Source organism: Xenopus tropicalis, chromosome 8, assembly GCF_000004195.4.
Source record: "Xenopus tropicalis strain Nigerian chromosome 8, UCB_Xtro_10.0, whole genome shotgun sequence".
Taxonomy (NCBI): Eukaryota; Metazoa; Chordata; class Amphibia; order Anura; family Pipidae; genus Xenopus; species Xenopus tropicalis.
In genome coordinates this window covers 47,229,108-47,301,196 of record NC_030684.2, presented here as the reverse complement: position 1 = coordinate 47,301,196, position 72,089 = coordinate 47,229,108, and the positions used below count along the sequence as shown (strand labels likewise).

General features: G+C 40.7%; 2 protein-coding genes and 2 long non-coding RNA genes across 4 annotated transcripts in view; 3 read left to right on the top strand and 1 right to left on the bottom strand.

The window, feature by feature from the left end:
* LOC100125044 (uncharacterized) overlaps positions 1-12,391 on the top strand; it is a 25,833-nt gene extending 13,442 nt beyond the window's left edge. Inside the window, 2 exon segments of the mRNA NM_001102964.1 lie at positions 6,815-6,988; positions 9,942-12,391. Coding sequence (NP_001096434.1) covers positions 6,856-6,988; positions 9,942-10,213 — 405 coding nt within the window. The 5' untranslated portion in view covers positions 6,815-6,855 and the 3' untranslated portion in view covers positions 10,214-12,391.
* A 28,215-nt stretch (positions 12,392-40,606) lies between these two features.
* LOC105948269 lies at positions 40,607-46,913 on the top strand. Its single transcript, XR_001171702.2, has 3 exons — positions 40,607-40,743; positions 44,216-44,370; positions 45,532-46,913. It is a non-coding gene; the product is annotated as an uncharacterized LOC105948269 (long non-coding RNA).
* A 2,832-nt stretch (positions 46,914-49,745) lies between these two features.
* Positions 49,746-53,288, bottom strand: LOC100488444 (G-protein coupled receptor 12). The gene is made up of 2 exons (XM_002931792.4): positions 53,065-53,288; positions 49,746-51,205 (listed from the first exon to the last, which is right to left on the bottom strand). The coding sequence occupies exon 2, from the start codon at positions 51,201-51,203 to the stop codon at positions 50,181-50,183; it is 1,023 nt and encodes a 340-aa protein (XP_002931838.2). The 5' UTR covers positions 51,204-51,205; positions 53,065-53,288; the 3' UTR covers positions 49,746-50,180.
* Positions 51,442-65,023, top strand: LOC116406779. Its single transcript, XR_004219813.1, has 2 exons — positions 51,442-52,051; positions 64,705-65,023. It is a non-coding gene; the product is annotated as an uncharacterized LOC116406779 (long non-coding RNA).
* The last annotated feature ends 7,066 nt before the right edge of the window (positions 65,024-72,089 follow it).

Genomic DNA, 72,089 nt, shown 5'->3' with positions numbered 1-72,089 from the left:
TTTCAGACTTCTTACCAGCCAGGGGCGGAGCAATTACATCAATAGGGGCGGGGCATGAGGTTTGAGTTTGGGGTCGAGTTAAAAAGGAAGCTGAGAGAGGGAATAGGAGGTAGGCTGCAGGCGGATTGGAGGCCGGTAAATTTGTAAAAACATCCCCAGCCATGGCTGGTATTTTACTGCCTAGGCAAGTGAAATACTGGCCAGGTGGCAACCCTACTCAGTAGCCATAAACAGTTGTGGACTAGGATTCAAAATTGGCTCTGGCATTACAAGAACACAGAACCCCAAATAGACCCAAGCAGCCCAATAGATAGTGACTGTCTATGGCATCTAACAGCAGCCCCCCTGGCATTTGCCAATATACAGAGGTTGCCAGTCCGGGCTTGGCCATGAACAGAATGTCAGGGATCTCTGCAAGTCTCTTATGATTGGCTTTAATGTGTGGCACTACAAGGAGCCCACAGCTGGAACTTGTTGGTGCAGAAGGTGCAATATTATGGTATTACAGACATAGGCATGCGGAATTGGAAATGATGGCATCCTAGAGTCCTAATGCCTGCTTTTGTCAGCTGGTAAGTACAGGGGTGCCCTGTGCCCTTGTGAGATGCATTCTGCACTTTGCAATGAATTTAATAGTACAATAGTACAGACACAAGTGAGCTCTGTATAAGCCAGGGGGTTGCAATTTTGCACTCACATACCTCTCCAGTACTTGTGCAGTAACATTGCAAATGAACCCTACTGTCATCAGCTACAGTAATCCCAGTAATAGCATCAGGCTTATAGGAAAAGAGTCATGCATAGTCCCGCCATCACCAGTCCTGGGAACAAGCAGTCAAATCTCCTATACGGTTTGGTTTCTAAAAGACATTTTTGTACTTTCTCTCCCTTTGGCATCTCAGGCCTGTTCTCTCATGAATTATTTACTTTGCACTAATTACCTCCCTTCATTGTGCTTATGGTTTATACAAGGTTTCTATGGTTACACATGCCTGGGAGCAGGCATTATTGAAGCCGACATTTATGTCCCAGCCTGGAGTGACAGTTGTACATGTGGGCAGTTTTGGAAGAAAGTTTACTGTGGTGCCTAAAGGGCCAGCTGGGCATATATTGGGGCCTATTTATTATGCCATGCATGGCCAGGCTTAAACGTGTAAAAAATGGAATCTTTTTTTTTTACATGTTTTTTCTTCCGCTGGAATTTACGTAAAATAATAGCATAAAATCTGGCATTTGGAGAGCGAAATTTGACATTTATTTTACACAGCTTTTTACACCATTTGTTCTGCAAATTTTGTTTTACACGGCATAATGAAGTGTCCTTAGTGTCCATTGTTTGATATTTTTCAATCCTTTTTGTTACATAGAGAGGTCCTGACAATTATAATACATAAATATTTGGTTTTTAACATGTTCCACAAGCATTTTCTGCAAGCATGTACCCATTAGTTGCCATAAATTAGAATTCTAGTGACTGTGTAAGTGGTGGACATAAGACCAATGTCCCACTTGAAATGATGTTTGCACTAGCAGGTATGGGCCACAATTGTTACACAGTTCACATTACCACTTCTCTCTGCCTCACCCAGCCGACCTGCACTGCACTAATGCTGCCTCACAGCAGAGTAGTCTGAAAGCACAAAGTGGCACCCCCTGCCAGCTAGGAGCCCACTTGCCCTCTGTCATGTGCAATGTGTGGCTTGTCAGCAGCTCCTCAAAATTCCAGACCCTAGCCTAAACCTTCACAGTGAGCGGCAGGGGCATGGTGGCCACTGACTAGGTTTGCTAGGGCACAGATTGGCTTGGCCCACCCCTGTCCCTAACTGGTGATCTATTAGCCAGGATCACCAAGCCTCTACACTCCACATTGGGTGCCCCTTCTAGTTAACCTAACTGCCTTACAATTCTAAGGAGAGCGCTAACAGGAGTAACCTGCCAGATATAGGGCCACCTGTACCTACTCGTCTGTATCTTGTCTCCTGGTCCATCAATGAACATCTAAGAGATGCTATATAGATAGAACCAGCTTTGGGGGTTACTGCCACCTACTAACCTAAATGAAAATGATATTTGACCATAACTACATACAGGTATGGGACCTGTTATTCAGAATGCTTGGGACCTGAGGTATTCCAGATAAGGTATCTTTCTGTAATTTGGATCTCCATACTTTAAGTCTATTAAATCCAGTAAGGATTCATTATATGTTGGGATCAAGTACAAGGTGCTGTTTTATTATCACATAGAAATAGGAAATCCTTTTTTAAAATTTGAATTATTTGATAAAAATTGACTCTTTGAGAGATGGCCTTCCTGTAATTTGGAACTTTGGATACAAGAGTTTCCGGATAACAGATCCCATACCTGTGCAAGTTCCAAAACATATCCTCCTTAGAAATGTATATGAGAGCCATTTGGCGCATTTGGTATAAAATCACTAACTTTTTGCCCAAGAGAGGCTTGAAGATTAAAGTCACAACCCAAAATTGGGGGAGGGGGGGGCTTCATTTTTATTTATTTATATTTGATATAAAGGGGTGCAGTAATATAAACACCCACCTTTTAGCTAAGTAATTTAGTGTTGTATGACTTCTTTCTGAGACTCGTGACATGCTGGGTTTGTTGGTCATTGCTAGTTCTTACGTAGATCAAAAGGCCCGTGATTCACTTCCCATTAATGGTAGCGTTGCCCTTTTGTGCCGTTATTGACTAAACCATGCATCAATACAGTGAGTCGGCAGCTGGAGCTCCTTGCAGAACCTCCCCGTACTGTTTATGGCAAGTGGCCTGGGTAAATCACATCCATGGTTGGAACCATATGAGCTTCTATCTTGTGGCATTAATTGTAAGGTAGCTGAGAATCTAGTTGCACGTCTCCCTGTAGGGACTGCCTACACGCAGTGTTTCCATAGAGATACTTGCTGATCACAGGGCCAGATGCTGAGTTCTGTATGTGCATTGCCCACTGCCACTGGTGCTGTATATGCTGTCACATGAAAACTGTTACCGCTATTAAACTTTCTAATGAAGCGGAATTACAACACAAATACAGCTGGGCCAAAGCCTTTTAGTTGCTGTTACTGAAAACATTTAAGGAAAATTATACCCCCAAACAATGTAGGTCTCCATAAAAATATATTGCATAAAACAGCTCAGATGTAAAACCCTGCTTCATCTGAATCAGTGCTGTCCAACTGGCAGCCCGTGGGCCGCTCTGTTTGTCCCCCACCTGTCTGGCAGCTTGGATGGCTTACCGTTGAGTAAGATTTAAATGGTATCATTATTGAGATTAACTGGCCCCCTGCATGGTTCTCACCTCAGATTCAGACTGTAAACCCCTGTATTGATTAAACATATAATCCCCTGTACTGTTCACACCTTTTAATCTCTGCATTGTTCACCCCCTGCATTGTTCACACCTCAGGCTCAGACTGTAAGACCCCACATTGTTCACCTCTTCACACCTCAGACTGTAGGACTGTAGGAACAGTGCCAGCATTGTGTCACTGCATGTACTGCCTGCCCTATACTGCCTGTGTATATGGCTCACACAGGCAGCATAGGGCTGACAGAGCATGGCACACACAGATAGCTAAGGGCAGGCAGAGTATGGCACACACAGGCAGCTAAGGGCAGGCAGAGTATGGCACACACAGGCAGCTAAGGGCAGGCAGAGTATGGCACACACAGGCAGCTAAGGGCAGGCAGAGTATGGCACACACAGGCAGCTGAGACCTGTTTAGCTTATTAGTTACAATTGTATGGTGCAGGTGGGGCTTTTTACCTTTCTAGGTTCTGCCAAAAGCTACTTTTTAATTAAATGTGAGAAACAATGTTTCTAAGTGCAGGTGAAGCTTGTTTAACTTTTCTGGCTCTCTGACAAAAGCTACTTTTTGATTAAATTTGTATCTTTTTTATCATTCAGTACAAGAGATCAGGGGGGAAATGATGGACTTTTCAGTAAGAATCTGGGACTGGGGGTTGAGCGTACTGCATTGCTAAGGCTGATGCCACACGTGGCGTTTTTACGCTGCGTATTTTCTAATTCTCTCAGCGGTTGAAAAACGCACAATATCATCATCCATAGAAATAATTTGAAAAGACTCAAAGCAAACTACACAAAGCGTAAATACGCTAGAAAACGCCTTAGCACGGATTTTTCAAGCGTTTGCCGAAATACGCCAGTATTTGCACAGCAAGCTATTCCTATGTATACCCAAAGGCAGCTGCCAGACCTAGCTGAAATACGCAGCGTTTTTTTACTATTTCGCACTATTAGCACCATGGAAACGGGATTTGTCAGGGGCTGTGTGGCTTGTGCTGCGTTTTTAGGCTGAGAAAATACGCAGCGTAAAAACGCCACATGTGGCATCAGCCTTAGGGGCACAAAATTGTATCCCTTAGGTCCAGTGTCGGACTGGCCCACCGGGATACCAGGAAAACTCCCTGTGGACCCAGGGGTCAGTGGGCCCTCCTGCTCCTGATCATTTGGCCTGCTTCATGGTCATTCCCTATTTCCGAATAGGAACAAAGAGGAGAAATAAATGTAAGAATAGGTGCTAGCATAAAAATAAAAGATACTAGGAGAATAAAGAGGTTGGGTGGGGAAAGGAGGAAAATAGTTTGGAGAGTTGGTCTATGGTCCAAGGTTTTCTGGTGGGCCCCTGGGGTCCCAGTCCAACACTGCTTAGGTCCTATGCACAGAGCACTTGTACCTGAACCATTATAAAGTGCAAGCCAGAATCGGACTGGCCCACCAGGATACCAGGAAAACTCATGGGGGGCCCAGGGGTCAGTGGGCCCTTATGCTCACCCAGCCATTTGCTTTGTATGCCTATACCATGGTCATTTCTCATTTCTATATGAGAACTAAGAAAAAAAATGAAAGCAACAATAGGTAATATGTACAGAGAAGTGAAAAAAGAAGGCGAGTTAAGAGTAAAGGACACTGGTGCAAGCTCTACCCTCTTCACCTTGTATAAGAGAGAAAAGGAATTACATTTTTTCTTCCTCTGGAACTGCCACTGCCTAGTTAGTTCATTCTGAATGGCATGCAGGCTATAATCATTCACAGCGATTCCCATATGAACAAAGGCACTGCATGCAAATAGTTCTGCCTTACACTTTATTGATTATTCTCTTAGGGCAAAGATTGTTGGAATATCAGCCCTTAACGAAGACATATTGTGTAAAAAAACAAGATTGTGCAACAAAACAATATACATCGCGAAATATAGAAAGAATGTGCTTTAAAAAGCTGTATATTGGGCTGATTTATTAAACAGTTTCTCAAATAAAAACCCCTCTAGTCCCGCCCATCTGTTTCACTTGAGTAAATACAACATGCCCACCTCTGGTTTAAAACACAAACCATAGCAGATCTATAGGGAGCACCAATAAAGGGGCCATTTTTAAAGATAATGATCAATTTTTGTGAAACCAGCATTATATATTATTCATTATTGCAGGATTTTACTTATGCTTTGTCTCCGTTAAGTACCCTACTAAGAAATTCTCAGCACTAGAAAATCAGTAGAAACTGGAATATTTCTCTGATTTATAAGCAGACCATTCCTAATGTGCTTATATTAAGGGCCCTGATTACAGGAAGGATATTCTCATACAACAGTATCCCATTTATTCCCATGTTTTTTGCCAAAGTCATAAAAATTGTAATGATCAAAACTTTTCCCCACTTCCCTGTTAGACCACTAAGACAGAAGGATTTCATCTTCATCATTGTTTGTTTATATTGTTTATATAGCCTCAACAAGTTGAACATCCCTTTACAATATGATTCTAACATAGTAGCAAATGATACTGGAGGAGGTCACTATAATCTCAGGCTTAAACCATGGCAGAACTGATGAATAGGGCTTGCCTATTCAAGAACAAAAATGATTTTAACTTTTTAAAATTCCATTTAATAACTTTTAATAACAGTTCTGTACAGCAAGATTGACTAATCCATTGAGTAAGGAAATTATAAAGATTAATGGTTTGCAATTTGCATGTTAATTAATACATCATTTTCCAAATAAAAGATTTAGACTTTAATGTAGAAGTAACACATTGGATATTGCAAGGACAGATCAATAGAGAGGTGGGAGAGAACAAAAGTGCTCATTGTGCAGACAAAAATATTGAATGTGAAAGGGCAGACAATAGAAGAAAACGTGCCAATATTGGACAAAGGGGGCGTCAGGAGGAAAGCTGTTCCTATAGGGCAGATTTGTTAAAGACCAATGGGGGATTCCAGAAGGAGAATGTTAATGATTTGTCACATATATCAGAGCAGTTAGGTCTTGCAAATTGTCCAAATGTGCTTGACTCATTTGAGCTGTCAAACACATTCATTTTCAGTGGGTTATATTGCTTGGCAGTGCTTGTTATATTTTTAATAAGTTGTATGCATCGGACTGCTCATTAAAATGCTGATTAATAAATTGTCCCATACATTTTACAGGGGAAATGTGAAATTGTACAAAGAACTGACTGTGCATGTGGGGAAGCCAGTGGAAAAAACAATGGAGGAGTGGGATAAAAGAGCTGGCTCTTCAAATATGTACAGCATCTCATTCCCCAACCAAGGCGATATATATATATATGAAACAGGACTGTGTTGTAACAGGAAAGAGACATCCTATCAAGAATGTAATTGTCCACTGAAGCCTTAAAGTTTGTTTCAATGGAACCAGGGGCCCTGGCCCAAACCTTCCAACTCATACATGTGATTTTTGAGGTAGAAAATACTGGCTTCTCTGCTTTCAACCCTGGCTGTATATTAATACTTACTGTTTTCTTTCATTTTCAGGCTTGTTTTGATGTCCATTCCAGCCCAACCGATCCAAGAGAATGCCATTGGTTAAGAGAAATATAGAGCCACGGCATTTATGCCGAGGAACTGTGCCAGATGGAGTCACCAGTGAGTTGGAGTGTGTCACCAACAGCACCCTGGCTGCCATCATCAAACAGCTCGGCAGCCTTAGTAAGTAACCGCTAAGGCCTTGGAGCCTTTGATTATATGATAAGAATAAAAGGAACCTATTTTTTCATCAGAATATAACTTATCCTTCAGCTGAATTGCAGTGTCCTTTGTAACTGCTGAATTTATATTCTTATATATATATATGCAATATATATATATTAGCAAATTTATATATATACAGGTATCCCATTATCCAGGAAGCTCCGAATTACAGATAGCCCATCTCCCATAGACTCCATTTTAATCAAATAATTCAGAATTTTAAAACTGATTTTCTTTTTCTATGTAGAAATAAGACAGGCAGGCATCAGTTCCCTATCAGCTCACCTGCACATCCAGAGAATTCAGCCAGCAGGAAGTGGAACAGATGGGCGGGACTAGTGGGGTTTTTGGTGGAATTTCTCAATAAATAAGTCTGAAACAAAACTTTTTTGAGCACATTCCTTCTATTTTTAGAGGAGTATACAGTAATTCACTGGTACATTTCCCAGAGGAAAGGCAATAGCTTTATATAAGTTAATATGTACAACCTGAGAATTGGAAAAATATATGAAATGCATACACAATACATGTCTAAATACAATAAGATGTCATTTGCAAATAAATTCATTTCTCCGGACCACAATAAGCCACTTAGACGCATTACCTTTCAGGGTTGAGTGAGGGCCAAGGATGGAGCTGAAGTGGGAAACAGGCAGCACAGGTGCTTAGCAAACACTTTATTGATGCCAGGTTAACAAGGCAAGGTAGAAGGGGGGATTAAAGGATATGTAAAGCTCATTTCATGTATGGCCAAAATGTTAGGCACCTACAAGTTTTTTTTTCCTGGGCTTCTGTTCAGAGAAAACTGCACTGGTGCATGGAAAAAACTTTGCACATTAGTGGCATTTAACTTACCTTACCTCCTACTTACCTTTCTCCCAGGCTTTACATGTCCTATAACAGGCAGGCATGAAGGGTGGCTCTGACACAGCAAGGCAAGTAAGGCACACAGGCTGGTAAGGCAGATGGGCAAAAGTCCAAGGAAAGGAACAGGAAGAATTGACCAAGTCTAAGCCCAAACAATGGACAAAGCAGGCAGCGACCACACTGGTATTAGCAGGTACAGGGCAGGTACAGGACATAGTCTGCATAAACTGGTTCCCCAGGTGCAGCAGGTAAGTGCATAAACCCCAAGGTGTGCAGGTTTGTGCTCCTTAGTGCATTTACACTTATGCCTAGGGCTATGGTAAATGTGCCCTGTTATACTGTAAAGAGATAATGAACTACTGCTGTTAAATATAAAGATATTACAAATCACATTAGAGTTACAATATCCTTATTAATAGTTTAATGTATTTCAGTTAAAGGGGTTGTTTGCCCTTGAGTTACCTTTCAGTATGATCTAGAGAGTATTTCCTGAGACAATTTGCACTTGGTCTTCATTTTTTTATTATTTGTGTTTTTTTTTAAAATTATTTCCCTCTTTGTTTAGCATCTCTCTAGTTTTGGGATTTCAGCAATTAGCTGGTTGCTAGGGTTTCAGTTAACTTAGCAACGAGGGAGTGGTTTGAGAAGCTGATATATTTATAGGAGAGGGCCTAAACAGAAAAATATGTAATACAAAGTAATAATAACAATAAAATAGTAGTTATTTTGCTGTTGGGAGAAGAATAAGGCACATCATTCAAAAACTATACAAAATAAATAATGATGACCAGTTAAAAAGTTGCTGAGAACTGGCCATTTTATAACATACTAAAAGTTAACTTAAAGGTGAACCAACCCTTTAAGATCCTCTACAACATGTATATAATAATACCTGAGATTGTCGGATTACATTAGTAGTTTTTTCTCCAGCTTCCAGCATGTCTCTGCCAGCTTAAATGCTGAAGAATACTGGAAATGGCAGGTTTTTATTCCCTCTAACTAAATAGCTGTAGATGTATTAGGCCACAATGAATATAGCATTAAGATAAGTATTGAAAAATACTCACTTATAAACTTTTATGGGCTAAAATGTAACAAGACAACAGATGAAAGTTCTGTGATCTAGAAGTACTTAAGGATATTAAGAAATTGTCACTAGGTGTCACTAGAGAGCCAGAATGAAAAACATCATTCTGATTCACAGAATTAGTCACAGCTCTAGCAAAATAACCGCTATGCTAAATTTATACAGCTGTGAGATATTTCTAGTGCTGCGCAGTTAGAGAAAGGCAACCATAACTAAAGGTGAGGGGGACCCTGACTTTTTATTATTCCGATACAACTTTTTGAGCAGAATGGAGGAAATAGCTGGGCAACAGTATAGCTCCTCGGCCTGCTAATAAACTATGTATAATCAGAGACTTGATGTTACAGGTAAATCATGTCTAAATGATGTATCTGGCACACACTGCTGCACCTCTTTCCGAACTAAAGTAAAGTGCTATTTGTATTTTGTGCGCCAGATGAATCAGTAAGGTCAGCTCCATCTATACGTTTATGCTTGGAAATTTTCCACTGTTCCTTTATAAACACCCCTGATTCACTGAGGCGTTATTACGCTATAGCTGCTATGTATGAATGTAGAGTGTAGGTGAGCAGATTATGTTTCATCAGTGGCCATGCTAATAGCGCAGTGAGTAAGCTATGCGGGCTGTAACCACAGCAACCAAAGAATTGGTCCAACCCATCCCCTTGTAAATGTAGCAGGCACTTCCCCAGTGTTCCCCCGGCATTCACATACCATCAAATATAATTAACCCTCAAACACGTTGGATAAATTAATTGCATTTTACATCCTGACACTTGACTATAGAACAATGTACCAACATTGCTTGTAAATAGGGAATCTATCACCTTTAAAAATGTCAGTGTTTCCAGTTAACTTAGAATCAGTGTTGGCCTAATGCATGGTGACCCGAATTGTCTTGACAATATATTCAAAAGATTTTATATTTTCTCTCATAATGTTTCCCTAATGAAACAGGCCGCCATGCAGAAGACATCTTTGGTGAGCTCTTTAATGAAGCCAATAGCTTCTACATGCGCATGAACTCCCTGCAAGAACGAGTAGACTTGCTGGTTATAAAAGTGACTCAGCTGGACTCCACCGTAGAAGAAGGTAACTTTTTGAGTCTAATAAATTCATTGAAATGGCTCCAGATGCTGAGAACTACAACTTCCAAATTCCCCACCTCAGGTTGTAATGCTGAAGGAATTCTGGGAGTTAGAGTTACGCAGTATATCCAGAGCCCCTGACGCTTCCTGTACTTGTATCAGATGGACATATGTTTATGCCCATATATAACCTGCCTAATTGCTAGTTGCTCCAAAGAAAGGCAAAAAACCCTTCTGAAGCCTCTTTAATTTGCTGCAGAGGTGGAAAAAATTCCTTCTTGACTCCAAAATGGCAATCGAACCAGTCCCTGGATCAACTAGTACTAAAAGCTATCTTCCATAACGCTGTTTTTCTTTACTTGCAAAAAAGCCTTCCAACCAGTTATCTGCCACTACAACTGATTCAGGGAGAGAATTCCACAACTTCACAGATTGAACCCCCTTTCTTCTAATTGCAATGGGTGCCCTCCTGTGTGCTGGAAGGATCTTCTGGTAAATAAAGCATTAGGGAGATTATTATATGACCTCTGTACCCGATCCTGTAGCCAGTTTCCTATCCATGTGCAAACAACTTCACTAAGACCAACAGACCTTAGATTAGAAAGCAGTCGTTTGTGGGGCACTGTATCTTTTCATGTCTGCATAGGTTCCCTCTCATGCTACAGAACCTACAGGCAAGTTGGCTACTTATGGAAATACTGTTGTGTGTAGGTGATAAGACCATAGATTGTAAGCTCTCTTGCTGCAGGGATTGATATGAATGGTTCTGGGGTTTGGCAGCCAGTTGCAAGCAGCTTATTAGCAATAAATAAATTATATATTTATTCATTTAAATTATTTTGGCTGTCCAAAAATGATATTTAAGCCTTTTTAATATAGCTATGATTCTGTAGTTTTGCTCGTGCCTGAAAAACGGCTTTTTTTCTACTATAACTGGGCAGCTCCCTGTTCATTGTACATTTCCGTGAGTGAAGTGTTCCTCTGGGATCGGTGTTGACCTCATAAAGAGCTGTCATATAACCTTCCAACTGCCTAATCTTGTGAGAATAGATGCATTCATTTAATCTCCCCTCCTCGTAACTTTAATAATGTTTATTTAATTCAGTACATGCATCACCAGATACAAAGGGTACTAACTACTGAGACTGCACGTATGGCTGGCTTTTATGGTGTAGGCGAGGAAGGGTGAGAATAGCATGGGAAGCCCTAGCCATCTCAGCTTTTATACAACCAGTAATTCTACTGTACAATATAAGGATATTAGAAGTCAGTGAGGAGTTCCATGACCATGCAACATCTGTCTTTATAATATTGTTCCTTCTAGTGTATACAGTATATAGGGGCTAATATTTACATTTACTATAATTAGTGTATTATAATAGTTTTTATGGGAGCAAAATAATATAGTGACTGGAGCTCAGAATTTGTGTGCTTAATTCCCCTTACTCCCCCTGTATGTGGCTACCACTCTTTCATGGACATTGAAACTGGAGGCCCTCTTTTTTATTATTGCTTAAATTGACTTTTTGATCTACTAACCCTGCACTTTCCTTAAATCTACTGACTGACTGACCACCCTGATTATAGATTTGAATTCATATTGGGGTTTATATTATGAAATATGTGATTATTTTAAAAATGAAATGAATGTTCTGTAAATATTTATATTCTCCTTTTCTATGAATTTATAGTTCAGAGCCAGAGCTAGGTTTGCAGGCAAGTCACATGCCTTGGGCACAGTTGGTGGGGGGTACAAATAGATAGGGAGCTAGCAAGCAGGGAGCTGCAGGGGTCTGAACAGACTGAGCACAACAACAGCGACCCTGCAGACTATGAGAGCGGTAGGGGTTCGGTGTGCAGAGTGGTCAGTGGGGTGGGGGGGTTAGATATTGAATATTATGATTCATTTAAGGAACTGGAAGATTTAATGAAGAACTAAAATATGATAGAATAAAACTATATTAATGAACTATTAGGAAAATAAATACATTCCTTGAGGGCTCAGAATCCATATGGTTGAAATTATAGATACTGATTTTTAAAGATGCGTGGAACAGAGCACTGGATGAATGCAGTTTTAATTTAGTGACAATATTTATTGATTGACATACTGATAAATTAGCAATAGAAAAAGCGAAGCCAGGAATAAAAAGATGGAACAGTTTAATGATTTAAAGAAACATAATGAACTGGAACAACAGATGCTAGGAAGAATTACAAAAGTGGAATATGAGATTATAGAGACTAAAAGGAAGAAATACATAGTATAACATAAACACAGGAGTACAAGTAGGAAAGTGAGGGGGGGGAGTGAGGAAAGCAAAAGAGAATATAGTGCAGTTATTATAGCAGGAAAGAAGAGAGATAGACAAAGAAAGGAGATATAAGTGAAGAGAAAGAGAAACAGCCTTTTGTATAAGGAAGGAATGTAATTTTTAAGGAAGGGATTACGAGGGAAAGGGAGCACTGCACAGTGGGTACATCAAAGGGAGGTGAGACAGAAAGAACATCCCAGTTTTTTAAGGGAAGTCTTAAACAAAATAAGTAAAAAAAAGGCCTAAGGCTGTGATGGAATCAAAGATTGACATAAATCCTGAAAAGACCAATAAGCTGGGTATCATTAATCTAAGGGATATTTCATTAAGTTTAGGGATGCACCGAATCCACTATTTTAGGATCCAGCTGAACCCCAAATACTTTGCAAAAGATTCAGCCAATACCAAACCGAATCCTGGATTTGGTGCATCCCTAGTTAATTTAAGAACAGTTTTGGTCTAAGGTCTCTCAGGAATTCCAGGGAAAAAGCAGTCACCAACACGGAAAAACAGGCCTCTGGGAACGGTGACTAGACATCTGTTGACTGTTCTATAAGCACTCTTTATGAGTATGTGAGTATATTAAGCATTGATTTTAGAAAAAGCTTGTTGGTTTTACAGACGGGAATATAATATAAGTCAGCAGTGGTGGGAGGAGTGCTGTCAAGATCAGGGCAAAGATGTGCAGTTCAACCTAAGCTGTATTTCTACATTACAAATCTATCCTGTAAGTAGAAAGCATATCTGATTAGCTATTTGAATATGATCATAAAGGGCTGTGTGCTTTAAAGATGTTTTGTTGTTTTAAAGATGTTTTTCTTTCAGCAGCCCCTCCACAATTCACAGATTGCCAGTCCTGGGCCTGGGGTTATATAATAATTGGCACTAAGTTTGCCCAGGAGCAGTAACCCATAGCAACCAATCAAAACATCTTAATGGTTGCTATGGGTTACTCTGGGCAAACTTATTGTCTTTTATTACATATGGGGCAATGTAAATAAAGGGTTTGCATCTTGGATTGCACTTTGTCATCATTTGTTTTAAGTGAAATTACTAAACTAAAAAAAAATTCTCCCCTCTCTCTCTCCTTTTCTAATCTCTGTTTTTTTTCTTAATTACTATTTTGTTACTTATCTTTTCTTAATTTCATTTTTTCACTTCCTTTTTTCTTAAAAAAAAAATCCTGAGCATTCTGTATAACAGGTCCCATACCTGTATAATGAATCGAATGTGCTTTATAGTGGAGGTTGCTTTTTAAAGATATATGTATCTTATGCAGGATTATATCAGTTATTAGTATCCCCTAGGGATATATCTGCCACTTTGTGCTCTGTACACTAGGTATATATAATATTTATTGTAAGGACAAGCCAGGGGCACGTACACCTACCTGTTCATTAAAGGAAAGCAGATAGTGCCCTAACTGCATTAATCAGCAGAGATCATAGGATGGGAAAAGGGACAATGTTCCCTGTTAAAGGGCTCAGATAATTATTATTTTTTGCAGCTAGCTTTTAAATGTTAAACTTAAATGTTCCATTCAATGTATTTATATTTTGACTTTTTCCAGCTCTGTAACCTTCTTTTTAGAGAATGCAGAACTGTTTTGTGCAATTGGTACTAAGTCTGTAACCAAAAATACACTGTACTGAACTATTAAGTAATTCACTTTCTTTAGAACATTAGCCATTTGCACTATGTAACATGTAATGTATATTGAACAATTCTAATGTTTTAGGGAGGGTAGTGATTGTATACATAATAAGTACCCTCAGACATGTATACACTCTGTAGTTGATTTACTAGTGCCAAACGAGCCCCAAGAGGGATATATCACATGGCTGCCTAATATACTGTGCCCTGCATCTCCTAGGTGCTTGCTGTAATTGGTACAGTTGCAATTTCAATTAACTGAGCCACTTCTGGGCTCTTCCAACTATATATGATGAGCCACCTGACCTACTTGGAGAGAGCAGTTTGTTTTCTAAGTACTCAACCTTTCCGTAATGAGTATCCTATTAATCAGGCCATGTGCTCATTAGGAAATAATTAAGCTGGCAATTAATAGAATAATAAACAGGGCATATGGCTGAGATAAAATGACATAATGACGCTTTTGGTCCTGGCACAGTAAGCAGCGTCTAACTATAAATGAGTCGTTAGCATTCTATGACATAATTAGGTTTATTGTTAAAGGAATATTATCACACACAAATAGCATGTCTCCATTTTAGCTACATTCTGTATTGATGCATTTGGGGTTCCAGGTTGGTAGGGGTACAGGTGTTTTATTCATTTCCTCATATAAAAGCCAAGACTCGGAGAGACACAGGGAAAGACAAGTGTACCTTGACATTGACCACAGACATGGTGAAGCTTTGGTAACTTTAATACTAGCGCAGAGCTGGATACCCTGCCCCAGAAAGCCCTTTACCTTAAATGTGCAATACAGTTTATGGTGGATATATGAACTGGAAAGGGTGCAGAGAAGTGCAAACAAAGTGGCAAGGACAGTAGGGTTTGTTGCAACTAGAAAAGAAACACTTGCAAGGGCACATATTAACTGTTTACATGAAATTATAGACAAATGCAGGGGATATTTGTTTACACAGAAATGAACAAAGGACATGAGGTCACCCCTTTGGCTAATGCCACAGGGTGCTGATTCTTGGCCTGCAGATAAACGTGGCCAAGAATTAACCCCCTTCGCTTTAATCACCCCCACCCTGTGACTGCACCCGGAGCCACTGCGTCGGCCTGGGTGCAGGCACACAGAGCAGATTTCAGCACCAAATGTGAGTATGCGTTCACAGGGCTAGGCTGATTGAAGCATTTATCCGCAGGCTGAGAATCATATGGCCAAAGGCTACAGCCACACGATAATTATTATACAACTCTCCAAACAGCCTTCCATGTTCCTGCACCCAATGTCACTGTGTCAGCCCAGGTGCAGTCTGAATCAACCCCATTTTTCTTAGGCTTTAGGTTGGCGCAAAGACATTTTCAACCAAAACATTGCAAATATTTCTTCACCATAGAGGTGGTGAGGCTGTGAAATGCTTTGCCACGTGGCAGGCAAATTATCCAGGGCTATAGTAATAATCAGTGCTTATTGTTATGCATATATGTGTGTGTATGTGTTGTGTACAGTGTGGGTCATTGGTGCTGGGAGATACAATGGAGTGTGGAAATTGCTGGGCAGTAGCTTTTTTTTTTTTTTTTTGTTTAAACCAGCTTAAGAGATGTATTGTAACTATGTAACCTGGAATATTAGCAGTCCAACAGTGGTTAGTATTGCTGACTAGGACACTATCTGCATAGAGGGTTTCCCTCCACAGGCCAAAAAAACTCTGCTAAAATAACCCTATTGCTTTTGTGTTTATTCCTGCAGTAGGGAAATGTTATTATAAGTTCCACTAGAAAGAGTGCCACACACACAGCAGGGACTTGATGCAAAAGAAAAAGTGTTTTTATTGAAAAAATTCCAATGTTTTGAGCACAACCAGTGCTCTTCCTCAGGGACAAGCCAGGAAGGATATATATACTCAAACTGTGTAGAAGTTTATGGGTAGTGCAGAATATCTCTGCTTGTCATCAAAACAGAGTGACCCTTCTCATTTCTTTTCCTTTCTGTCCATCTAATATACAATTCCATAGCTATGGCCACAAGTTTGTGTGAGAATCTGGCAGCGACAGTGAACTTCAAAAGTCGGGGAGCAGTTGGTGAACCAGTTATTCTATGTGTTTCACCAAATAATATGGCTGTGCTTGTGCTTACAGTATCCTTGCAAGATATAAACATGAGGAAGGCATTTAAAAGTTCTACGGTGCAGAATCAGCAGGTGGTGTCCCGGAACTCCATTCCCAATCCGGTCATGGAAATGTACCAGCGTGGTGACAAACCTCCTCCGCTCAATATCCTCACACCGTACAGGTGATAACCTGGTTTTATATATATAGGAAGCACTTTCACACACCTAGGGGCACATTTACTAATCCACGAATCCGAATCACGAATGGGAAAATATCGTATTGGAGACGAAAATTTCGGAAGATCACAAATATCACGAAAATGCTTACGAAAAAATCGTATTAGTCACGATAATATCGTATTGGCGATCCGAAAGTCATGAAATTTTCGTACCGAACAATTGTAAACAGCGGTAAAACCTTTCCGATTTTTTCGTGCAAACGTCCGAAAAAGTCGTGCGCCGTATGAAAAAGTCGTGCGGACGCCCGAAAAAATCGGCAAAAATACGCTCGGAGCGTTCGCATGAACGCTCGAGCGTTCGTGCCTTTGTAAATGTGCCCCCTAGTGTCACTTGGCACAGGAACGGTATGGTTTAGCCCTCCAAAATTATGCTGGTGGCCCATAGTCTCAACTATTAAGTAAAGTTAATTAAATATTTTTGAAGTGCCAAGACAAAACCCATGTCTGTTCCTGAATTAATAACAGATAGGGTGAGCTTCAGGATTCTATGTAATAGCTGGCCAGTAGGCACTTCAAAATAAATAATGATCTTTTGGTCCAGGGGATTTACATTGGATTAATGAGAACTTTCCCTAAATAGTATTTTAGATGTTTTCTATAAGTGATGTTTTTTTTGCAATATGCTGAATTAGTAATAGGCACAGACTTCTTTTCACTCCCCCAGTAAGCTGCCTTTCTGTAAACTGCTGTAGGTAAAAGCAGCAATGATTAAAGCTTAAGAAATAGATTATACTTGAGGTAGATTCTCATGGGATTCTGCATTTGTGGTAGACCAATGATCTGTGTTTTTCTGCAGTTTTGATCAGCATCTATCACATAGGTGTTAATATAGGTAACTTTCTAAATACATAGATTACATGCATAAACAGACCTATCTATACACTCACGCTATATATATATATACCAATACCTATATTAGCTAACTCTAGATATTAAGATCCCAATAGCCTTAGATATTATTCCTGTTTGAGGCAGAGCTTTAGACAACATCACTAACCTCATCATGACAAATCCCCTTTGCTGCTTTGTGATAGGAACTGCTACTAATTACTAATATGGGGATATCCATGGGCCTTTTCCTGGCATGATTATTAAATACCAGCAACGTCATAGCCTTTTTTTAATTAGATGAGATATTATGGAAGAAGTCCACCTGATTAGATTACACTCATGCTATGTATTATCATTGGGCCTTAGAATTTGCATTGTAAGTTGTAGTATGATGCAGCTCCTTACAGCTGTCAGGCTCAACTGAACCAGGCCCGGGTGAAAATGCAACACACTTGCACAAAATCATAGAGCCATGGCTTTTAACGTTTTGTGTTCAAGCCCCCATTTTAGTCCACCACTTGGTAAGACACACTTTATCTCTAACTAGTAAGCTAAAAGCCCCCATCATCACCTTCACACAAATCCAATTCACTTGAATAGAAACACTCTGAAGAGCATATTTGTTCTGGACAGTATTTTGGTTTCCCAACATTTCTATAATGATGGCTACTTTCTGGCCCTCTAAATACACAGGGCTAAAAAGTGTCCACTCTGAACATTAGACTGAGCAAGATATATGAGAAAATTCAAATATCAGTCCTGCTACTAGGGCAGAATATATGTGTTCCTAGATGCCCTTGGTGGAAGTACAATATAATTATAATTCATCAATGAATCTGATGTCTCACTAACTAACACTATCTAAGAAATGTATTTATTGAGATCAGGGAATGCTGAACTAATATATTTTCTTTGCTTCCATTTCAGAGATGATAAGAAAGATGGCCTTAGATTCTACACTGATCCATCTTACTTCTTTAATTTATGGAAGGAAAAGATGTTGCAAGCTACTGAGGATAAGAGGAAGGAAAAGAGAAGGCAGAAAGTAAGCCATATTTCAATGTCCGGGTTTCTCGGCCGGCATCGAGCATGACCAACAAAAAGAAACTTTGCTTGTTTGGGTGGGGGATTCTGGTTGCATGAATGGGAAAATAAAGGAGGTAAAAAGCAAGAGAATGAGTCACTAGGAGGAAGATGATAAGAAGAGCAGAACAGTGCGATGTGGATCGCACATGCAAGGTAATGGAAGAAGATACTGGAGTAGGACAGGATAAGGGAGGCCTGGGTGCAAATGTTAAAAATAAACATAGACAATAGAAAACAAAAAGCTGGAGAAAGGGTGTGTATGTGTTGTGTGTGAAGATGCTGGAGTAGGTAAAAACTAAAACCAAAAAATGTGTATTAGAAAAATTATATATGGTTCAGAGGTGTATTATACAAAGCAGCTTTGGGGAAGAACCATTTTCTCTAACTAAACCTAGTTGTGGTTTGAGACAATAAGAGCAATAACTAACAGTTTTACATTTTATTCAAGATAGTAAACATTTCCAATGCTGCAGTTTCTTCTTTAAGGCTGCCTACCATTGTGACATAGTGAAATTGGTATCATTGGTACGATATTGGTAGCACAAACTCAGGAATCAGAATAAAATTGGTTATCCATCCACCCACATATTGCACGAATCCTGACATGCTCTGCAATGAAAAAAAGTGCTTTTAATGCAGAATATCTTTCTGTGTTTCTGCTGCTGTTTATCCAGATTCAGTAGCTTTGTGGCTTACCATACACTATGTTCCAGTCACCCTATAATATATTCTGATAGGGCCCATATCATTTTGAATGCGAGTGAAATTGCCTTGGACATGTAGCACTGATGGTAACGTGAAGGCCTCTGGCATGGAATTCTTGCCAAATATCTCAACATTCAGCTTGCAGCTCTGGATGGCAGTAATTGGGTTTTGCATTTGCACTGATGTTGATTTGTTACGGCGGCTTTCTGTGCTGTCACCCTGGAATGGCACGCTATAAAGCTAGAGCTAATCAACCCCCCGCAGGGCTTACGCACTTTCACCTCTCCTCCTGTCTGGGAAGAGCTGAACACAGAACATTTTGTCACCTTCAGTAAGGTCTTAAGCTTATTTGGTTATGTAAGATATTTCATTATATATGTATAAACTATAGCAAAATAGGGAAACTTGGGCTCATCACTAAATTTTAAACCATTAGACTGGGGTGCAATGAGGTTGTGACCACAAAAACTTTTATCTGATTCATTAAGAATTCTACTGCTTTACATTTTTTACTGCTAATTTGTATTATTATATTATTATACATTTTGCAGTTGCCCTTTTTTAAATAGATTTATATGTAAAGCTAATTTGATAATAGACTCACGGTTTGCAAGATGCCTACAAACTCAGCAAACAAATCCAATGAGACTAGCTGCTGAATGCTATGGGTAACTAATGATTTGTAGTTGTTATTACTTTACCCCCCCCAACACCAACATAGTCAGCAGCAATGTACAATAAATGGGTTTATAAATTGAACATACACAATTACATACAAAGCAACCAAAAACCAATACAAGAGGTAAAGAGGGCCCTTCCCAAAAGAGCTTGCACTCTGTTAGGAGAAATGGTTGAGACAAAAATTGTTCTTTGAGTTGGTGGGTTTAAGGATAAGGTCTTAACCCTTGTTAACATTGTCAGCTGTGTTTCCCGCTAAGAGGTCTAGGTTGGCACAATGTGTAAATATATTTTTTTATATATATGTATTTGTGTGTAGATGTTTCCTTTTTAACAGGAGACCAATAAATGCCAGCTTCTGACTAGTTACAATGGGTAACTAGAACTAGGGCAAACTTTCCATCTGTTGTTATATCCCTTCTAGATTTGATGCAGTATTTTAGAAACAAATGATTCTCCCTGCAATCCTGATTTATTCTCTTCACGCATGTCTCTAACTCCCTGTAATCTTGCCCCTCTCCATTCGTTTCATATGGGTTCCTGCCATGCTGGGCCATTGCATATGGGCAGCATGTGGCACAAGGCCTGAGGCAAGAGGCAAATGAACTAAAACCTCACAGTGGGAACCGTAAAGCTTAACACTTTTAACATTAGAAAGTCTTAATCTTTTTTTTCTCCACAGGAATACCATGCTTTCTACCATCTTGCTTCCTGATACCTTTTCGGTTTTAACTTTTTGAACTAATTCTTCTAATTCTTTTCAAAAGCCATTTAGTCATTCTTATAAGTAACTGTTTACTGTAGGGATTTCCAAAATATAAAATACAATACATAGTTATATTTAAACCTCAGTCCCCCTGTAACACTGTCCTTGTATATTCTCAGGAGCAAAGGTTGGTTGAGGATCCTACACGAGAGGTGAAGAAAGTGCGCAAAGCCCGGAACCGGAGGCTAGAGTGGAACATGATGGCCTATGATAAGGAGCTCAGGCCAGATAACAGGTTCTCACCATCCCCATATCATGTGGCTTCATCCGAGGGATCACTGTCCCCAGATAATAGGCAGGTTCCACATATAATGTGTCAGAATGTAGATTGTTGCAGGATGGGGAAGCAGGCCAGACTAATGGAGATATTTCAGTCCTATATCAATTGCTTTAAATCTGTGCCTGGAAGCGATGGTTGGTTGGGTTTTACTGACTATAAATATCAAGACAACAATGGTGCTGAAAATGTGCAATATGAGGTTTGCAGAACTGCCTATAGTTCTCTTTCCAAGATCCGTATTTGCACCTATGGAAAGGAATAACTTCATTGCTGCAGATCTGGGACTGCTTCCCCTGTGAATTAAATTTAGATAAATACATTTGCCCATCCATTCTGTGTGGGATGCCAGGACATCATGTAATTTGGGCTCTAATGTTAAACCTTCTTGTAATCCGATTTCTCGTTTCCTGCAGGTCTTATGCTTCAGATCTGGATCACTCTTACCCAGCCAGCCCCAATCATCCAGGACAACAGATCATGGCTCCTGCCGCTCTTCTGACTTCAGAGAACAAGGATATCATCTTGATGGCCACTCAGGCCCAAGAGCATGGCTACCGTTCCTCTGCACCTGGTAGCCGACAGAACAGTCTGAACAGAGCACAGCAAGCCCATGCACCACAACAGCCAGAGGCCATACCAAACGGACCACGTCCACAAGTTATGAAGGATTATGGGTAAGAAAAGAATGGCATAATTTAAAACAGCATAGGGGTGCCCTCTTTGCCTGCATAATCAGAAAATGTTTTTTTATACACAATTACCATACTATATCTATAAGGTAAACCCCATAAGCTGGTTCTAGCTGTTTACCTTTGTTCATATTTTTATAGACTGGTACCACCCTGCTTGGTTGCATTGTCATGGGAAATCTGTCCCCTAATGCATTGCACTTACAGGCTGATTCTCCCATGCTGTAGCTTTTCTAGAGTAGAGATCTCTATGACCAACATTAAAGGGATGGGAGTGGGTGTGGTGGTGCTACAAACCTGTCTCTTTGGTCCAACAATTGGGCAGGTCTACACTCATATAGACTGCTGTAACAGTAACCTCAGTATAGCCCCAGAATCCTTAGAGACAGCATAGACTGTAGCATTCAATCTCGTTGGTATTCTCTATGCATTGGGCTATAATGGAAGGTTTCAGCACCTCGGAGAGATCACAGTGTAACTGTAACTTCATTGTGACTCAGCAGCAATGTATATATATATATATATCTCTCTCTCACACTGAAGGGAGGGCACCTACAACTGGCATTGCGAAAACCAACAATAAATATACTGGCAGTGAACAAAGTCATCCTAACGCAGTGGTAAATTAAATGCCACTAAAATGTCATTTTATATAGATTTTTTTTAATTATAATACATGCCAAATGAAAGTGTTCTGAGCACTGTGTATTGGAGGAGGGATTTCAGTTATTTTTCCCTTTATATCTTTACAGTGGTCAGCAGGTACCAATGACAGAATATTTTGTGCCTCCCGCTCCACCACCACCACCTCCTGTGATTCCCTCTGCACAAACTGCCTTTGACAGCCCTATTTCTGCTCCTACACCAGTGGCCCCCAACATAGCTGCTCTCTCATCATACATACCTGCACCTCCTCCTGCACCCCCCTGTCCATATTCTGGCTCTCCTCCTCAAACTGGGCCTGTAGGACCCCCAGTTGCCCCGCCTCCCCCACCACCAGGCCCACCAATTATCACGGCTTCCCCTGCTCATTCAGCCTCTCCTCCAACTCTCACTGTGGAACCAAGGAAACCTCAGATTCCAATCATTCCAATGAGTGATGCCAGGAGTGATTTACTGGCAGCCATTCGAAGAGGTAAGTGAATTATTTCCTTTTCACCTTTCTATATGTACTGGAGCAATATGTGTGCAAAAGCAGAAATTGGCTTTTGTGTTACAGTATCTATGCCTGGTAGCTGAGTAGGCCCATGGCACCCAGTCCTACAGAGCAGTCTGTTAGTAGCAGTGTGACTGTTACTGCTAGCTAGTCACTAATACAGTGACTAGCGAGAGAGAGAGAGAACGCAATAGCATTGAAATCTTCCTTTTATTGTTTGTGTACTGTCTGTTTCCTTGGTTTCTGCAGATTACTGAGTATTGATTGGGGGGATAAGGTCATCTGACAGTGTAAATGTCAGATAAAGAAAGAAGTATTTATATTATTAAACTGAATAAGATCAGCATGAGTCATGCTTACTTTAAAGGGGTTTTATTTGAGTATAAGGCCTGTGTCCTTTAGGATTTGAAAAGCTTATTAAGGTGCACAAAGCATACTGGGAAAGCAAGTGCCAGGGGCTTATTTCTTTAAAGGAGAAGGAAAGGTAAAAACTAAGTAAGCTTTATAAGAAAGGTCTATGTAAATACTCACAGAAACACTGCACTGAGTCCTCAAAAGAAACACAGGATTTCTTGTCTCCTTTTTTGGGAACATGTTCTTCAGTATCAGACTTTCTCTCTTTTAGGGCTCCTTCAGGTTTGGGGCACAAGTCTGCTCAGTTCTCTCCTCTCTCCCTCTCCCCCTCCCTTCTCCTGCTCCCCCCTCGCATAAGAATGTTCACTGCCCCCACCCTTAGGAATGTGTGATTTGAGCTATTACTGCAGCAGGAAGCTACCAAGACCAAAGCTAAAATGGCAGCAGGAAGAGCAAAGCTAAAATGGCAGCTGCTATTAGAGGGAGCTTCTAGGGCTCTTTACTCAGGTATAGTAAAGCTTTCTGCAGAATAAATATAACGTTCTAGGTGGCTCTATGTGGCGAAGCTATTGGCAGTAAAATGCCAAAATGCCTTTCCTTCTCCTTTAATAATAAGCCAGTGTTTAACCCAGCAGGTATATGAAAACATTGGCGCATCATCCGTTCAGCCATAGTTATCAGGGACAGTTTAAAATGTTAATCCCTAATCTCATCCTAGTTTGCTTTTGGCTTTCTGGACTATCAAGCAGACCAAACATGGCACTACAAAGTAATTTAGGCATTCTTACCAAATAGTACCCTAACTTGTCTGCAGACCGAGCCCCCCAGTTTGGGAACCAGTGCTCCAGGCCCAGCCCACCAGTTACATTGGAGCAATAATGCACCTTCAGAGCAACACAAAAAGTGCATTGTAGTGATAAGGAAGGGCAGAACACTAATATAAAAATACAGATTTTGATTTAATTGGGATTTGTCCTGTGCCGATTGTTTATTTATTTTATGCATATTTATTGCACTGGTTCCTCAGGGACATATATTTTACAATATGGGGGGGGGTGCTTTCTGATCACGGATTCACAGCATTGTGTTAGAGCCAGAAAGCCATGCAGGCTGTGACTCACTGCAGCTTGCAGAACAATTGCTGTAACCCTGTATATGCCAGTACATGCCAGGGATTTTATTATATTTCACATTCAAGGTTACAGCAGACTGCAAAATTCCATTTTTCTTGCAGTCCTGCTTTGTTTTTTAACTTATGTTTTATATATTAAGGGAGTGTTTTACATAGCTTATCTGTTATTTGCTTTGTAACTTGTCCCCTATTTAGTCTTATTTCAGTTTGAATGGCTGTGCTTATGGCTACATAGCAGCTTTGTTTATATAAACTATAGTCTTTCTGAAGCAAACACACAACTTTTACCAGTATAAGGCAACATTACATTATATTTTAATTGCCTGGATACACTTTATTTTTTTTTTGTTGTTACTGTTCCTTTAACCTGTGTGTTTTAGTATCATAATCCCATGATCTTGAATGTCACTGCCAGTACCTAGCAGTGACAATGATATGAACCAGGGCCGGAATTCATTTAATTTCATTTTCCCTCTGTTTTTCATTTCAAGGTATCCAGCTGCGGAAAGTCCAAGAGCAACGAGAGCAGGAGGCGAAAAAAGAACCGGTTGGCAACGATGTGGCTACCATTCTGTCTCGAAGGATTGCCGTAGAGTACAGCGAGTCGGACGATGACTCCGAACTTGAGGAAAATGAATGGTCTGATTAGAGTTAATCTTGCCTTTTTGTGCTCCCCTCGCACCCCAGCTGTTAATGCTGATCCTGTCTCCAGTGACGCTGTGGGATAGTGCAGCTCTTTCACCTCTGGCCAGAGTCATCGTGTGTGTATGAATATTTACATTAATATGCACATACTCACAAAACCTCAACTTGAGCTTAGCATTTTGATTTCCGTGCCATTGCATTATATTGTACAATGTTCCAGGGAGAACAGGAGAGGGGGGACCTTTATGTGCCAAAAGAACTTCTAGATCACTGGGAGCCTAGAGCTTGTAGCTGCACACACAAAGGCAGCGGAACTAAAAGCTCTTATTTTCCAGCTCTGTGTCTGGATTGCAGGTTGACCAGAAACAAGTACGCCTTCTAAACGATAGATTTGACTTTACTTCCGTCTTGTCCTGTGTGTGCAGACATTTTAAATATATATATATAAATAGAGAGAGAGATATAAAAAAAATTACCAAAATATAATTATATATATAAATATGTATAAATATCTGAGGTTTACCAGTCAGCAGTAAAGTGTTACCACTTACTAGTCATAACTTAAAAAATATAGAGAACATAAAGTATATAGAAGAAAATTTTATTTCTTAATATTATGCTTATTAAGGCTCTGCTGCGCAGCTCTATACGGATGCTCCATTCCGGTTTCAGATCACTGTCAGAGGCCTTTATATGCCTGCATCAGGAGTATGTTTAGCATGTGTTACAGTTGAAAAAATCATGCTTTTAACCATACTGCCTAATTGTCTGGGCTTCTATATCGGTTGGGGCTTATTTTCATCAGTCCGTCCTACTATCAGTGACATTTGTTCCATACAAACTGCTGATATGTTTTGTCGGCGTGTGCATGGTGCATCAGCAGAGATGGAATTTATCAGAGCTGCAGCTTTACCTCAATTCCATTTAAATCACATTGTGTGGACTATCAGCCTGACAGCATTTGGCCATCCCTGTGTATGGGGCCTATTTATTATGCTGTGTAAAATTAAGTTTGCTGAAAAAATGCTATCAAAAGCTATATAAAAAAATGTGGAATTTATCAAAGGGTGTTTTATTATACACCGCCCTAATGCTAGATTCAATTATTTCTGTCAGAAGTCGCTCTAAGAAAAAAAACGCATAAAACATTTACGCCTTTTTTTATGAGGCAGAGCCTGGTGAATTTTGTCACTGTTTTTTACATCGCATAATAAATCTGCCCCTTTTGACTGTCTCATGGGGCTATTGGTCAGATGATTTGAAGGGTCTGCCAGTGTATGGCCACCTTGGTATGAGACAGGGTAAAATCTAGGCTAACTAGGTTGCTATGGAACAGTATATCTGTAATAAAAAGATGGCACTCACTATACATATTATATTTCTGTAACTGAATATGCATATTGGGGGTTTGGTATATTTACAAACCTTTAGTATTAAATACAAGTAGTATGGATTCAGTACATCCCTAAAATATATATATCAGATTGCTTGCGCCAATTTCTTGGGTGAATCATTGACCCTTATTATCCCCAACAAATAAGCAGCCTTCGTATCAGTTTCCAAACCTTTCGAAGCTCAGAGCCAATTAATTCAAGCAAACGAAGGTTTTCTAGCTGCCAGTAAGTGCAAATATGCCATCTTCCTCTTTAGAGAGAGAATTGCCTGGCCCCTCCACTTAATACAGTTGAGTTTATCACTTCATCTGTCTCCTTGGAAACTCTGCTCCTGCTGTAACATCAAAGCTTTCCTCCACTTTCTCCTTTGCATTCTCTCAGCGAATCACAGCTGAGCTTTAAATAGCAAGAGCGCATAGACAGTTATTTTTATTTTATGCTTCCCCCCCACCATTAAATTACTCTTCTATTTTTTAAGAAAAACAGGGAAATTGGATGATATTGTTACGTCAACTCTTTGGCATCTAGAGGTGCATGAAATACATTATGCACTTGAGGGTGAAGCCACTGTCACATCCCTTTGTTACCTGGGCAAAAATCTATTTTTGCAATATTTTTTCATTGTCCTTTGCACTTATTCATTATTTCTAAATGGGAATTCTATTAATTGGAACATAATTTTCGCATTGTACTGCAAAGCTCCATAGCATGGGTATTCCAAATGTGATGCAAGAGAATGCACTGGTGAGAATCCAGCTTACAAACCACTGCCTTAATTATCTTCCTAACATCTTACATGGGACAAGTGGGGCCAAAGTTCTATTTTGTGTGACAGGCCCCTTCACCCCTCCTCTCACTCTGTGGCCCCTCCCCTTTTCCTATTAACTTTAGTGTGCAAGAGCCAGCTTAGGCTGCGGACTTCCATGTTTTGTAGGCACTTCTAGTGGGAACATACTGGAGTAATAGGCAATTTGTAACTGTGTCTTGTGACTGTTGATGCCAACTACAGGAACCAAGAACGTTGCAGCAGCCAGCTCTCTTCTGACACTGGGGATAGTAAGAAAATGGCTAACCTTTATGCAAACCATTGTGGGAGCTGGAGTCTTGGCTGGAAGGAAGCTGATTGCTGCAACAATCTTTCAGTGAATAGCAAAGGACTGACATCTTTTGCTTATTAACAATTATTAATGTGTATGGGAAATGATGCTTAGCCTTACATTTGCTGTCACTACACAAAATGATATATTTGGATTTATAACCATTTAAACACTTCTAATGTCAAAAGAATAGTTACTTTAATAAGCACAAAGATTCTCTGTGGTCACACAGGTCAGTGCTTTATAGCGTGGTTCTAAAATAAAGAGAGAACTAAGTCACAGGTTAGCTTTAAAAGAGACATTCTTAGTGGAAGTTTAAGCAGTGCTTGGCACATTGGGGAATAGCACTTAATAGTGCAAGCCAGACCCTGTTCAACTGATACGTTAATGATAGGCTGGCATGCTAAAGCCTACCTGGATAACCCTTAAAGCTTATGGAAAACCTAAAGCAATATCTAATATTCTGCAAAGACCTAATTCTATGCTGCAGTGAAATATTGGCATGCTCTGGAGTATCTGGATAAGGGATAAAAAAACTTTAGTTCCCATGTTTGTGTATAGGAGATATTTTTGAGCAATATCCGTTACTCTTGCCACTGTAGGGTGACCAGCTCACTTAAAAAATTCATGGACACATCTTAAAAATCTAGCTAGCAGCACTGAACTGATTGAAGTTTATTATGTTGCCCTGCAACATGTATTTATTAGACAAGTCCCTGAATCTAATGATGTGGTCACCCTATGCCACTGTGTATATGCAATCATTAATATTATGGGTTGCCAGTAGCATGATATAGTGGAAACAGTCAAGGCAGTCAAGGACAAGGCAAAATCTAGGCAATTGTTGGGAGGAGTAGCCACATGACTGCTAAAGGCAACATTGGACCGGAAAAGTTATGTAGGGGACTGGGAAAGGGGTTTGTTGGTCCCAAGAGCTGCTGCTCTGTCCATCCCTATGACCTTGTTTTCTGACAATGTTCAGTTCAGTATATGGAAATATTGTGATAAAAAATTGTTTCAATTTGAATTTGGCAGAATGAAGCTTGTGATGTTTTTGGGGTGTGAATCTCATTGATAGTTGGGAATGGTTTGCGGCGCAGAACAAAAGGAATACACTGTAGAATAAATCCTGAAATGTGCCATATTTACCGTGACCTAAAAAAAGCAGCAAGAGTCAGCGTGATATGGCTGACGTTTGTGTAAAGAAGCTGAACTTGGCATCCTTTCTGCCTTGCCAGCACGGACTGAGCCTAATGTAGTTTCTGCTCCATTTACTTCAGCTAATTAGTGCATTATGTCTCAGTGCTTCTTAGTGGGTAGGGGCCTTGGTGCCTTGCCCACACACACACCACAGATACCTGACCTAAGAGCAAATTCAATGTTTATACATTATTAGGGTATAGGATCTATTTTCTGGAGTGCTTCTAGATTTTCCAGTCTGTGTTGCCAGACTTCCACTCCCTTTGCTCTCCATCTTTTTTGTGAAGATGCTGGATGTTGTAGGCCAGCAATATCTGGGTACTGTGAAGAGGGAGTTCAACGCTGCTTCTTTTTAAAATAACAGTCATTGAAAGGGTTAATATATTTTAGTTAATTCCTTGGGTGCGCTTAGTTGGTAAACCATGTGATCTTGGTACATAAGTATATATGTTGCTGCCTGTATTTATCTTTCCTTCACACACCTGTAACCTGTAAGTAAGTGCTATGTTCTTGCTATAGTGAATGTGTATGTGAATGCGCACACTACACCTGGAGATGTTTGGTTTTAATATACAATTTCTTGCTGTATTCTTGGACCACAATGAAATGCTGCTTGTCGTTACATTATTTATAAAGGATGATGGCACACTGGTTCGGATAAACACAGAGCCATTGATGCATGTGTTCATTAAGGGAAATAAAGATTTTGAGAAAGACTGTGTTTTTGGAAATGATAACAAAATGTGGGTTATTCCATGGGGGTGTCAGAAATACCCAGCGCAAGATTAAAGGGGAAGTATTTACATTTGCCTAACATGAGGGCAATAAATAGGGCTCTTATAAAACACTAATGGAAAATGGTTTTGAACTCCACCCCATTGCTCACTCTGTAATCAAGGTAGCTTGTTCAAATGGCAGCTCTGTATAAACAAACTCCTCCCTTCCCTAAGCTGCAACTTTGTTAGGCATTGAGATAAATGGGCATCGACTGGTAGTTTGAACAAATTCTTCTACTCAGACAGTTACTGAGCAAGAGCAGGAAGTGGCACAGTTTCTAACAGGAAGGCGTTTCATTTTCTTGTTTAAGAAAAAACAACAAAAAAAATAACAAAAACCTTAGATATTTCTAAGTTAAAATAAAGTATGTTCAAGCCCTGTTCATTGAGCTCATGTTGAATAAGGTGCATAGAAGAAAGGAATTTAAACACAAAACACTTCGGAAACATAAAATGATCCTTTGAATGATAAGACAATGGAATTCTATCCTCCTGTGCTCTATAATATATACCTGCACACAAATGACCCCAATAAACAGGGATTATGTCATTTTTATTTGTTGCAATAAACAACGCAGAGAAGTGGAAGCTTTCTAACTGATCCCACTGCTTTCAATCGTATTAGATTCCTGGTTTAACCCCCCTCTGTTCTCATCAGTCTCCCCTCCTTTGTCCCCAGGGAAGGGTCCCCATCTGAAACTACTGTCCAAATATTGTCCCTGTTTTTGTCAAAAATTAAAGCTGGGATACAACAAAAATAAATGGGATTGTGGGCTCGCTTATAGTAAATTGCTTAAACCAAGCAGCATAGAGGGGGTTTTATTCATGAAATAATTAGAGACATACTCTAAATATTGACTGTCAAATCTAGAAATGCTAACATAACTGTATATTATTTTTTATTAAGGCATGTTTATTGCATGTAAGGTAAGATTTAAAGAGAAGTGGGCGTGAAAATGTACATTAAGCTGTGTATAGTCTGGTGGGAATACAATGATTGGCAGGCTGAAATAATGGCAGTATTGGCATTCACAGGCTACAAGAATTCCAATGAAATATAGTCAACCAATACCAGCAGGAAGCAAGGAGGAGCTTTCAAAGCATTATACAGAGTGGCTGGCACAGTGAATCAGCCAGGATTCATGCCTTAGGCTGCCCATACACATACCAATTCGTTTTTGGCACATGAGTGGCCAGATTAATGGACAATGTTAGTCACCTCAATGTATAAGATAGGGAGGTTATTGTACAGTTTTTGCCAGTCAATTATTAGCCCATACTTGGTATGGTAAGATTAGACACAGTGATACTAAACTTGTTATGTTATTGTCAGAGAAAATGCAGGAAATTAAAATAGAAAGTGCGACATTCAGGAAGTTTTGCTGGATTAATCTACAGGTATTTCTGAAGATCAAAGTTTGTCCAGTGCTGCAGGATTGGATAAAACTGAATATTGTCAGATTGTCATTGACAGTTAGGTCAGATACATTGGTGTATGCTCCCTTTGCCTGGGCAATGCATTAGAGCTACTGTCTTTTAATATAACCAACTCCAACACAAATCTGTATGTAGAGAGACAGTGCTGAGAGGGTAGAGGGAATATAAACCTGATTATTGCAAGAACCACACAGAGGTTTTAATGATAGTTCCCTTTAATGAGGTATGGGACAGTTGTTACAAGTGCTGCTGCCATAAAAGATCAGTTCAAATCCAATATATTTAAGTAATGTCATAAAAAGTTACAGGACATTGACGGTGTTGGTATATCTGAATTTTGAGTCTGATAAGGTATAACACCTATTTACTATGTACCGTACAGAACGTGGCAGAGAAGAGAAGAATGTTTGGGAAACTGCTGAGGGGTTAATGTGATTCTATGCAGCTCTGACAATGCCCATAAATATAGCAGCTCACGTTTCATTTCTGGAACAAGTAAATAGTTTTTTCTTTTTATAGAACTCAGGTGAGTATTCAGAGCAATAGCAATATAGTTTTCAGATGATGAAATTGGTGAAATTGAAAGCGCCGGACCAGATGCTACACTCTCACAAGTACTTAGTCACCTTAATCCAGGCCACTATTTATAAACATCAAGGACTTGCTATAGTACAAAGCGGCGAATTGCAGATGTGCCACCATTGTCCTAAAATAGGAACTCAATATCAGGTCTACAGGATAGGAGGGGAGCTATTAGCACCGTACACTCCTTATCAAGAATGCATTATCAGTATAGTAATATTATATGTGGATGCCAAGATGTTCTATGGGTGATTGTAAAAACACCTTCTATAAAGGAGGACATATCCAGACATATTGTGGCTTTTGCAATTAAACTCATTTTTGAGCATTTAGATACAGTTACACCAGCCCGGATCAGTAGAGCTAAACTCATGCTTACATAATACCACATGTGTAACAAAGTGCCTTCTGCAGATGGAGGCCACATCCATATCAAATTAAGTCCATGATTCAATTATTACCCGAGAACAGGCGACTGGAATACTTTAGATCTCATTATGTGGATTATTGTGTCTTTATTTGAAATAATTACTAGAGGAATTATGGATTAGTGGTGTAAATTCAATAAGGAGCTATGTAATGTGCTATATAAGCTTAAAAAGAACTTTCATCCCCATTGCAGACATTGCAGGCACGGGTAAGGATGGTGGGTTGGTCTATTGTAATTTAAAGAAACAGTAATACCAACAAATGTAAGTGATTAAAATATAAAGTTCTGCTACCCTGGGAGGGGCTGGGCAAGACCCGGCTGTCTTGGTACATATCGGTACTAACGACAAAATGAACGGTAGGTGGGGGACTTTAAAGAGTGAGTTCAGGGATCTAGGCTCTAAGATTAGGCAAAGGTCCTCCAATGTCATTTTTTCGGAAATTTTGCCGGTGCCGCGTGCAAGTTTAGGGAGACAGCGGGAGCTTAGGGAGCTAAATGCGTGGCTAAAGTCTTGGTGTAGGAAGGAAGGGTTTGGGTTCCTAGAGCACTGGGCTGACTTTTCCTTGGGGTACAATCTATACAGCCCTGACGGATTGCACCTCAATGGAAGGGGGTCTGCTGTGCTAGGGGAGAGAATGGTTAAGAGGTTGGAGGAGTGTTTAAACTAGACAAGGGGGGGGTGGGTGAGCTAGAATTCCATGGGAAAATTAGTGTAGACGGGGTAGGGGGACTAGCAAAGGGTTGTGGGGGAGGAGTGAGGGGGGCATATAGTTTATCAGATAAGGAGCTTCCGTTACAAGGAAAGCAGTCTCATAATTGCCTTAGCTCTAATTCTCCCTTAGCTAATGTAAACATCAGAGGGAGAAGTAATAATCTCCGCTGCATGCTGGCTAATGCGCGTAGCTTGTCGGGTAAATTAGGGGAGCTGCAAGCTATTGCATGTATTGAAAATTATGATTTAATAGGTATCACTGAGACCTGGTGGGATGATAAATGCGACTGGGCTGTGAATTTAAATGGGTATACACTTTTTAGGAGGGACAGAGAGATTAAAAAGGGTGGAGGGGTTTGTCTTTACGTAAAGTCAGACTTAAAGCCATGTAATAAAGACATTACCAATGAAAACGTCGAATCTCTTTGGGTAGAAATTTCAGTAGGGCTGAAGGTCACAAAGAAAATGATCATTGGTGTATGTTATAAACCACCCCGTATAGATGAGGGGGATGAGGCCCAGCTATTGTTGCAAATGGAGGAGGCTTCAAAACTGGGTCAAGTTGTTGTTATGGGGGACTTTAATTATCCGGACATTGACTGGAGTAATGGGGTGGCTAAGTCAGAAAAAGCTAGTAGGTTTGTAAATATGCTAAATGACAACTTTTTATTTCAGGCAGTTCAAGAACCCACTAGGAATGACGCTATTTTGGACCTGGTGATTTCTAATAATAATGAACTTATCTCTAACATTTGTGTGGGTGAGCATTTGGGGAACAGTGATCACAACATGGTCTCCTTTGAGATAATGCTGCAGAGACAGCGCTATAAGGGAGTAACTAAAACACTCAATTTTAGACGTGCAGACTTTGCCAGTATAAGGGCATCTCTGCAATGTGTCAACTGGGAAAGGCTTTTCATGGGGTTAGACACAGAAGGAAAATGGAACATCTTTAAAACATTGCTTTGTAGGTATACGCAACAGTATATCCCCCTAGTAAGCAAGGAGAGGCATCGCAAAGCAAAACCTTTATGGCTGAATAAAAGTGTTATTGTCGAGGTTGGTAAGAAAAAACGTGCTTTTAGGGCATTCAAGTTAGCTGGGACAGCAGAAACTTTCATCAGGTACAAGGAAGCAAATAAAGCATGCAAAAAAGCTATCAGGCAAGCTAAAATAGAGATGGAAAGGGATATTGCTGCTAGGAGTAAAAAGAATCCAAAATTATTTTTTAATTATGTGAATAGTAAAAAAATGAAGCAAGAAGGGGTGGGAACTTTATTATCACGGGGGGGTACGTTGGTTGATGAAAACGGGGAAAAAGCTGAAATTTTGAACTCTTATTTTTCATCTGTCTATACATCTGAGGAGCCAGATAATGAAGGCTTCCCTTGTAATATGCCCAGTTCTAGTAATTTAGCTACTGACGCATGGGTCACTCGGGAGGAAATTCAAAAGAGACTTGAACATGTAAAGGTAAACAAAGGTCCAGGGCCGGATGGGATTCATCCCAGGGTATTAAATGAGCTGAGCGCTGTGATTGCCAAACCTCTTCACTTAATTTTTCAGGATTCATTGAGGTCTGGCATGGTGCCAAGAGACTGGCGGATTGCTAATGTGGTGCCGTTATTTAAAAAGGGATCCCGTTCTCAGCCTGAAAACTATAGGCCTGTTAGTCTGACATCAGTAGTAGGAAAACTTTTGGAAGGGGTAATAAGGGATAGGGTACTTGAATACATTGCAGTTCACAATACTATTAGTTTGTGCCAGCATGGTTTTATGCGTAACAGATCTTGCCAGACTAATTTAGTTGCCTTTTATGAGGAGGTGAGTAGGAACCTTGATGCTGGAATGGCAGTTGATGTCATCTACTTGGACTTTGCTAAAGCGTTTGATACAGTACCTCACAGAAGGTTAATGATCAAATTAAGGAATATTGGCCTAGAACATAATATTTGTAATTGGATAGAGAACTGGCTGAAGGATAGAGTACAAAGAGTGGTTGTAAATGGAACATTTTCTAATTGGACCAGTGTGGTTAGTGGAGTACCGCAGGGGTCAGTCCTTGGGCCTTTGCTGTTTAACTTGTTTATTAATGACCTGGAGGTGGGCATAGACAGTATTGTTTCTATTTTTGCTGATGACACTAAATTGTGCAAAACTATAAGTTCCATGCAGGATGCTGCCGCTTTGCAGAGCGATTTGACAAAATTAGATAACTGGGCAGCAAACTGGAAAATGAGGTTCAATGTTGATAAGTGCAAAGTTATGCACTTTGGTAGAAATAATATAAACGCAAACTATCTACTGAATGGTAGTGTGTTGGGGGTTTCCTTAATGGAGAAGGATCTAGGGGTTTTTGTTGATAACAAGTTGTCTAATTCCAGGCAGTGTCATTCTGTGGCTACTAAAGCAAATAAAGTGCTGTCTTGTATAAAAAAGGGCATTGACTCAAGGGATGAGAACATAATTTTGCCCCTTTATAGGTCCCTGGTAAGGCCTCACCTTGAGTATGCAGTGCAGTTTTGGGCTCCAGTCCTTAAGAAGGATATTAATGAGCTGGAGAGAGTGCAGAGACGTGCAACTAAACTGGTTAAGGGGATGGAAGATTTAAACTATGAGGTTAGACTGTCGAGGTTGGGGTTGTTTTCTCTGGAAAAGAGGCGCTTGCGAGGGGACATGATTACTCTGTACAAGTACATTAGAGGGGATTATAGGCAGTTGGGGGATGTTCTTTTTTCCCATAAAAACAATCAACGCACCAGAGGTCACCCCTTTAGATTAGAGGAACGGAGCTTCCATTTGAAGCAGCGTAGGTGGTTTTTCACGGTGAGGGCAGTGAGGTTATGGAATGCCCTTCCTAGTGATGTGGTAATGGCAGATTCTGTTAATGCCTTTAAGAGGGGCCTGGATGAGTTCTTGATCAATCAGAATATCCAAGGCTATTGTGATACTAATATCTACAGTTAGTACTAGTGGTTGTATTTATAGTTTATGTATGTGAGTATAGATTGGTAGGTGTGGGTTAGGTGTGCTGGGTTTACTTGGATGGGTTGAACTTGATGGACACAGGTCTTTTTTCAACCCTATGTAACTATGTAACTATGTAACCCTGCACTGGTAAAAGTTATGTGATTGCCTTAGAAACACTAATATAGTTATAAAGTAGTATATAAATAAGCTGCTGTTTGGCCATGGGGGTCATTCACAAGAAAAAAGGCTCAGGTTACATAGTAGATAGCAGATAAGCTCTGTAGAATACAATGGTGTTTTACAGATCTTTCCCATTATCTGCTATTTATCCTGTGCCATTTAGCTCTATTTCAGCATCAGCCTGTTTACATACATAATAGTAGTATTTATAAAGCAAAGAGATACGTTTTACCAGTGCAGGGCAACAGTAAATTATATTTTAATTACTTTAAAAGTTTTCATTTTTAGGTGTTACTGTTCCTTTAAGATGGAAATTGCTGTCTGTATAGCCTGAGTCTGAAAATGTCAATCAACCAGCATATTTGAAGGGTAGTTCACCTAAAAATCGACTTTTAGTGTGAAATAGAAAGCAATATATGAAGTAAATTTTTATTTAGTCTTTAGTAATTAATGAAAAGCAATACAATAAGAATAATGATAAAACTAAAGCCACACAGCCAATAGGGGTCTTTTACTTAAGACAGTGTGCAAGTAAGCAATCCCTACAATATAAATGTGCCATACATCCATGAAACAGTTAAATGACACAGATTAAATAGCAGATAATGGAAGAGCTCTATAAAACACCATTGTATTCTACAGAGCTTATCTGCTAGCTGCCGCCCCAGGTGCCCTGCACCCCCCAAGGTACCCTAGCCAGCCACGTCCCTGCTGTGCCCCCCAACCCCCCGCAGGGGCCCCCACCCAACGTCCTCCCCTAAGTGAGCATAATTGAAATGCGTCCGGGGAGAACACCATGGGCCGGGGAAGCAGCAACAGGCATTGGGTCTGGGCTGTCTGGGGCCCACTGGGTTTTTTCCCCAGTGTCCTGGCGGCCCAGTCCGACTCTGGTGTAAATGATATTGTACTCCCAAAATAATCTTTAAAAACTTTATCTCAGAAAGCTTTATCTTACAAAGCTATTGTTCACTGCAATGGCAGTCAAGATGCATCTATAAAGAGATGTTCACACGTTTCAGGTATGTATCAATAAGAACGCTACTATGTATGATTGTTCTTGTTTTTTCCCCATATGTCTTTTATTGGAGTTTGCCAGTAACACACTTCTTGAGAGAGCCGGACGTGTTGATTGGAAGTGGGACTAACCCTGATTTGGGACTTGGACTTTTTGTGTTTTTGATAAATCCCAGATTTACCAATATGATATGTGCACCTCATTTTTTATGCACAAGTTCCCTGTGTCAATTGATGTAGGCCACTGCGGGAACTCTGGGGCTACCCCCACCTTCAGAAGTAAGGCAATGAACACAGACAGAGCAAAATCTGTAAAAGGAGGCGGGTGGAAGGCAATGGTGCTGAGTGCAACTACACAGAATGCAAAGAGTGGCTTTGGATGCAAGTACCTTCAGGGGATATTTATTAACATTGCAGACAAACATCACTGTTGACTGTTAATAGATACATCCCTTAATGTATGGAATTTTTCATGCAATGAATGAACAAGGCAAATTTTGCACGTAAGTAAATTTTTTTGCTCATTGACCCTGAGACGTACAGCTGACTGGAAGGAGGAATAGGAGTAATAGTCAAATAAAATCATACAAAACGTTTAATCAAGACCATCTGAAAAGTGGATTAGAATAGATCCATATACAACATACAAACAGCTCAGTTGGTATGGTAAATGTCACATTTACTTAAGTTCAAAACCTACTTTTTTACCATTAATGCAAACTACCCAGCGTAACCTGCTTATTGCAGTGTTCTATAATCCACCATTGAACAATAAGCATTGATTGAAGGCTATATATGGCTTACACTGAATGTTATAATATAACTTTGTTTCATTAAACGAATGAAACAGGAGAATAAAAAGAAGAAATGGAGTCAACAGAAGTTCATTACAAGAAGAATTACAAGGGCATTCCCTGCCTAGGATAAAGGCAAGCTAAAAGCATACATTAAACGCCAAAAGGGTCTAAAACCAACAGGTATCAGCTGGCTTCTTCCATGAAGTACTAGAGTGTATAAAGGCACATTCAAGTAAGGTAATCAGCACCCCCCTCCAGATATACAGTAATTATGCCATACAATTCATGGTGATCTATCATAGACTTTTTCTGTTAGGGACTACAATGGGCACTGGGCTTTTCACAAATGTATTGTGGAAGGGAACACCAGTATATTTAACAAAAGACTCAACATACAGAGGAAGGGCGAATATTTCACCCTCAGTAGGATCAGTAGAGACCAAAGGTGTCAATTTTATAAAAGTGTCAATGTTTGTGGAATGTCTATTAAACAGAAACAGCCAAATTCTCTGGCCAGCTGTTAGAAGGTGCATATTTGATTGGTTGCTGTGGGTCACTATGTCTGCAGAAATGTTTGTGATGTTGTGATGTTTTGTTGCTTAAAAATATTTTCCTGATGCTTTAATGTTACCTATCTGACCCCCAAGTTTCTCTATGAGGGGGCTGTCATATTTGTGCAGCAGTAAGCTACTGGCATTAGAAAGTATAACTGAGAGGTTGAAAAGGGACTGTCAGGTTAAGGAAATTCAAGTAACAATTACTTACAAAAGCAGCCCTATCCATGAAAAATGACAAACATGACATACAGGTGACTTTTTATGTACATTAATATCTTGAAAAGTATTTTTTTTCATGTCAGTATCAGAAATAAAGCTAGATATGCTAGTGCAGTTGCGGTTCCCACAATTTCCCTGCAGTCAGTTTTGTGTAATACCACTTTAATATGCCCTCCTTGTACCCCCGTATAGTGGGACTCAGAGTCGCTCAGTCCAACCAGTCATTCCGGATCAAACGCTGCTGTGTTAATTGAATCAGGGGAACCCTGTAGCTACTGCCACCTCAGGACCAGGTGGAGGCCACAGCACACTTGTGCCTAAAGATCAGGCAGACATCACTTGCACAGCAAACACTGCAAATGATACCAGCTGGACTTCCGTGCAATTGCATCAGATTTGGGACAAAATGTCCACACAGTTGAGGTAGCTGCCAAATTGGAAACAATTGCAGTAGGTACAGCACAATTGCACAAAGCACATAGCCCCCTTGTGATCACAATGACACTACCCTTCCTTTCACCCACTCATATAAATCCCCGCTCCCCACTGATAGGAGAGCAGGCAGGGAGCTATACACAAGCAGGGCGGGGTATGAGAGAGCAGGTGGAGAGAAGGGGGCTGGGCCTGTTAGGGTTTGCTACTCTGCATTGGGCCACTCTGAAGATTTTTTTGCAGGGGGCATTTTGCTTGCTGCACTTGTACAGAAGATCTGTGCCTCTCAGCTTCCCAATAGATTCCCTTACTTTTCTTTCTTCTAATTTACAGCTCGTTCTCTGTGCTGCTGTCGGTTTCCTGATCTTTGGGACTGATTCATAATATACAGTTTATTTATAATATAATCAATATTATATTATATTAATATATACAGTAGTTCAGATTTACAAACCAGTGCATTCAGCTCCAAAATGTAATAATCAGTCCTGTAGCATCAGCTTCTTGCTTCTTAAACTTCAGCTTCTTGTCAGACAAATCTCATTTTCTTCTTGATGATTTACGCCTACCCCTAAGTTTGGCTGCCCAGAGCACAATGAGCATGTGCAGTGTCATTGGCACTCATGGCTTGGAGCTTTGAAGGCCTTGTTCTAATAAACAGGGCTGCTAAACTTCTGGGCTTGTATATTAAGTTGAATATATATATATATATATATATATAATGCAGCATTTCTAGCCTTTAGACTGTGACTGAACATGGGTATTTGTGTGAAATACTATCCCAAACCAGGCTTAGAAACAGACCAAGAAAATACAGTTTTGGTTTATACAGGGCACACTTATCCTTTCATACAGTCACTGAAACCTCACATTCTATATCACTTCTATCTCACCCCGTGCCATGTGGTGATGTCTTGTTTGTGAAAGGGTTAACTGACAACTGAATCAGTGTGCGCACAGTTTGATATATAACTCCCATGACGTTCAGTGGATGGTTTCAGAGGCTGCAGGCCAAGTTTTTGCATTCAAAGCATGGTGTGGCTATTTATAGGCCCTGGATGACACAGCACTCAGCTTTCAAAGTAAATTTGCAGGTAACCAGATGGCCTTTTTATTAACATCATCATAAAATAGAATAGAATGCCATATATATATATATATACAGAATAGAACATAGATTGTTAGAAATATAGAATAACAGTACAGTACAGTTAAATAAGGTAAGGGTTAAGCCTTGAGGGGACATTAGTACAGGTATAGGACCCGTTATCCAGAATGCTCGGGACCAAGGGTATTCCGGATAAGGGGTCTTTCCGTAATTTGGATCTCCATACCTTAAGTCTACTAAAAAATCATTAAAACATTAATTAAACCCAATAGGATTGTTTTGCATCCAGTAAGGATTAATTATATCTTAGTTGGGATCAAATACAAAGCACTGTTTTATTTTTACAGAGAAAAAGGAAATCAATTTTAAAAATCTGAATTATTTGATTAAAATGGAGTCTATGGGAGACGGCCTTTCCGTAATTCGGAGCTTTCTGGATATCGGGTTTCCGGATAAGGGATCCCATACCTGTACTTGCAACTGGCAAGAAATTGCTTAAGACTCCCTAAATAAAGAAACATTTTAAGGCAGCTCCATGTAGGAGCTGCTAAACCTTAGCTAGTACTAGGTCCAGTAGGGTGATCTCTGCTCACTGGGTTTATCTTCCAAAGTTTCAGTTTCATTTCGCACCAGGATGGGGCTTCTGCTGTACTGTACATGAGAATGAGGCAAGAAGTGCAATTGGTGTGACTTTTGCAGTAAGGGTGCAAGAAGCTACTAATGACTGGAAAGTTTTTCTTTGTAGAAGCTTAACATTCAGCAGATGTAAAAGTACATTTATAGGCAAAACTGGGCCCCTGATTTCTGTTCTTTTACCTGCTAGGGTAACAAACAGTGGCAAAAAACTGTACCCGGGCAAACCATAGTAACCATCCCACCTACTACGGTTTGCCAGACTCCTTTGCCCAGACACAGTGATATATAGCCAGAGGCTATTATTTAACGTTCCATGATGCTCCTCAAACAGCTGCTATCAGTCATTCACTGTATCATTGACTATAACAGAGCCCAAGACCCTCAGTGAAATACCCCAGAAACGGCAGGAAGCCAGAGCAGCTTGCCAAGGTCAAGAGTAAGAGACAATGCAAGACAATGCAGGAAGTGGAGCAACTATGATGCAATATGCTGGGATATAAAGGTATTTATGTTTATGTTATGTGAACCTTCAAGTGTAAGTGTTCTTTTTTAGGACCTAGTCTACCTCATTTTTAACCAGGCCCAGTCTTTGCAGCCACTTTAGATAGTAATACGATATAGACTTTAGGTGAGTTGCTGCTAGCATTGTTGCCAGCATTGCATTCAGCTAAAATATCTGAAAGAAATGAGCCAGTGCACTACTGAGTGTTAAGCTAAACCAGGCTACATGTGTTCCAAACATGTACAGTCATAACTACAAGAAATTATCTTTAGTACATGACATATGTGACTGCAGCAGAACTCTTGATGCAGAACTTGGGCTCTTATGTGGAAGTGTGCATGGAAGTCAACTGCCTCTTCCAGTGGCCAAGCTCCTGCCTTTGTGGATCAGATTGTTTTCTAGATCCTCTGACAGCTCACAGCAGGCACTGGGACTTCTCAGCGAAAGCAGCTGCTTATTTATGTCATATCAACAAACAAGAATCCATTTACAGCACACAGTGCCTTCACCAGCTTTAACCTTGTACCATCAGAAATGAAAAAGCAATCTATAATCCTCTCTCTCTCTCTCTCTCTCTCTCTCTCTATATATATATATATAGTCAATATATACCCTAGTGCATCACAGATAAAAATTAATTATTATCTTTTCAATTGAACCTACTCAGATATGTTCCAAATAGAGGGTGATTGTCCTGGGCCCTGCATCCAATTGCAAAATAGGCCCTGGCATTTCAAAAACATAGAGGACCAAACAACCCCCCACCAGCCCAGTAAATAGTGAGTGTCTATGGCATCTTACAGCAGCCCCTCTGGCATTTGCTAGAACCCACAGATTGCCAGTCCAGGCCTGCAAAGAAAGACTATTTTTAAATAATAAGGCAGGCAAGGTAAAGATGACTCTGAATCTACTTTCCATTACTCACAGGGTCACTCACATGGGGCATAATCAAAAGTTGTACAATATGGTCAAATACATAGGCAGGAAAATAAACCTAGCTCAGCAGGAAAGAAGAGTGGCGCCAGTCAAGTCTGGATCTGTGGATGAACCCAATATGCAAGCCAATGGGCAGAATAAATCTTCTATTCTAAAAGATAAACTGCAACCTTATAGGACTGCAAAATCATCTTCATAATTTTCTCCAGAGGGGCCCATATGTGTGGAAATTGTAATATAGGAAACAAATTGGCCAAACTGCTCAACTATATTGCTCTGTGCATTCCCACCTCTGGCTACAACAGCTAATAAGATTTCATAGATAACTGTAATCACAGGGGGAAATGGTTTCCCTTACGCTGGGACAAAGAATAAGCATGATCCTAAGCTATTTGATTGTCTGCAGAAGTCATGAAATGGGGGCATGTAGAAAAGCAATAACACAAAAGTAAGCCACGTTGCATTTTACTTTTAGTGTCGTGGTGATTCAGTAGTTAATTGCCATTGCAGCATGGAAGGGATTGCTCATTAACATTTAATAATGACATCTCAATCCCAGAATCCCTCTGCATTTTCTAGGAAACCTCGGCATTGAGCCGTGTCAGCTGGAAACAGGCCACTCACCTCACTGCTTCTGCTGTGCTTTAAAGATTGGCTTGAGCAGTAGTATTAGCTTTAGTTCAATTACACTAGTGATTCAAATGAGTTGCTTTTTGCAGGCAGAGGAGTTTTACATCACATAGATAAGATGCATGGACGAGACAGTGTGGCTCTTGTCATAGTGGCCTTGCTATGTTTATCTATGCACAGCCAGCTTTCACATGGGCATGGTTAGCTGAGCAGGCTTAGAACCACTATGTTTACATATGTATTTAGGAGAGAAAGGGTTTTGCCTAGCTTTACTTTAATCAATTTAATAATTAAGGGTAAATCCAGCCAAGAGTTGGACTTGTTTCAGAGTATACAGTTTTGTATATGACCAAAGGTGTCCCTACACTTTAAAATGGAAGTTGCCATGTGGTTTTGTCTGTTTAGACCTCGCTTGCTAAAGGTGCTGGATAGCCTGGGGGAGGAGGCCTCAGACAGAGGAGCAAGGGTCAGGAAAGATCTGTAATGGCTCACTCTAGGAGTGAGGGTTGGGCTTAGGGTAATTAGTAGAGCAGCCAGAGGTTCCAACAGGGACACTAGAAGGGTTAGTACCCACAGTGTCACCAGCCAGCATAAGGATTCAAGCAGTCAGGCTCAGGGATAGCATCCACTAGTGCTGGGGACTAGTTCTCCCATATCTAGTTCTCCTACCTCTGGTTGTGACTAATACTCCAGTCTAGATATATAATTCCCAGAATTTTGGTTTTAATAAGCTACCAGGAGAGTTCATTTCATTCTGTAATAGCAGGACCATTACCTGTGGCGTATCCATGCCAAATAATATGCAATATATCTTACCTGAAGTCAAGGAACATGAATTGGGCTGACAACTTTTCTATTCTGCTACATTTTAATGACAAGGATAACCCAAATACAGCTTGAGAGTAGATTCTGTATGATTATCACTGGGGTGCAGCAATGGATACCAAAATGGGAGAAAAATGGTCCCCCAAAAAGTAATTAATCAAGGTGCTTGTACCTATATGCACTTATTTAATCTTCAGTTAAAGGCTATAATATGTGCATATGGTGTTCTGTGTATTATGTATCTATAGTGCAGGCAGGTGCTTTTACACTTCCTAAGTTAATGAAACTAGACTGGTGGGCAGGTGCATTTGCCTAACATTTGGGCTACCTTGGCTTGCAGAAGAGATTATCACGACAATGAGAGAGGGCCGATTGCCAGGGCACATTTGGCAGGAGCTACAGTGATGAAGGCTGTTCTGTTTGCTGATGTTTTAATAGGAACAGTTGCTAAGGGGGGCGTTGGCATGGCAGCATGAGAGAAGACATCATTACCTAGGGGAAACTGACGACAAAACCACATACTCCTCAGCCAGGGTTTTAATGCCCTGACTTAATATGGAAGGTAAAACTGATGAACAATCCTGATACAGGTGGCTGCAAAATTGAACCTTAAAGAAACCCTGAAAGCAAAAATTCTTTAGGATATAGGCATTTCCTATACCTGTAATTCTTCACCTATGGATTGGGACCTCATGCTGTTTACATTGGGTCCCTACTATCCCCTCCAAGACAACAAAATTTCCTTCTAAAAACCTAATATCTGTTAGTAAAATGAGGTAGGTAATCAATTCTATACTGAATCTTGGGTCCCAACGCAGAATCCCCAATATAATCCCCAAAATAATTAAGAAACACTGCTTTACACCCTTTAAAAATCTTTTAAAAGATTGAAAATCTCTCCACTGCTTGTTCTGACTATTCACACCACTGAAACATTGTAGACATTAGCAATCAACACACAGATGATTTCTGCTGCTGCCTGGAATTGCTTTCTACAAGTAACTTTACTATCCTGAAGTACTGCCTATGTATTTTTAAAATCCAAATCCCTTTTATTGACACTCAGTCTTCTGCCACTTAGCCGACCAGAATGCGTCAAGAAATCAAGAGCCACTTGCAAGCATGACGTGTCTTGGACCGATTGCATTTGTTCTGTATACTTCCGCTTAGACACATTGTTTTTATTGTCTACTTATAGTAATGAAGAGAATAAATACATGTGCAGCCCAATAAAAGGTAAGCCACACTTCCCTCAAGGAGGCCCAATATGAGAGAAATTTACTGTTAAGAAAATCCATGGAACTATAGGATAGTGCCTGTTTTCTGACCATGCTATCAGCTGGGGGGACTTGATCAAATGTTTTACTGCAGTGACCTTAACTCTAGATGTCTAAAGACCTTTGAATTAAAGAGCCATTGACAACCACCCTACACAATCCCGCCTCTGTCAGTGCACATTGTAGAAAGTAACACGTTTATGAGGTTCTGAAAACCCTTGGCACAAAGCTAAGTGGATCACAGTCCAACATTAGAGTCCAAAATACCAAATTGGGTATCCAATGTGGTGAGTTTTACCTCCACCCACTAGAGGGCTTCAGGCAGTTGATATTAACCCCCATATGAAATTAAATTAATTAATTAGTTAGGTTTCCCAAGGAGCAGTAACCCATTGCAACCAATAGAATGTTTGGTGACCAGTAAATTCTACCTACTGATTGGTTGCTATGGGTTACTGCTGGGAAAACATAGTACCTTTTATTACATAAACTCACAAGTGTCATATTTAAATGCCTACACCATGCCAATAAAATTTACAGCCCCTCCTGCCATGCATAATGTTATAATATCTAACTCCCCTAAAATTGCCTCTTGTCTTGTGTTTGACTAGGGTGTACTTGCTGGAGAACCGAGGGGCCCAAAATTGTATCTTGTGACCCAATGGTAATTTCTCCATCCAGATGGTATTGAGCTGGTGGGGGGGATGGGCTAGTTAGTTACAATAAAGACAGAAGTAAAATATCTAATGGATATTAACTTAGCCATTTAATATATTATGCAGTGGCATAAGTGGAAATTAGTGGGCCCAGAGCAATATTTTGTTTTTTACTCGTGGTTCTAAGTGCAGATCATTAGAAGAAATATGGATACTGGAAACTGTGTTCTAAATAATTTTAGAGGCCAAAAACCAAAAAGGACCAAAGTGAACATTCAGTATGTTAGAAAATGTCCTGTTCTTAACAACTTTTTAATAGGTCTTCATTTTTTATCATTTTTAAACTTTTAGTCTTTTTCTTCTGACTGTTTTAAGCTGTCGGGGGGGGGTAAAAAAACTACTGTTCTGTTAAACTTCAATTTTATGGTTATTGTTACTTTATAGTACTTACCTTTCTATTCCAGAACTCCCTTATTCATCCTACAGTCTCTCATTCAAACCGCTGCTAAGGTAACTCAACCCTAGCAACATAATAGCTGCTAAATTCCACTCTGAAGGGCTGCTGAACAAAAAGCTAAATAATTCCAAAACACAAAAAAATAAAATATGTAATTGCAACTTGTCTTAGAATATGAATGTCTGCATCATACTACAAATTCATTTAAAGCTAAACCACCCCTTTAAAAGTGGCAGACCCAATAATAACAGAAATAAAGGCGATGTTCATCAACATAATCCAAACCCACAACAGAAAGGCTGATTTTGAAAGCTGCATTTTATTGAAGGTACAAAATGAGCAGTCAAAAAGTATCACATCTGCATTGAACACTATTGTATATATAAAAAAATAATGATTTAAAACTCTGGTGTAGACTCTGTTTGTTCCTTGAAAACACAGGACAAGTACATAAATAAATCAATCTGAAAATGAGTAAAAAAAAATATAGACAAGAATTCTTCCATGCTTTGAATTGTCACATCCATGTAATAAATGGGCTGCCGAGAAGCAAGTAAACATCCTCATCATGCAAAGTAACATCGGCCGGACCTGTCTGGGAGCGGAGAGGGACAGTACTGGGATCCATATCCTTATCTGTTTGCATCAAACATAGAAAGTTTGGGGATAGTTTGGAAAAGAAACACTGTATTGAGAAAAATAGCATTTTCTCAAAAGGCAAACACTTCCCAAGCTTATTATTGGGTGTAAGTATTCATTCCAGCAAAGAAAAATAGAGGAGACCTTATGACCTTTAGAAGGTAATTTGGTGGCACTTTGTGGCTAAACCAGTATAACAGTGTCCATGGATAAACCACGGGGCACTCACATACAATCTGCTCTTTCCTCTCAGCATGAACTTTTAGGGCAATGGCACATCTTTTTTCCACTTTGGATGTTTTTTTGGCAATAATCATAAAAATCACCCACGCTGAAATTTTCCAATAAGTGGATTGGTGGCGACTTCAGGAATTTGTACACAACATTTTTAGCAAAGAAAAAATACAGCAGGCAAAATGTTCACATCACTCTGTCTGCTGTAACAATTAGGGGGGTATCAAAGGGGGAAAAGTGCTTCATTTACAAGATTATGACAGTAGACCGCCATAACTCACTTGGATAAGAAATGACTATACATGGTGCATTCCAGGCAACTACCATGTGTCTCTTCCTACTTGCCTGTTCTGTCCGTGCTCTATGAGCATGAAGAACAAACTAGTCTCTATACCATATCCATAAACTGTAGGGTAAAATGTGAATGATGCCAGCAGTTACAGGTAGCAGTTAATATGAGCAACATTGTACACTAATAATAAGCATTCTTTTTGATATTTAGATTTCACATATCTGCCCCTGTGAGGTTTGTTTCTCAATAAATCAAGCAAACCATGTCCGTGATTTCTGTTGCAGGAGATCTAAATAAGCTGCCAATAACAATAATGGGATCTATCACCTGAGTGAAGGATCTCACTGGTTTAGTTCCTCATGGAGCCATTATAGTTGTTTAGTGGGAGCTATAATGAGAAGGCAATCGGTGCTCTTAAGGGCATAAACATAGAGACCAAAGATACTGCATGAGGCTAAAAATAGCTACATTAGTCTCAAATTCCCATAGAATAGTAGCATTTAAAATCAAGGTCAGTACTATATATGCTATACTTATATATATATGTTATAAATACATTCCATATATATTTTAAAAGAGCACCTAAAGGCTACCTGATATAGCCCCTATTAAATTACCAAACCTGCTCCTATAGGGGAATATTTATAATCTGATTATTATCTGCAGGGATTCAAATGCTTTTCACCTACAATTCCCAGTATAATGCAGGGACTTGTAGCCCCAGGGTTGCAGGTTGCCCACACCTGCCCTATACCATCACAGTCAGCTCTGTAGAAGTGATGCCATTTCGGGAAAGTATGGTAAAATATATTAAAGGAAAATGTAATAATTAAATATTACTCAGATATTGTAAGTGAAAATATGTATACCTTTAGATCTGTTGTATTTTATCTTAAATAGGGTTATGTCTGGAGCACATTTAGTTAGTCTACAAATAATTTCTTCCCTGCATATAAGCATTTACACATGGTATGTTACTGGCTTTGCTAAGCTATTCCCTACAGACCCTCAACTCAATTAATGCCTTGAAAAAAGGTTTTGCTGTCCCTGATGTCTACGGAGCGTGCTTAGCTGAAGTAAGCAATATAGCAGCTCCCACTCATCTGTATTAATGCAACTGTGCAAATAAGAAATGATCTCTGCACACAGAGGGGCCTAATTAGTGTTAGAGTACTGGGCAATTGGGCACCATTTTTTTAAACCATAGCAACCAATCATTAAATATCTTTAAACAGGCAAGTTGGAAACTGAAAGAAAATGTCTGATTGGTTGTAATGGGTTACTGCTCTGCTGCAAAATTCCCCAGTATTCATAAATTCGATTTTTTTATTTATGTTTTGGAACACTGGGAGTGAAATCTAAAATGGACCGTGGACTGTTAAGCTGACTGTGCTCTTTTAGCTACTTTGGCAAGTTTTCACTCTAGCTGGCAGGTTGCAGCCAATGTTTTTTCTAAATATAGGAACCTATGGCCAGACTTAGCAAATATAGCAAATAATGGAACCAGGGTCTGCAAGGGTGTCAGTGGGGCCCTGATAAATGGATAAATGGCCATTTTCAATATATATCGGTTATAACAGGTCAAGTTCTGGAAATTTTTGAAGAGGGCCTGAAAATTTCCTGTGGGGCCCAATAATAGCTGCAAAAATTTCTGCTTTAGCATTTGGTGTGTATAAATATACTCACTCGTTCCTTGTATAAAGCTTTAAATAACAAGTACAGCATACACCCCAGTATAAAAATACAGCAGACATAATACATTAACAAATAAGCAAAAATAGCCCAAAAAATCCAAAGAGATGTGCTTTTGTACCCTAGTGCTGAGAATTAGCTCTTTTAGATTCTGGATAGGTCATTGTGAGTGATTACTCTGCTCAGTCCCACTTCTCACTGTAATGTGTAAGGAACTGAGACCACGGCATTCACATGGGGCTCAAGGTGGGGGCAGGCATAGGTGCTGCTCTGTAAGTTTATATAGTGTTGGCATGGTGCCTAATTTGGGTTTCTGTGCAGACCTTTTTATCTATGGTATTAAGCCTTTACCATGGTGCAACTCCAGTATGGCCAGCAGTACCTGAATCAATAATATCCTTCATTTACCAGAATTACTTCGCCAAGTGAATGGACTTATGTCAAGATTTATATAGCATAGAGAGCTTTCTGCAGTAAACATTGTAATTTTGCATATCTCCATTTCTAGGTAGGAGTCTGATCCAAGTACTGTTAAAATAGGCCCATCAGTAGAAGAAACAGAATCTCATGTTGGTAAAGGCAAGAAACTATGTATCATCTGCTTCTTGGTGATGGGATCGGTATTTTATTTACAAACTGTCTCATTAATAAAGACAGGCATGTATTAATATAGCAGCTCCGATCCCTGTGTTTGGCACTGAATGAGAAGTGTGCAGTTCTGTGCCTTCAAAGCAGGGCAGGACTGGCAATTTGTGGGTTCTGGCAAATGCCAGAGGGGCTATTTAGTGGGCTGGTGGGAGGCTGTTTTGGCCTCTGTGCCAGGGCCTATTTTGAATGCCATTCCAGACCTGCTTCTAAGGCTTTGCACTGGTCCATTGAGTCCAAATGACTGCTTTATACTGCATGCTCTGCATTCTCCTCTCCTAATTCTCAAGGATTCTTCCCTGCCTCAACTTTGGCTTCCTAATCACTAGTGAAATTTGCAGAGGCTGCTGACCTGGAAATGATTTAAGATGCTGCTATTACTGTATCTGTCACAGAAAATGAGTGTTTGAGTGTAGGCAGCACACAGGCGTGCTCCTGTGACAAACATCTCATACTACTTTGCCTCCAGCTGTTGTCAGTAGCAAATCCCAGTAGTTGGTTGGTAGAGGATAATGGGAGTTATCGTTGACCTCAGCTAGAAGTAAAAAATGTGATTTACCTATTCTTAAATATTGTAATAAGTCTACAGTTGTCCAAGGTAGACATTGGCGAAAATTCTCTTGTGTCCTTATTATAATAGATAGCAGGCCACAGGCCCAGACTGGCAATCTGTGGATTCTGGCAAATACCAGAGGGGCTGCTGTAAGGTGCCATAGACACTCACTATTTATTGGGCTGGTGGGGGGCTGTTTGGGCCTCTGCATACTTGGAATGCCAGGGCCTATTTTGAGGCATGGTGAGGCAAAAGAGCAAAGACAGTTACCACTTTAGTGGCCCAGTCTAGTAAACTATTTGCTACCAAAATGAAATGGAAGGGTAAATGTCCATCTCTGGCAACATAAGGAATAGCAGCTACAAAATCAGCTTAGGAATGGGGGTTCTCATTAATGAGACGTTCTCTCCCAGACCCAATAATCCTTGGGAAAATCAGACCAAACAGTTAAGTGCTTCTTTAAATATCCTTACATCTTAAAGCAATAAATAATTTATCAATTGCAAAAATAAAACAATAGTTTGACATCTTTTTTATATTCCCACCCCTCCCCAAACTTGGCAAGTCATAAGTCCCTCTCCAAACACACAGTCCCGGAATCTTATACGTCACTGGAAGTTCTGGGCCCAGACAAGAATCTGGGTGGTATACAGCCACAGCAAGCCAGCCACAGTGACTTCTGAATATCAGGGTTCCTGAAGGCATATATGATGGGGTTGATAACAGAATTGCAAGCCGCTGGCAACACCAAGCAGTAGGTGTATGTCATGGGATAGCTTGAATCTGCTATCAGGGAATAAACAGCAAATGGAATCCAACAAAGTGCAAAGGTGCCCAGTATAAGGGACAATGTTGAAACCCCCTTCCTGGTACTGGAAGCTTGGGATGTGGCCATGAATTGGTGTTGCACAGCAATCTGTTGGGCATGTCGGAAAGCGATCCTGCAGATCTGTAGGTACAGCTGCATCATCAAGGCAAAAAGCAAGAGGAACGAGACCGCCAGCACCGCCGCATTGTTCTTGGTGACTGGCCTCAGGACACTGCAGGATGATGGTTCCCTGACACAGTTCCACCCCATGATGGGTAACAGACCAATGCAGATACATAAGGCCCAAAGTAAGATCAACATAGTATACGTGAAGGTCAAAGTCCTCTCTGTGTGGTAGGTGAGAGCATTGTAGAGAGACAGATATCTATCCAATGTAATGGCCAACAGGCTGCACACAGAGGCTGAGAAAGCAGCTAGCAGTAGTCCAGTAGAGCTCAGGGTGGCCAATTCACTGTTAAACACATAAATCACTATGAAATTCACAATGAGTCCCAGGCCAGCCAGAAGATCAGCCAGTGCCAGGCTGCCAATAAGTATGAACATAGGGGCACGCAGAGAGGGTGTATAGAAGAGAATAGCTATGACTATGGCATTCTCACAAGCCATGACTGTCCCTGTCACACAGAGGATGATGTCCCACGGATTGACGGACTCATCAGGGGAGAGGTCAGAAGTGGTGACGGTGGAAGAGTTTGTGTCCCAGGGGTCATGCTGGTGGTGAAACATCCTGCCGGAAGAATCATTGTGAAGATGCAGCAGGTGATCCATAATGGAGACTGCGGGCTGGTGAAGCATTGCTGAATTTTGAAGGAGATCATAATGGAAAGACAAAGAAAAGGATATTATGATACAGGTAGAGCAGAGATGGAGCCCTCAGCATCAGGGTGCAGGCTAATATATTCCACAACATGCTTTGGAGTGCTAATCACCCCGACATCAAAAACAGAAAACGGCAGTTCATGGGCTTTCCCACCCTCTTTGATGTCTGCCTATCCCTGAAGAATGGCATGGGTTAAAATGACATTGAGGCTGTGATGTAAATGTCAGCTTTACAATCTCCCTGTGACACCAGGGCATTAATATATTTATTTAGGTGGTGATCTCCCTTATTGCCTGGGGGGGACTGTGATGCAATTTGCTTCTCTCCCGTCTGGCAGGTAAGTAATTAGAGATACCCATTCTACAGAGGCCCTTCAAAGTGCCGTCCTCTCTTCCTGCAGACATCCGTCACATGCTAGGGACCTCATAACAGAACAATCTGCCGGAGAAGATGCATTGGCTTTCTAGCTTTCTATATCTAGGCTCGGTGCACTATTCCTATTTTAGGAGATTCTGCATGCCCTTGTGTCTGCATTCTCCTTCCTCCTTACTCAAGGTGAGCTCAAGAAGCAATGGACCGTGCACACATAACATGCCAGCCTCTGCCTGCATACATACCTGCACAGCATATGCCTAGGATACAATGGGAGATGTAAATTATAGGCTGTGTGTCTCAATAACAAAGGATCCTGCCATAAGCCTCTGAATAAACCTCCCTCTTCAAATATCACATCCCTAGATATATACATGTGTTTACTCAGCACCTGGAAGGATACCGTCTATTTGCCTGCAGGATTACCCAGATCAATCAAGCTCTCTCTAAGGTAAGGCTTGAATGTTCAGTCCTTTCATAGCACAATCAGGCAGACGGATCATTCCATGGCTTTTTGGAATAATGCGGCTACATTAGGATATTGCAGGATTCCCTCTGGCTGCTGGAAAGGGTTACTAGAAATAGCAGCCTCTGTGTAACATCCCCTAAAGAGAAGCACGCAGTGACCTCGGCTCTGTCTCCACATCATAAAAGAAAATTCTAAATCATTATTTCCACTGTAATTAATTGCCTTTATGGCTTTTTAAAGCCCCACTCGCCAACACATGGATCCCTGATCTCACTGTCATTATTCCAGCTAGCCAGGGGGCCTGCCACCCCGCACTGCAGCTCACAATCCAAAGGCTGCTTTCATTTATAACAATTAGCAAGTGCATCCTCCTTATACAAGGGTTGGAAGCTTAGGTACCATGCATGCTGCGCTCAGGATCCTGTCAATGATTCAATCTATTGCTCTATCTAACTCTCTATTTATTCCTGTCTGACTACATATCTATCCTCATTGATATACATAGCATTATTTGGATGCCAAAGGATAGCTTTAAATTGAATCCCACACATTGTATATCTTTATAATCCTACGGGAGACTGGAGAGGGCTAATCCTAGGACCCATGCCTTGATATATATATAGCTGGAGATATAAATAGCTATGCACACCCATTGTAGCGCAGGCACGCACACACATTTATATATCTGCTTATAGACAGCCGTCTATCAAATTTCCCTCCTTACAGCAGCGTACATTTTACATGTATATTTATATTGAAACTTAAACACCAGTCACTGATCTGCACTTAAGCAGCACACACACTTCACAGTATATACTTAATACTTGTCTATGCCTATATATCTATATATATGAATATATGTAAGTGTCTGTCAGTGTATAGATAGTAGATACATGACACACAGTTCTCAGCACACAGATACAGTCAGCCTATACCCACACTCCCACTTCTCTTCCCATTGCTACGGCCAGTTCCACAGCCTCATGCATCCTTACCTTTCTGATCTCCTCCGTCTCCAGCTCTGTCCCTTTGTGCTAGTCCTTGCAGTCCTTGTTAAGTCTCACTCCTTGGTTAACATTGCTAATAATGCTGGCAGATAGCTGCCTTTGACTTGCACTTAATATTCTTGCCCCATTGGGTCTGCTGAAAAATCTCAGCTCTGACGTCAAAGTGTTCGCTTATATTCCTGATCAGCTCCCAAGTCTGTGAATCAGAAGGGGCTGTGACCAGAATACTAATGAGCACACACACACATACACACACATACACACAGGGCCACTTGCAGCAACACACACACCACACCTCTGGAATTTCATTCATAAGATTTTTTTCCCTATGTATAGGGCACACCTCCTTAAGGTCAGCTCTTACAAATTACTCCCATTTGTTTTCTATCAGCAGGGAAATTCACGCTGTGTGCACCTCTTATAGGACACAGTTTAAGGCTTTATCCCATATTCATTTTTGAAATCTACATCTCATTCAATACATTGGGCTACTATAGATTTATTCATCTGTCCTTAATAAAAAAAAAATGTCTTTCTACACATACCAGACCTACATCTCTGTTCATCATATATCATCTGGATTTACAGTATCTGCTTTATTGTCACACATTTTTTTTGTAAAGTCCATATTTCTTTTTTTCTAATAAGCTTTGCTTTTGCAGACCCTTATGTATTTTAATAAAGAGAGATATAAATATATATACACATATGCAATCAGTACAGGAATATTTATATTAATGCACACATTAATTGCTGTGTTTGTGGTATAGAGGTAGAAAAATGGAAGCTGCTCTCAATCACTAATTCTTACGTGCCCATCTCCGAGACCCCGTCCCTCCCCTGATGACGTTGGATCCAGATGTTGGCAATGTCATCAATGCAGAGGATGTACTTTTAAGGAGGGCTGCCTGTTAACCCTTCAGGGCCCAAATCAATAGCCATGTATTATTTGTCAGCGTTGTCAGCCATGGGTTAAACAATAACCTTTTCTGCGTCATTAAATAATCTATTGTTTCTTTTGCTGCAGAGATACAATCCCACCCCCCCACTTTCTTGCAGTCAATATATTTCTTTTGACAACAAAGGTTTCCATAGTAATAATAGGACCAAGGGATCCCTGACCCATAGAATGAATCTGCTCAGTGAAATGAATACGTAGAACATCAAGGATACTTTCTGTAATCCAGTAAAGGAAAGTGACAGATAAAAGAGGCACCCAGGGATATTAGCAATTATTCCAAAGCCTGGTCAGCTCATACCCTTAACAAGGTGGCACGTGTAATGAAATTACATGCAGCAAGGATGTTACCAGATGTAGTGAGATAATGTGGCATAATCACATAATAATCAGGTGATAATCAGATATCTTGAGCAGCACACCATACATTTAACCCTAATAATAAGGCAATAGGGGTGATTGCATGCATTGGTTAATCTTGGCATTAGCAGGGGTGAAAGGAACTGAAGATCCTCATTCTATAGGAGATAATGAGCTCCATGTGTCAAAGTAGGGGAATTCGCTTCTTGACGCAATGCACCAGATTTGGTGATCAGCTTCACGCTTGCAGCTTCATTTTGACTTACAAAGCAGTGGGGGGGATATTCTAGCATTGCAAACTGATAAAGGGTGCATCTTGAATGATGGCAGAGGTCTGTGATCTTTTCTTTCTTTCCCTTCCGCTGCAAAAGAGGATCTTCTAATTACTTCCAACTTCTCAACCTTGGCAATCACCTCCACCCACTTATCCCTGCAGCTCTGCATCCTACTTCCATATTATCATTGATTCCTTATCACCACCTACACATCCTGGGGGACTTCCCAGCACCACTGCCCCCACATTCTTCATAACCCCATTCTCTTTCCTTACACATACTGTATCGCCATTCCATTACAACTGTGGTGCAATTAGGAACAGTGTTGGAACCTAAAGTCCCTACTCTTGCCCCACATATGGTACTTACTTACTTAGATTCCAAACATTGGTGCTAAATTGCTGAGTGAAGCTGCTAGTAACTATCAATTAGTCTGCTACAAAACTGAAAATGAAAGCAAAGATGTAAATGGTTGCTAATGGAGGCCTCGCTTATGCAGTTTAGCACCTCTACTCATAAGCAAGTCTTGTATGCACCAAGCAGTGTTGGGTAGCTCTTAAGGGCAAAAATCCACAGGAGATTTTCATCAGATTTTATGGGTCAAATTTAATCTGATCCGCCATGCAACAGCACAGGATTTTGTAGAATCCTACAAAATCTGATATTCATAGGCTGTAACGTAACGTAGGATGGTGTGTGTTGTTCCTGCATCTACATTTGACGATCAGTGTAATTCAATGTGTTAAAAAAAGTCACTCCGACTGAATCCGTGTTGGATGTGAATGCAGCATGTTGCGTCTAAATCCGACAGGCACGGCGTGTTGGATGGCAAAAGTTACATGTAGTTTATACATCAGATCTTGTATCAGTCCCACTACACCAGACTCATCAGATACATTTTGTCACTACGGCACCATCTGACAAAAGCGCTTGTGGTGTTTAGCCCTAAGGAAAAAAGGAAAGTTAAAAAACACTGTGGTGGTGCCAATTTGTAGCCAGGATTAAAATTGCTAATCTTTATTGGAGGCTAGTGAGTCTCTTCTATAAATACAAACCCGCATGGGAGTACTTTGCTGCAGATTGGGGTATTTTTCCTGCTCCCTAGTGTCACATGTGCTGATTTTAATTGGGTGCATGGGCAGTACAGTACATTCCTAAGGAGTACAATGCTGCACATGCTTCCAGCCCAGAGCTGCACAAGGGACATTAGGGAGCAGCAATGAACCCCAATAAGAGGGTCAATAAGAGATGTGTCAGCTGGGGTTATAAAGCGGGGTCACTAAGTGTGGTGAACAACCATTTCCCAGTGTTTTGATTTAAATATTGCAAGCCTGGGTGAACAATGCAAAAACACAGTGAGTGAGACAGCAGATTCAGCAAAATGAGAGTTTAGAGATATTCTTACTATGCACCCCCAAAACCCTCGCATTCTGACTGGGCCTCTTTTACGAGTCCAGGCTCTTGCCTCAGTGTCCTGTCCTCAGCTGTTGACTTCCTGCCTTCCAAAGATGCACCTGGAAGAATTGCTGTTGGAATTCTTTATTCATTAAAGTAAGATGTGTAGTCTGTATGCTCCTAAAAAGGATATTGGCTAGTCTGCTTTGGGCACATAAGTTGGGTTGTTATAGCTGGCCTGCTACTTTCATGCAACCATGGGCCTCTGTGTACTTAAAATGCCAGGGCCTATTTTGAATCCCTGGAGATGGTGAATAAGCAGGAAACACATACTATGTCAGCAGAGCCAGGCCATGTAGTACTAGCACACAAGAAGCACTTTGCCACTTCCACAACCAGTTTGTATCTTTGTACTTTAGTTTGTAATTCTGCAGGACAGGTGGTCGTGGAATTTGTCTCATTGTAGAAAATCATTGCTGGAGAGGATCTATTGGTCTATGGAACCAATGCACTGTTCGGGAAATGCATCAAGCTGTGAGATGACCAGAGATTAACAGTCAGAACTTCCACATAAATATGTACCTTAATGTCAGCTTGGTGGTTTAATCATTTTATGAACATAAATTTGTGACTAAAACAGCTTTAAAAAAACCCAAAGAATTCAATGACCAATAAAATTTGCTTTGATCATTAATATGGTTGGCATAGTTTTTGCTTTTATTCTTCTTAGCTATCCTGTGCCTCTTTCTTTCTTTCTATAGACTCTTTCCAGGGTAATGCAGGAGCAGAACTCTTAGGGGCTAATGTAATTAAAGTCACTAAGTTTTCCCAGGTGCATTAACCTATAGCAACCAATCAGCAGGTAGCATTTACTGGTCACCTGTTTTAAAGCAAACATCTTAGTGGGTGCTATGGGTTTGGGTTACTGCTCCTGGGCAAACTTAGTGCCTCCTATTACATATGGGTGTTAGTTCCTTGCTGTTGCATGCCAATATCTTCAAGTTCCAACATATCTTTTAGTTCTGTCTATGAAGATTCTCATTCATTCAGGTCATGATATACAGTATCTAGTAGAATTGGAGTTTTTCTTGAAAATGTTTCACTATTCATCTGAGTGGCTTCTTCAGTTCAAATGACTGGTAGGGAATTCCCCCGTATTTAAACTTTTAATGGTATTACAGTCACAGACATCCAATCACAATGGTTTCACAACGCACCAGAGGTCACCCCTTTAGATTAGAGGAACGGAACTTTCATATGAAGCAGCGTAGGTGGGTTTTTCACGGTGAGGGCAGTGAGGTTATGGAATGCCCTTCCTAGTAATGTTGTAATGGCAGATTCTGTTAATGCCTTTAAGAGGGGCCTGGATAAGTTTTTGAACAAGCCGAATATCCAAGGCTATTGTGATACTAATATTTACAGTTAGTACTAGTGGTTGTATTTATAGTTTATGTATGTGTTGGTATAGATTGGTAAGTATAGGTTTGTGTGTGCTGGGTCTACTTGGATGGGTTGAACTTGATGGACTCTGGTGTTTTTTCAACCCTATGTAACTATGTAACTATTATGGTTGAACGTGATGGACGTATGTCTTTTTTCAACCCAACTTACTATGTTACTATGTTACTATATATAGTCTGTGCTGCCACAGGTCGTGATGGTCATAACATGGTTCACTTCATTTTTTGTAGTAACTGGATTCTGTTGCATCCTCAGTGCCTATTTGAGGATTATCGTGTGACTTTTATGTGCTGGAGAGTCGGTGGGGACTATTATTTTTGGATGGCGCCCTTATGGATTTTGCTCAAATAAGAATGTGCAAATTGACTTTGATATTCCTAATTCTTGCCATGCATTAGCACATGATGCTGTTATTGGTCATGAAGTCTTTCAGTGGCCAATGTTTTAATTGCATGACATGAGCCCAGGGGAATTAACCCCTATAGCAGAGTACAGCGCAGCCATCATCTCTTACAAACTGGTTGGTATGGAGGATACAAAACTATACCAACCAGGCAAACAGCTGCAGGCGTTGGACTTGCTTACTCTTCTTAAAAAAGGAAAACCTATATTCTTTATCTTGTTTTGATTTAATTATAGCTCGGATTTCCACCACAACACACATACAGCAGACAAACAATCAGCAGGTAGAATTTACCAGTCACCAGTCTGAAATGAAACACTTTCCTATACCCCAAATAGTTTGGCCCTGGGTAAATCCCCCTTTTGCCCGTTTATTTAAACAGCATTGGTATATGCTTAGACTAGAATAGAGGATACAGTTAATTTTTTTTACAGATACTTGAACTAATTTGCTGCAAATTTTAGTTTACAAATAAAAAGGAAATTAAATGTTCAGCCAAGGAGCTGCCATGAGATACCGGGCACCACAATTTATTGGGTTACAAGGAAAAGAATCTCTGTGTCTCACTGTCTGTCAGTAGCAGTCAATAACAGAAACTCCTCTTTGGTTCAAATTCCATTGCCCTTTACCTGGCATGCCTGCTGAAAATACAGTGTGAGCATCACAAAGGCCTTGGCTTCCTGAATATTCATTATCCTTGGCCTTTATGGTGACAGTTTTTCTTTTCTTCCTCTTTTAACTAATTTACCAGTTAAGAAACTAACAGATAGGAATCCCCGTTCTTTATCAATAGCCTTGAGGGCAGGACCTCCATGGCAACAGAGGAGCACCAATCTACTTTTAATTACTTAGTACACTACTGCATTCTCAACCTTGACAGCCACCTCCACCCACTTATCCCTGCAGCCCTGAATCTCCCCTCCATTAAGCAATTGATTCTCCATCACCACCTACACAAACTAGGGATTTCCCAGCACCCTTCCTAACCATAGCCACCACTTCTGAGTTATACACATCTCAATTCAGTAGTACATGCAGGCCAAAGCTGAAGGCTTATACTGACCTACTATACAAATCATAGTTCATAGCAAAAGGCCCAATATGATCACATTACCCACTGTGTGGCCAACTAACCATGGCTGTTGCTATGGCTACACCATTAGTGGTATCTAACTCATTTACCAAAATACACACATTCCTAGGGTAATTCAGTCAGACAGGGAAGCTGTGCAACTGGCAAACCGCAAGGACAAATACTTGCATCACCTTCTATTTAAACACAAAGCAATAAACACAGAAATACTGTACTCAGATATAGCCACTATTTTACCTTATGCTCCATCCAGCTGGCAAAACTTTCCCTTCTCTACAAGCCTAACCTTAAGTCCTAAAGATCACACAATAGTAAAGGGCAACCAAAGTGAACGAACAAACATGAACTTATGACATGGAGCTGTTATACCTGCCCACAAGTACAGCAGCCCTGTAGTGTTAATTATTATTACATCCATTTCTAAAACAAGAGTGCAATGATTTGTCTGCAAAGAGCTTCATCTGATTCCATGGTTATTAAAAGGCACAAAAATTACCTGGGAAATAGTTCACTAAACTGGGTCCCAGCAACCTCTTCTGCTGTTATCTCATCCGTAAATGGCTGCTGATCCCTGGTACTTCATGAAGTTGACATTCCTACCTGGCCAGCAGAGGGAGCTCAATAGTGTAGAAAAGCTGTTACCCACAGTGGTCATACAGGCCCCAGAATTCTCCACTTTAGTCAGCTGGGAGCTGGGGGGGACGTGTTTGTCCCCAGGTCAGAGCACTAGATGCTTTTTAGTGGAAAGCTTTCTTTTCACCTATAACAGTAACTGCAGTATGTTGCTTAGTACAAAGAAATACCTATTCAGGCATAATTTTGTGCTGGCAGGAGTAAAGGCTGCCCTTCTTTCCTTAAGAGACAGAGGTGATGCAGACTGAAAGTACAAATGATGATATTTGTTGCAGTACCAGTATCAAACAGCAGATGGCCCACTCCAAAGATCTTTTGTTTGTCTGCTTTCTGTGCAAACATGATATGGTGGTTGCATTAACAGAGCAGGCAGGTTTTGCTATAGGTATATAGCATTGGACCATAAAACTTGAGCCACATAGAGTGAGTAACATTTTTGCAGTTTTCTGAAATGTTTAACGTAAATTTTGATTTCTGATTTGGTTCGGCCAGGCACTTGCAATTGCCTGAATCCTGCTGGAAAAGGTTTGGATATGGCTACATCAGCGGAGGGCCAGCCACAAGCTGGAGACTGGGGTCAAGTAAGTGTAGGGACCCATAGGGTTAAGCTCCCTATGGTGTTATCCCCTATCTTTTCCTTATCTGTGCTGTAATAGGGCAGAGCCCTCTACACTCAGATTACAGTAATTAGGCTGCCCTCTATAGGTTTAGCCCAGGTTGACCACTCCCCTTGTGCAGACTATATAGTGTCTTGCACAAGGAAGTGTCTTCCTCTCTGGCTGCTGTTGTCTCAGGCTTCACGTCATTGAGCCTGGAGGCATAAAGCCCCAGTAAAGAGTAACACCTAATCCTTAAGTCGGGGACAGGGCCCCGTGAACGAGGTAAAGCCAGCACAGTTAGTCTATTTAATAGCACCCTCTAGAAGTGGTGAGAACAGTCAGACTATCTAGCAAGGGCAGTTAATAGCCCCAACCAGGAGTTGTAAAAGGGTTTAGTCCACCCCGGCTCTGTAGTCGTTCTTTAGGGACCGGTTTTATTAGACGCCAGGTACCAGTGTTAGGAGCTCTCCCCTGGACCACAGTCGGCCGGAACACTCCCTTCTGAAAGGTCTATATCTCAGGTGTCAACTAATCCTCTGTGCATCCTCCAAGTGGGTTATTCTGTGCCTAAGTGTCACCTTTGTATCTTCCACGGTGATCACATGTTCTATACTGCTGTGTCTGTGAGTATAACCCTGCTGCACTATTAAGCTGTGCCTTTGTCAAATAAATTGTACTATAGTTCATGAGCAAGAACCTTTCTGGCGTCCATTATTCTATCTGCACCACACAAGCTCTATCTAGTTGTAGTTCAACTACACCCTCAGCTCCATTAATACCTCCCATATGGTCGCATGTAACACATGCTCTATACCTATCACTAGCCTGGGTTTTGCCATATCCTAGCCAAACAAGTGTTTCATAAGGATAAGGTTGCCACCTGTCAGTTTTTTCAAGGGGTTGTCTGGGTAAAAACCTTCTGCCCAGTTTTCAACATTCTGAAAACTGGGCAGAAATCCGGTGGATGCAATAACTCCTCCGCTGATGTCATCACTTGGGCAGAAAATGCCATCATTTGATGACATTGCGTGATGACATCAGTGCCGATGGCATCACGCATGCCCCTTTGTTCAGGTTTATAACTCAGACAAGGGAGCAGCAGCTGGTGGGGGGGACTAGGGCCCTGAGAAGGGGTACAGAAAACATAAGTGCCTAGGGCCCCCTGCCCCCAAATGTCCCTTCTGCCTAACTCTAGTCCCAGCCCTGCATGATATGCTTTCACTGTAAGTGCTTTTTGTGCATATGTAATGTGTGTGTTACAGTTACAGAACATACCTTTTTTTTTCTATAGTTCTATAGTTTTCTATGCATTCATGATAAGCAGTTGCAAGATTTGCTTCTTCTATGCATGTGATACATCAGGTTCCTTTACACAGTGCATAAAAATCTTGCATTTGCTACTGCTCACTATGTAATATGTTAGAATATATAATGTAATAGAATATATAATGTTTTTTAGTTGTTGTGACTAATACACTGAGCTCTTTTCCACTGAGCAAATTGAGTTTGGTGTTATTTTACCATTAATACATTCCTCACAGGATGCTTTAACACTAACAGGTTTATTGGCAGCATTGATTTTGTTATTTAATTGGAGCGTGGCACTATATAGCCATATCATCTACCGATCCTCATCTCTGCTGCAAAGAAGCCTATTAATCTGCCCTTCTTTAGTGGCTGAAAGGGGTGTGTGGGAGACGGGGGCTCGCTGTGATGCTTGTGTAGGTGGCAGGTTCCCCAAGGAGGAGCCATTTCACTTATTAATCCCTTAACTACTTCAGCACAGAGCCGCAGCAATGAATAGGGAACTACAGAATTCTGCTTTCATTACGCAAGCCTGGATCAATAGCCTTATCTTACTGTACAAGGGGGTAGTCTAGGTACACAACAATTATGGCCACACATAAATCACTGCAGTGAGAGAAGCTGTATGGCACTGAGTCTCACAAACCTATGCCATAGGGTAGGAAATGGCTTGTATTTGCAGGAGAGTCTCTGGCAGCTGTGTGTCTGAGTGTGTGGGAGAAGGACAGAGACTGTTAGCAAATGATTATAATGGTTGGAGCCCTCGGAAATGTCAAGGTGAGAGGTGTGCAGAGGAATAGATAAGGCTGCCCATCGTGCCACCGCTGACTCACAAAGCAAAGTCGGTTGGTGCTTGTCTTGCTGAGCCATTGATGTGCCTGTCAGAGCCCAAAGACGTGTATGCTCCAGGCACAGCATGCACCCCAAACATCTCTGAATCACCAACACAAACACAAAGCTTTCTTCCTCTTGTATTCAGCTCAAAACAAAATGATCATTCTTCTCCAACTTAGCCTTCCAGCACACAGTTATATCATTCCCTTTTTCATTACTACACTGATGTAATAGGGTATATTTACTAAACTGCTGCTATCTACAGTGTGAAGCAATTCACTGTGTTTTGACCATTAATGCCACATTCAAACCCAGCGTTCCACTGTAATTGCATGCACCCTAATTTGTGCTTTATGAGTCAGACCCGAGTGCATATAAGTGAGAGTCTGCTGTAAGTGTTCTGGTTTCTCAACATGATATTCTTTGTGTATGTATTTCTGTAGCAGAACCCAGGTATAGCAGAGCACAGAGACACAAAGCTTGCTCCAGCAGGGCAAGATGGGAGCAGTTTAACAGTATTGCTCAATATGCAGTAATTAGCTAATCAGACAGGTGCTGAGAGCTGTACTCCAATACTTTACTTTAAGGGTCAAATATATAAAATGGACCACAAACTTTGTTTTGTTTGTGGCCAACCATAATTAAAAATTAGCCCTCTTTCATTGTATATAGAATGCACTATACAGCCAAAATTACCTGGATATCTGCAGCCCAACGTATCAGTCACAAACTTAAAGAAGAAGGAAAGGAAAAATCACTGAGGGGTGCCAAAATGTTAGGTACCCCCCAGTAATTGTAATCGCTTACCTTATACCCTGGGCTGGTGCTCTTGTAAGGAGAAAACTGCACCAACCTGGGGTACCTGTGAGACAGCGATCCTATTCTGTCTGTCTTCGTTCTTCCGAATCCCGGGGCCGGCACATGTGCAGTAGGGTAAAAATGCAGACTTTCTTGTTTAGGTTTGGCTTTTCACTCTTCTGGCACGAAGACAGAAGAAGGGGATCGCTCACTTGCAGCTACCCTGGGCTGGTGCAGTTTTCTCCTGACAGGAGCACCAGCCTGGGCTATAAGGTAAGTGATTACAATCACTGGGGGGTACCTAACATTTTGGAACCTTTTGATCTCCTTTAAGGATATTAATATGAAGTTGAAGTTTGTCCTTTCTTTATTGTTATAGCAGCTGGTGGGATTTAGTCCTATTTATCCACAACAGAATTAGTGAGGCACGGCTTGGATCTTGGGGATCAGGCCTGGCAGAAGGCATTTCAACTGATCCCACAGGAGTTCAGATGGACTAAGATCAGGGCTTTGTGCAAGCCAGTCTTGTTCTCCCACTCCCATCCCAATTGACACTTAGAATAACAGAAGCTGATGTTGGGTCTTTTAGCCTCTGATTACCCATGAACTACAACCCAAAGCAGCAAGAGTTTCAACTGAGCACTTGTCATTTTAGATGGAGTTCCCTGATAGATTTGTCCATACAGTCTATCTAGAACAGGGACCCAACCTTTTTTACTTGTTGGCCACACTCAGAGTAAAAAGTGTAAGTGAGCCTTACAAGCATGAATGTTCTTTGGGGATACCAAATAAGGACTGTGATTGGCTATTTGGTGGCCACATAGGGACTGCTGGCCTGCAGGAGGCTGTGCTTGGAGTGCTTCCAAAACCTCTGAGCCAGAAATGTAAAAATGCTTTGAGGCCACTGGGAGCAGCATCAAAGGGGTTGGAGAGCAATATGTTTCTCCAGAGCCACTGGTTGGGGATCACTGACGCAGAAGAATGAAAGGTTTGGAAAGCAATGTCTGTAGAAGCTGACAGTGTTTGGCTAATATTTACTACTTTCAGCCTCATCCTTGCTGTGCTGGAATGAGTCACCTAATTCCACTTCCCCACAGGTTTTGCTGAATATCTCAGAGAATTTATGGAACCAAGGGGACAGACAGCTCATGTAAACGTTGGTTCTTACAGGCAAAACCATTGCCAATAAATCATATAAATGTCTGTTTCTGGATCATTTCCAGAAAATGACAAGCAGCTACTAAAAAAAGTAAGCTTATGTAGGGTATACTTTGCATTTCCATGTCAGTCTATGTGTGTCTGTCCATATCCAGGGGAATCAGTCATCCTCTTTTGGTTCCATGGCTGCTTGGTTTACATGATAAAGTATTTGCTATTGCATTGGTATGAACAAGTCCTAAAGCATTTTTTAATTAATTACACACTTTTCCATTCATCAGTTCTCCTTTATGGCCATAGAACTAATCCCAATACTAACAGTCTGGTTGTCTCTTATTACTCCCTGTTCTATAAAGGTTCTGACTGGCATGAGTTTCTCCTGTTTCCACGGCAGAAGAAGGACTGTCACCAACATGAGTCGGACCGTTACCAAGGACACCAGTCTGTGTTCAGTTCTTATTGTGCTGCCGTCACAGTTGGGAAGAGAGAATGAGATTATTTATAGGGGGGGGCATCCAACCAAAAAAAAATATCAGCATAAGTGGCTGCAGCAGGTAATTCATAGTCACTTATTTATAAGGCCTTTTTACTATTATTATTATTAATGAATCATCTAATATCCATGGAAATGTCAGAGCAATTTGCATCTAATAAAGCAGCGATTTTCTGTGATAATCTGCCTATTGTTGCTCTGTTTCCTGTTCCAGGAGGATCTGTATCCAATGTTCCTGTGATTAATCTGCACACATTGCTGTGTCTGATACCCCTTTTCTTTTTAAAGTCATTGGAAATGTTTTTTAGTTGGGTAGTGAAAGAGCCAGCACCTGTAGGAGGTCTATAAACAGCCCAACTGACCGATGCTTGATTTTCTTATGTATGTGTGGCAAACAGCTCATCTAATGGCTGCAGAACACATTACAGAATGCTATTTGCAGACAGTATATAAAATATATTTAGGGTCACTGACTTAAACTGGGCAGATGTGGAAAAGCAATGAATGACACAAAAGCCTGGCAGCACTCTGCACCTTGCGGTGGATAAATAATTCATAGAGTACATGGTAAGTACTGGGCAGGGTTGGATTGGGCCAGCAGGACACCGGAAAAAAACCCAGTAGGGCCTGCCAACCCAGACCTGATCCGAAGCATTGGCAGTCCCTATGGACCCCACACAACCCAGTCCAACACTGGTACTGGGCCCCAATGCAGCCCTACCCATTGGCATGTCTGAATGATATACAAGGTAGCGAATATGGAAAGCACTGAAGGGGGGGACACATATATACCTCCACCAGCCCCTCCTGAATGCAGAGCTACCAAATGCAGGCAACACTGTTTTTATAGAGTAAATGTAGGTCTCTTTACTCCAAAATGGAGCAAAGAAAACTGAAGCAGTTCTGTTACCTCTGTTGGCAGAGTTGCAGAACAAAAAAATATGTAAGATTGTGTCTGTTTATTTCACTTTGCACCCTGTCATGCAGGCAGTAAACAACTCCTATTGAGTTGCAGATAGTGTCAAGGTCTGTATATCAAACACAGGACCCCAGCGCTGTAGAACTAGCCACCGTACCCACCTACTGTCTATTGCTAACTGTGCTTCTAGTTAAAACACAGCTTCATCTTAGTTGTTTACATTTGTAGTTCTTCCTCTTGACACAACACTACCACATATTATGACTACAACACTGCAACATATTGGCTAATTCCCTTCATATAACATATTGGAGCTCTTTAATTAACTAACACTGCATGCAGTAAAGACACCAAAATGGGATTGAAAGTAAAATACCATACACAAAGTGCTTGTGTCTGCTTTGGTGCATAAGGCACAGTGTGGTTTAAAGTTAAGGGACCTCTTTACCTAACATGTCCACTGACCAGGTAGTAGGTACTAGGCTCCCATCGAGTGCTCAGATATGGGCTGACTGTGGACAAGGCAGGACTCACTGCTCGTCACCCCTCCCTACCTCTGCAATACTTTTCCCCCTGCACTACCAAAGGAGCAGGGTGGATAAGGGAGGAGAGGGAGCAGTGATGAGTCAGGCGAGGAGCGGCTGGGATGGTAAAGAACTTACCATGGGTCAGAACTCTGGGTAGGCAAACAGAAGAGGTAGATGCCTAGTGCACTCTTAGTCCCACCCCTGACTGGTGTGCCCTAAGCATGTGCCTCTTCTGCCTATCCCTAGTTCCTGTCCTGCTCCCATTGGGTGTTCTGCCTTTAGGTATATGATCTTACACCAGTTGGCTATGCTATTGCTATGCTTTTGCCCATAAGCATTTTTCAATATTAATGTCCAGAAATGTCATATATCTTTTTAAAAACAATGTACAATCTCATGAATGTTTATAGTGTATAATATTCTGCAGTTATACATAACTTGAAATGTTGGAGCATACAGTGAGCTGCCAGTGGTCTGGCAGCAGACTATCAACCCCCTGAAATAGACTGCCCGTCATGTTGCTTTGAGCTGCCACAGCCTGCCTGCCGATAACAGCTCTCTATTTCTGTTCCTTGGCAGGCTAAAAGCCATACTCCAAGGCAAATTATCACATATGCATAAATGATCACTTCAAGTCCCAAAGCCAAAACTGCCCTCTGCCAATATAGCGTGAAAGCTCATTAGTACTTTTCCAGATTCCTCTCAAATCACTGGCAGCTTCTGAGAACAGAGAGCAATTATCTGCAGTGTGTGTGGTTCTATTTGTGGAGAAATAATATACAAAAGCCAAAGACATCTGTGCTGTCAGTGGACAGGGCTGGGAAAAATAAGCAGATTGGAGGGCATTTTGCAGCATTTGCTCAACATGCCCATCCATAACTGTTGCTGTAAATAACAGGTAAAACCCCGGAGCTCCATAAAGTGCAAAGTATATAGGAATTTAGGAGTTAATATTCATAGCAGCACAAGTGTGTCAGGCTTATTTAGGCCTGCTTTATCACTCTTTAAACATAAACTTTGGGCCCCCTCAGACCACCCCAGTAAATTCATGGCAGTCACCCTATTCAATACACATTTATGGTACAAAGACAGCTGCAGGATGGAAAAACCCCTCTTCATATAAATAATGGACCCCGCAAATGTACGTACTCGGGCCTCCCCACTGCTAAATACAGCCTAGGAGAGGCAAAATAATGAGCCGTATAAATGGCTTTAGTCTGAATGGTTTGATTGCTTGTGGGAGATCTCAGTGAAACCCCATCATATGACTGCGGCTGCTTCTTTCTTCTCTCCCCTCCCGGAGAGGCTTCTTATTGGCAGCCCTGGCAGGGTGCCAGGAGGAAGGGAGCTTCTTTTTATCATGCAGAGTGTGCTCACTGGCGCTAAGTCCCAGAATATAATAACTAGCAGGGTAGGAGGCACCTCTGCTCTCTGCCACCGAGCATCTCATCTTGCCCAATTATTGGCGTGGGAATGTTCCTTGCTTATTCTCTATCAAAGGAAACACTTTTTTACCCCTCTTATATGGAAAGGGAGCAGCAACACTTCATCTAGTGAAGAAACTAAGCAGGATTTCCATGCTGCTCCAGCCAGATATTTTACTGATCTTGAAAGCACTCCAGATATACACATACAGTACTTCATTCTGGGTGTTTTCTACATAAGGAGCAGCCTCCAGGCAATCAAGTTCCTTTTGGAAGATTCTGCACTTCACTGTGTCCCCCACACCTTTCCAAACTAACTACAGTGATTGTCAACCAAGATTTTTTGAATGATTTTATAATCCATACTGTTGGCACTCGCCACTTGTTGTTTTTTAAATTTACTATAACCCTATGTCATGTTCTGACCCAAGAGTGGGTAGCCAGGCTATGTTGCAGGTATTTGAAGATGGGATTGTCAGAAAAAAGAAAGGGAAACAAAAATTCCTGCCAGTGGGGCTCATTTATAAACACTGGGCAAATTTGCACCTGGGCAGTAATCCATAGCAACCAATCATTAGTTAGATATTTCCAGGCAACTGCAAGCTGAACACTGAAAGCAATCATCTCATTGGCATGAGTTACTGCCCAGGTGCAATTTTGCCCCGTGTTCATAAATGAGCCCCAGCACTGTTTCTGCAATCAGCAGGGTAACACCAACACTTTCAGAACTGAGTGATGCTGGACAGCTCCCATATTGCCAGGACAAGGGACAGCTCCCTCGGCCCTACTGGCTGGAGAAAGCTCTGTCTGCCTGTTAATAGGACCAAACAGAGTTTTAAGTGAGATTTATGGAATTTTTTAAGTGTTGCTGTGAACTTTTAGCTGAAAGTTAGAACACTGCTTTCACAAACTGCTACGCTTCAGCTGGCTGTTCTGCCAGGCACGTACTTCTTTTTCTTTGCCCCCTGACACATGACTCAGAATCACTGAACCTTTCACCAAAAATAATTTGATTTTTGGCTTGCGCTGCCTTCGCCTTCTCCAATGCAAAGTTAGATTCCACGCCTTTTTTCACACTTAGAACTTTTCCTGTTCTGTTCGTGTGTTACTGTTGGAACACCCCCGGAACATATGGAGAGCTCAGAGAAATGTCGCAGAGGCTCTCTGCTGTATTCTGCCAGAAGCCTTTGTCTTACAGCAGAACTACTTCTCTCTGTTTTGTACCACTCGGACTCTGAGACGGGTGAGAGGAAGTTCCACACAGCAATACTAGCTGGTGTATTTATTAGCAAAGCGAGGTGGTATCAGCAGGAACTACAAAGCAAAGCTTCCAGACACACAAACATATACAGGGTTGGACTGGAGTGTGCCAGGGGCTCCCACACCCCCTCTGGGGCCCCCTCCACCTAAACACTTACCCCCACCAGACCCTCCCCCACACGCACCTCATACTTACTTTTTAGCATCAAGTACAATATACTGTTTTATTATTACAGAGAAAAAGGAAAGCATTTTAAAAAATGTAAGTTATTTTATTAAAATGGAGTTTTTGGGAGATGGCCTTCCCGTAATTTTGAGTTTTCTGGATAATGGTTTCCGGATAAGAGATTCCATACCGGTATATATTCAATACTTGTATATAATGCCGGGCCAGTAATGGGAAGTACAAGTAGAGAGCTAGGTTACAACTCTTGGTTCTATGAAGCAACCGCAAAGCACCAATTATTATTCTCCAAAGAATGCAAAGATAATTGTGTCTATGCATGGATCGTTAGTTAGAATAACTGGAAAATGTTCAGAAATGAGCAAACTAATTAGTACAAGAATGGGAGGTCTATCATAGAAGGAAAAACTTGAAACTGTTCATTTCAGCAGAATGGCAACTCAGCTGAAAATCAATTTAGTGAGAAAAAGAAAGGTGTAATATTGCTCTGCTTAGAACTGACCAGAGAAATGTCAGATGTCTCTTCTCTGCTCGCTTGTTTTATTTTCTGGCCAGAGCAACATCACAGGACTTTGCTTTTCTCACAAAATTAAATATCAGCAGTTTGTAGCTAGCAGATGAACGGCAGGTGGCGATGTTGTTTTAAATTCATTATATTAGCAGTTTAAAAACTGATAATATCTTGAAAACTAGAAAAAAAGAATGGCAATTACAAAAGTGCTTAGCAGGCCACTCTAAACAATGCTACGCTCATTTGTTCCAAAATTTTATACTTTCTCAAATGTAAAAAAAATGATTGATACCTTTTTCAATCAGCAAAATCAAAAAATAAGCAGCAAAAAGGGGCATTTATAATTCTACTAATTAATCAGCAGTACTTGAATCTGAAAGCAATTAAACCAGGGCTTAGGAGTAAAAACAGAGGGCTGAATGTGATGGACTCATGGCCTTATTAATGTGATGTTTTATTGAGCATGTGATTAATGAGTTAAAAAAAAGATATCCCATCACATGCCCCTCCTACGTGTCTGAAATAGATTATATACAGCGACTGTTCAAGCCACATGGAAAGCAGTAGTCTAACACAAACAAGCAGCATAACTGACTTAATGGCTTGTTATTATCCCCAGAGCTTGCAGGTTTGTAATATTAAGTGTGATTATTTCCAGCACATAAGAGGTTTATAAATGACTTTGTGCTTTTCCTTCAGGTAATGAGATACTTGTCATAATAAAGCGCAGGCTGCAAGGATAAAAATAACATGTAATTATAGGCATTGTTCTTTCAGCAAAAATCAGGAGATAATGCTCATTGCTTTGGGGCTCTCTGGATATGGCAGCTTGGGGTTCTAATGAAAGTCACAGAGTCCAAATGGCAGAAGTGTCAATATGAGCTGTAACAATGTACCCTGGACAACAGCCATCCCTAGACAAGTAATGAAATAATCTAGGGCTAAAGTGATGCTCTAAATACTGCAGTGCTTTATGGAGCCCCCTTGGAGAGATTATCAGATTAATTAAGCAGTTATCAGCAGTTAGTGGCCTCTCCGGGGACCAAGACTTCATTCAATCTCATGCCCAAGTGACATTGTTGCCTCAGGACCAGACTTTGCAACTAAACGGGAAAATCTACCTTCCTTCTCTATCTTTAGAGAGTTTATTAGTGCATGAAGCAATGTAAGCACTGTTATTCTGTTTTTAATCATGATTCCTCAATGCATGAACTGCAAGCAAAGGTGGAAATATTCACAGGGTGGTGGTGCTCTTGTCTGGATCCTTAAATAGCCCTCCCTTGACTTGGGGATGAAGGGTAAATTTGGGTTTACAGGTGCAAGTAGGGAACCCCAACCACAATTTTGTCTTAAACCCAGTATGATTGTGTTCTGTAGATATAGATATGATGAGGAGTGGTGATAGTAGGAAATCATTGGGCCAGAGCAGTTTATGGGGGCATGGTATTGAGGGTCCAATGAGAGATCTAATTGATTCACTGTTGTTAGATATTCGTTGAAGACAGATCAACAAAGCTTAGAAGAGCTGTGGGACCACCCAAAAAGATTAACTTTAAAAGATTACACTTATATAGAACTTGTGTTGGGTGAAAACTTTGGGGGAACATCAAAGCTCTAGTTTAAGATTTGGACCTGCTGCTCAGAAATAGATTTGATAGATTTTTTTTTTTTTTTTTTTCTAAAGGTTGATTTTTATTGAGTTTTACAACAACAATGGAAATGGGAAAGGGGAAAGGAAAGAAAGGAGGGAGAGAGAGAGGGTTGGAGAGTATCGGTTGTTACATTAATGTAGCTGGTGATTCAGTCCAAGGAGACCAAATATTTTCAAACTTTGTCAGGCATCCTCTGGCAAGATAGGTAAGCTTGTATAGGTCCAGTTGTGAGTTGACCAGGGTAATCCATCTGCGGAGTGTTGGAGGTGATGGGCCCATCCAGTGTAGGGCGATGGTTTTTTTAGCATAAAATAGTAGCAGTCTCATTAGTAATTTAGTGTTTCTTCTGTGTAATAGTGAGTCTAGGAGGCCCAGTATGCAGGTAGTTGGATTGAATATTTGGGGGAGGTTCAGTTCTGTACCCATAAATTCTGTGACTTTGTGCCAAAACTTTTGTATTACGGGGCAGTCCCATATCAGGTGCATAAAGTTAGCCATAAATGCTTTGCATCTTGGGCAGTTTGCTGAGTCGGTTTTCCCCATGACGTGCAGCTTTTGCGGGGTGAGATAGGTCTGGTGTATAATTTTAAATTGTATGAGCTTGTCCCTTGTACTTATTAGGGGCTGGTATAAGTTGCTGATGACCTCGTCCCAGTCCTCGGGGTCTAGGTGTACCCCAGAGGTTTCCCATTTGAGCTTGACTCTTGGTCTTGGGTCATACCTTTTAGCGATAAGGATTTTGTAGGAGTTTGAGAGTAGTTTGGTTTTGTT

Excerpts from the sequence above, each read along its gene's own strand:
- LOC100488444 (XM_002931792.4), bottom strand. The coding sequence starts at position 51,203 with ATGCTTCACCAGCCCGCAGTCTCCATTATGGATCACCTGCTGCATCTT.